Here is a 71,438-nt window from a genome sequence, read left to right on the forward strand (position 1 = left end):
GGGTTTGGTTTATTTGTTCGAACCTTGCTCTTTTTGGGAGTTTTGCTATCTCATTCCTTCTTCTATGCTTTATTTGTTGAATGAGATAAATCTTTGAGCATGTTTGCTTTATTTCATCCTTTATGCTCAATGGTTTCTTCTTAGTTCATTTGTTGAACTTTGTTGAACAAATCTTTTGTGATTTGCGTCTTTGATATAATTTGGACAACAAATTTGTTTGGTCACACCTTTATGCCTTATTCAATTCATTTGGTGTTTTGTCCAAAGTATATCTTTCTTGGATCTTTAAAAGTCTTTGTGCGTGCTTATATGCAATTTATTTATATTTATAGCATGCTTTCTTTCTTTGATCCATTATATAGGGTATACTCCATCAAATCCTAAACGGCTAAGATGTGCATGAAATTCAAATTTCATCTATGAATATGCACATATTGATATGGAGTGTATCCTATGTATTGTGGTTAGTCTAACCATTTTGGACCCAATGAGTTTGGGGACCAAGATGTACTTGAATGTTGTTTTAGGTACATTGGAGATGCAATGGATGCTTGTCTCATCTATAAGGAAGGTGTTGTCACCATATGAAAATTGGAGTCAAGCTAGGATGATCGATGAACTCTTATCTACTACATCAAGCCATTGCTATCTCGGTAACAAGTATCTTATTCATGCATTCTCATATAGCATCCAACCTCTTGTAGGTTGCATCTTGGCATGAAATTCTTTATTTCGAAAATATTGCGATTCTTGAAAATCCTTTTAAAGAAAACTTCTTATTGTACATTTGAGTAATTTGAGAAGATGCATATGATAGGAATATATATATATATCATGTTTATGATTCACCTATCTCAAATATGCCCTCTAGCAATTTATTGCATATCAATTCCTCAAAGAGCTCTTATGTGCAATATTGATGAAATTGCGAAATAAATCCATATTTATGATACTTGTTGCCTTTCTCAAAACATTCCAACTAGCTTTACTTCCCTTATTGTTGGTTGTGATGTTTTTGAGATTTTCTTTGTTGAAGCTCATTCATATACCACTAGTGAAAATTGGAGCCATAGGCTATATATGCTTTTTAAGCAAATATCCTTTGGTATATTTTATGACTTCATCTTGGATATCGTATCTTATTTTTTTTAACCTCTTGTGTGTGCATGTTTCTTTATGGATCACTATGTCCACTTTAGAAACTTATATACATGAGAGCGTTAATCCATCACCTTGATATCCTTGTTCTTTGCCAACCATCTTTTACCCTTTTGTTTTTAATGGTGTTGGTAAAGAAGATTTATGAGTGCTTGGTTTACTTGTTTTTCTTCATGCACTCATATCTCGTAATTGTTGGACCCGAGTTATTCTTGATAAGCATATTATCTCTATCTTGGTTGTGTTCTAAATGATATAGAGGGAGTGAGGATTCCATGTTTATGCATATTGTATTCAAATGCAAACATTATAAATTATGCACGAACCTTGGGGAGCTTCCTTATTTTTTTTATTTAGAGCACTATATCTCTCTTATCATGATATCTTTGTTCGTCCAATTGGATCTTTGATTGCTTGCTTTATTTGTTAAAACTTCCTTCACCATGATATCCTTGTGCAATCTTTGATCCTCAATATAATTTGAATTCCTTCAAGTATTCATCATTGGATATGTGCATTTGATTCCACTCAAATTATGAGAAGTGCACACCTTGGGGAGGAACTCACATTATATTGGCTTTCTAAATTTTTCACCCATTTTGGCACTCGATGCCAATGGGGGAGAAGTTTAGAGGGTTTAAGGGAATGGTTTTATACTTAAGTTTGGTTTGTGCTTAAGTGTTTTGCCTCTCATGCATTCCATATTTATATGTCTTGCATGGTTGTATATATATATATAGTGGAAATTGTCCCAAAGGTTAATCTTGACAATGTATGCAATGAATTCATGTTCATCACACGTGCATACATTGTGGGGGAGTTTGCTCTATATATATTGGTTCTACTCACATCCCTTGCATTAGTTGTAGTTGTGTGAGTAGAGTTGGTTTTGACATGGGATAGTAACTTTGTGTTACCTGACCATATCAAATACAACCTCTTGTATACAACTTATTCTCGGATAAGTTGCGTACTTGTCTCTAATATTCATTATATAAACCCTCTTATTGTGGTTGTCATCAATTACCAAAATGGGGAGATTGTAAGGGTACATTGCCCCTATGTGTGGTTTTGGTAATTAATGACAACCCCTATGGACTAATGTTTTCATTGAGTTTATATGAAGGAATATTCCATAGGTACTACTTGTATTCCATGTGTTGGATTCAAGTATGGATGCCATGAAGATAAAGGTATACCTTGTGTATTGGCATCAATATCATCGGTTTGAAGATACATATGTGATATGATCAAGAAGAAGAAATGAAGATGGAGTTCTTATGTGGAACTCAATATTAGCCATGCTCTATCTTATGAGAGTATGAGAAGGTACAAGGTTAAGTCGGGCAAGTTCAAGATGAGCATCTCAAGTGGATCACATGCTTGAAGCTTGTCGTCCATTTGGTGATAATGGACATGTGAAGATGTGCATCAATGAAGCTTTCCCATCATAGTGTATGGGGGAGCATTTGTGAGTCTTCACAAAGCAACTTTGATCAAGTGAGGCATTCCGGCTTATGTAGAGCTTGAAGGGTTATCATCAAGATCAAACGGGATGCGCAAGGCAAAGGTATGACCTTGATAGGTTTTCCTTTTACCGGTCTCAAGGTGGTTGATGGGAGACCGGATTATAGGATAGATAGCCGCACTATTAAGAGGGGCTTTCGGTTGGGTAACTTGATCACATCGTCTTAGGGAGCTCAACCCTTTGCATACTTTGCATATCCTTATTGCTTCTTGGTGTTTCTTGGTGTGAGGTTCTTGTGCTTGTTGCTAGCTTTACAACAAGCCCAAGTTCATCGAAAACGGAGTTCGCATGCATCTTCTATTGCGTTTTCGAGGTTGGGTGATTTTACCGGTTATTCATGATATAAGGTTCTACCTTTTATATTTATGATAAAATCCCCTCCTACAGTTTCTTGAGTTTACACTTTCTATTGGATGGCATTTGTTGTTATCTTCCAAACAAAATTGGTTTCATTCGAATCGGAGTTCGGGAGCATTTGCTATTAAAGAAAAGGGAAAAAAGGAGAAAAGAATAAAAAGAAAAGAAAAAGAAAAGGGGTGGGGCTGCCGGCCGGCCGACCGGCCTGACCGGCCCACGCGCCGGCCCACCCGGCCGAAACCGGCCCGGGCGCTGACGCCGACCGGGCGGTATACTGTGCCGCCCCCGACCCCTTTCGGCCCAGGCTCCGGTCAGCCTACCGGGTCGCCCGGCGCACCCCCCGGCCCAACCGGGCACACAACCGGACCCCAGCGCCTCTCCCTTACGCGCCGCCCACGCGCGGCTGGCGCGCCCGGCTTGCCCTGCCTGGGCCTGGCTGCTCCGCGCGGCCCACGCGCCCCGCCCGGCTGGCAGGCCGGCCTGACCGGACAGGCCACCGGCCTCCTCAGCGCATGGGCCGGTCGTCCGGCTGGGCCGCCGGCTGGGCCACTTTTTCTGCCCGTTTTTCTTCCCTTTCTCTTGTCTTTTTCCCCCCAACGGTTTTATTTGCTCCTAGCTATAAATAGCCCTTTCTTCCACCTTGAGCTAGTTAGTTCTTCCCATTCTCTCTCCTCCATTGTTGCATTTGAAGAACTTGCTCTTCCCCTTGATTCCTCCAACCATTCTTGCTCATTCTTGAGGGATCTAAGAGAGGAGATCTAGATCTACACTTCCACCAATCCATTTCTTCTCTAAGTGAGGGAATCTCTTGGGATCTAGATCTTGGAGTCTTTTGTTGACTTTCCCCATTGTTCTTCCTCTCCAATCTCATCCTAGCATTTGTTGTTTGGGTGGGATTTGAGAGTGAAGGACTTGAACACCTTTAGTGTTCTTGCTTTGCATCATTGCATAGTGTTGAGCTCTCCACCACGATTAGTTCGAGTGAGAGACCGTGAGCTTGTTACTCTTGGAGGGTGACCTCCTAGTTGGCTTGGTGATTGGTGCTCCGGTGATCTCTTCAAGAAGATTGTGAAGAGGCCCGAGCTTCTCCTTCGTGGAGCTTGTGAAGTGGTTGTGGAGCTTGCCATCTCCGGAGCGGAGGAAAAGCTAACCATAAGGAAAGGGCCATTATCCTTCGTGGGTGTGGTTCGGAGAATAGGGTGAGCCTTCGTGGCGCGGGAAATCCTTCGTGGGACCTCCACTCCTCCAAACGTGACGTACCTTGTTGCAAAGCAAGGGAACACGGGAATACATCCTCGTCTCCGCGTGCCTCGGTTATTTCTATACCCGAGCTCTCTTTCCTTGTGATAGCCATCGTGTTTGAAGTTCATATATCTTGCTATCACTTGTGCTACATATATCTTGTGCCTATCTTGCTTAGCTCTAGTTGCCATTGTTACACTTAGTTGAGCTTAGCATATTTAGGGTTTGTGCTTGACTTGTGCTACATATATCTTGTGCCTATCTTGCTTAGCTCTAGTTGCTATTGTTATACTTAGTTGAGCTTAGCATATTTAGGGTTTGTGCTTGTAAACTAAACGATAGTTTAATTCCGCATTCTTACAAGACAAATCCGCAAGAATTTGTAATTGCCTATTCACCCCCCCCCCTCTAGGCGACATCTCGATCTTTCACCCGGTTTCCGCCTCGAGGAAATCCCTTAGTGGAAGTGAGCTAGGCCTTCGTGGCGGTGCTCACAGGAGACCTGAGTGAAGTCTTCGTGGCGTTGGTCTGGCTTTCGTAGCGACCACACTCCTCCGAACGTAGACGTACCTTCTTGCAAAGGAAGAGAACTACGGGAATCAACTCTGTGTCTCCACGTGCTCCACTCTCGGTTATCTCTATCCTATTATCTCCTCTATATATTGCGTAGTTATATCTTGCTTAGTAGTTGGCCTTGTCATATAGGTAAATTTACATAGTTGCATATCTAGAGAATTTACCTTTGTGTCAAGCCTAAATTAAAAAGAACTAAAATTTGGTTAGCACCTATTCACCCCCCCTGTAGGTGCGGCATACGATCCTTTCAATACTTGTACTATTTGTTCTTATTATTTTCTACTTTTAGCAAAAATTTCACCAGTCTATCGATAATTATTAATAGTACTGCAAAGAACCCCAAAAGTAATAAAAATACAATTAAATCCTTAGACCACCTAGAGATGACTACAGAGATCTGAAGGCTCTCCGCCGTCCTCATCTCTCCATCATCATAGACCATGGGAAAACCATGGGCAAACCCAGGACTTTATCAATGAGTTTTCAAAATAAAAAATACAAATAAAATTAAGAGATTAGTTAGAAAACCATGATTTGAACCAAGGACGTGCTTTTGATGTTAATTACCTCTAGACAACAGTAGAATCACATGATTGAGTCAATGCTTTGATTGGATTTTACACAATGTAAATAAAAATTGAAAGTTGTATCATATAAGGTGAAAAAGTTTGACAAAAAAATTGGGTATTCACCTGATACCCATGAAAATATGTATTCCCGCCCAAGCCACATACGGGGGAAGCTTATAGTTGTAGATTTTGTTGTAGTAAATAAACGAAAAGTCGTCGTGCTAATGCCCCAAAGCCCCAAAGGACTAGTCCACCAGAGAAGCAACCATCAGCAAAGATGATTAGGACTCGTAGATCGGAAGAGCCAACGAACACACCTGACTATAGGACATCCGTAGGATACGCAACTCCACCCACCCTCCGCTGGCACTAGACAAACTGCTCGGGCAAAGATATAGCTAGGAGTACCTTCTGATTGTAGCCGTTGCTACCTCACCATCTCGAAGAAGACACTAAAAAAAGCCTAAGTGGAGGGGCTAGAACCAAGTGGGTTTTGAGGATGACCTGTCCTTGGAGCTCACGTACCGGTTGAGTATGAGCTGCCCATAGTTAGCATTATTATTTTACAATTTAATGGAGCATTATTATTTTACAATTTAATGGCTACTGAAAAGGTACTACTTCGGTCTCACTTTACTAGTATTACTTCCGTCTCAGTTTACTTGTATTTTCCGTATCTCTAGATCACCAATTTAAATTATATAATACAAAAATTATATCATTAGAAAATAGAACATCTGAAATTTCTAATGATATAATTTTTATAACATATAACTAATGCTAACTTGATCAAATTTATGACCTAGGGATACGCACACGCCTAATAAACTGTGAGAGAGTACCTTAAAGTTCCCTAAAAAGTAATACAGAATATATGACCATGCTCATAATAATTTATCAAGGCTTAGGACGGTGAATGAATAGCAAAAAAGCCGTGATTTGCTACGGCGCAAATTAAATGAACAATTGATACCAAATGACTTGTAGTTCGTAATTTTTTTTTGCAAGGAACTTGTAGTTCGTAATTAACCAGTCCTCTGTACCATTCCTAGTAGGCCTTGCTTACTCGACAGATGTGATCGAACAAACTGTAAAGCAGCTACATATGTACATAGGTAACTTTTGCACTGACAATGTCCGGTGGCAAACAACAAGTCTTCTTGTAATTTCGTCTTGCTAAGAAACAAATTTCCCATGGCTGGCGACAACATTAACCGTTCATCACTGTTTCTGACCTCACCTCGCCATGTCTAACGATATCATCCGTAAAAGATGATCGAATGACTGCTAGAATTGCAAGTACAATAATGAACCTTGGCTACTGCGTAAACTCGATCATTTCTATCCTCTAACCAATCGACACTTGCACAAATTTTGATCAAGAAATGCCGAAGTGCTTATAGAATTTAGCACCGAAGAACATCGTTATGCAACTATCAAGCATATAACTAGTGTATGTCCACAAGAACAGAAAGACAAAGGCTTGTTTTAGAGGATTTGAGAGAGCTTTGCCATGCGATTCAGTGGTACGTGTATTTGAGGACTCACACGAAATCGAACTGCAGAGCGCTTTGCCGCTGAGCGTAGACCACCACCATCCGGTCATGGGGAGCAGAGTTCGCCCAATGCCCATCGCCTCGAGGGTCGAGCAGCAGCCAGAGAAGACAGAGTCGACCTCACGGACGCGATGGAACAGAGACGCCCAGACCTCCATGCCTCTCAATCTCTCATGCTCTTGCTCCACACGCGCGCAGGCTAACGTCATCTGCGACTGCGCGGTCGAACGCCGCGTGCCAAAGCAACGAGGCTTGCCCACCCACTTTGCCACGGAGGAAGTATGAGCAGATGGGGTGCTGCGACGTTGGCCCGAGATTACTTCCTGCGAGCAGAGCAGAGAGACGATTTACACAGAAATAACCTTTTCTGAAAGAGTCATATACACCCGAGGTACCACAACTTGCATCTTACGTGCAAATTAGTCCCATAACTTGTAAAGTGAGGATCCATGGTGCACAAACTTGTACCGAGAGAGCAAATTAGTCTAACTTCATTCTAAATCTGACACGTGGCATCGTATATTTTGCGAAAAGACCCCTCTAAATTTTTCTATTGGCACGTGTGACTTATGATGATCCTAACATGCGAGTCCCAACTGTCAGGTAGTGCAGGAAACAAGTAAAAAGACTGCAAACGTGAGGTTTCGAACTCGTGACCTATACCGGCAATAGCCCAGGCAGATAGCCACCGCGGCAAACAACAAGGTGGACGTCACTTTTCTATATACACTGGTGTAGATTACATTAATTATGTGCTTAAGGTCCTGGTCAAAGACGTTTGCAACACTACTGCTGCTCATAACACTAACTAGCCAATACAGCACGAAATTCGTTGTTATACTCTCTCCCTTCATAATTACCATGCCTTTTAGATTTTATTAAAGTTAAATTTTATAAAATTTGACTATAATATAGAAAAATATTAATACCATAAATATAAAATTAGTACCATTAGAATCATCTTGAAATGTATTTTTATATTATGTAAATATGCAATTATCGATGTTGATATTTTTTTCTATATATTTGGTCAAACTTTAGAAATTTTGACTTTGACTAAAGCCAAAACATAGGGTAAATAAAAAAACGGAGGGGGTATCACTATCGCGTCATGATGACGTAAATGGAGGGAAGATAAGGCATCATGATGACGTTGTAAATAATTATGCAAGAGAGGACGATGATCAAAAAATGCCCATATCATTATCGCGTCTAGCCGTCTACACTACATAAATAGCAACCACAATATTCACGAGCACCAGTAGATGCATATAAGCGGTACCGTTCAACCTGGCTATGCCCAACATGGTGGCCATGCACGTACCCGTGGTAACCAGGAGCTTGGATGATTGTATATTGCCGAGCGAACAAGTCGAATGTGATGTGTATATTAAATTTATGTCCCAACATATTACAAGAAGCGTTATGTGCTTTTCTGGCTGTGCGTCCCGACAGCATATTACAAGAAGCGTTATGAGCAGCAGTAGTGTTGCAAACGTTTTTGACTAGGACCTTGAGCACACGAACGGCGGTGTGATGGAAGGTAATTAATGTAATCGATATTAGTGTATATATAATAGGGATTTCTATTTTCGTGCCCTCGGGTCGTTAGTTGTACTCAGTTTTCCCCAGCCCCTTAGTTTTTCCTCAGTTTTTCCCAAGCCTATGTCTGAAACTCGCAGAAGGAGCTCAGACGGAAGGAATCCGTCTATTTGGACGTTCGTGGCTGGCGTGCTGCGCCGCGTCGTCCGTGGGGCCGCGTCGTGTGGGGCCGCGTCGCGTGGGGCCGCGTCGCGTGGGGCTGGTAGAAAGGGACCGCGTGGGACAGGAAGAGAAGCGTTTGGTTGCACGTGAGCGAGGAGCTGGGTTTTGTCTCTCTCGGCCCAAATTGGCATTTTTAAGAGCACCTTTTCCCCTCTTTCTCTCTCTGTCTTTTTCACCAAATTAGTATCAAATCTAGAGAAGCTTCTATTTCTGTCTTTCTTCAATATGGCAGCAAATCTAGTAGCAAATCTAGTAGCAAATCTCCGGGGTTATTTATGCCTTTTGGCCCTCGTTTTTTGCCCAATATGGCAGCAAATCTAGTAGCAAATCTAGAAGCTAGTATATGATAAATTGACAAGCTGCATAATCAGAAAACTAAGTATAATACATAGGGAAACTGCATACAGCAGCCAAAAGCAGCCAATAACGTTGTAATATACAAGACGCACGCAATGTATGGACAACAAGAAGATTAGGATGAATGAATTTGTTCTTCATTCCTCCTCATATATTTCGTCGTCGGTCCAGCCGTGCATTACCCCAAGGAAATATTCATTGAACTCCTTCCGTCTGCAGTGTGAGGCCAATACATCCTCCAAACGGTATGGCCTGTGTTCATTTCTCAGACCGTAGCTTCCTAATCTATGCACATATTGTGGCGACTCATCCCAGGAATTTGTATCATGAAAGTACTCTCTGGTATAACCCAAATCCGTGTAGTAGATGCAGCCAGGTCGAAGAGTCGGGTACACTCTGGTGTCGACGGAGATACACCGGATATAATGCACGAACAAGGCATGAAAGCCAATGTTACTGACCGGATGGAGAGAGCGGCTCGGAGTGTCCACACGGTACACCACAGGCGTGTTGTGCATCAACACAAGCAGCAGATCACCATCCGACTTCACAAGGTAGAACTTGTCACGTCCAAGTTCTGGAAATGAAATTAGTGTCTCCATCTTGACAGTGTTCGCGCGCTGCTGCTTCTGTACATTGGTGCACACTATTCTTCCGGACTCAAAATTGTCCGAAGCTATTGCATACAGTTCACCATTGAACGGGGTAATGCAACGCATACTATGGTTCTTGATCGAAAATCTTCCTTCTCCCCAATCTTCATATATATCCTTAGTTGGAGTGCTCTCATCGACCCAACCAAGTTCCTCCGGGTAATGTCCGCAAGTGAAGACCATAGTCGGGGAGTTGATTGCAGCGACCGAATCCGGAAAAACAGTTGGCATCTGCGCCTCAAACATAGTGTTTGATGTCTTTGTGAGTGGGTTCGAAGCCGTATCTTGTGCGGCGGGTTCTTCCGGGCAAGCACGATGACGCCACGGGAAAAGCCGACGAAGTAGAATCTAAAATATATTGAAAAGATAACATTCAGCACTAAGATTGAAAATAAGATCTATGGTGACGCCACGGGAAAAGCCGAGGAATTTGAACCTTGCACGAACCGCAGATAGATCTATGGTGACGTAGCGGGATGTGCCGAGATGGAGGAAGGTGAACTCAGCGGCGCGTGGAAGGGCATGGTGTAGCATGATCCATTCGTGCGGGTGCACGTCGGGATCGGGTAAACCCGAGCGCCAATTTCTGCGGACTTGCCTCATAGCGCAGTAGCTGTCCACGTACTCCTCTTTCGCCAATAAGCATTCGCCGATCTTGTGAAGTGGTCCGTCAGCCGTGAGACCGGCCCAGTTCACGGAGGCGCCGCGCTGGATGCGCCGCCCTCGGATGCGCCGCCCTCGGAGGCGACGGGCTCGGCGGCGACGGGCTCGAGGCGACGGGCTCGGAGGCGACGGGCTCGGAGGCGACGGGCTCGGAGGCGACGGGCTCGGGGCGATGGCCGCCGGCGCATTCTTCTTCTCCATCGCCGGCAGGGGAGGGCTCGTACGGCGGTTGGGGTTTTTGGAGAAGTTGATGGGACGTGAGAGGGGTGGTTTCGTGCGTGAGCGATAATGAGACGTACTCGTGTGCGAGAGGGAGGGAGAGAGGGGCTTACGCGTCCTAAATGCGACCCGCGTCAACAATGGTACGTCTTCCACGTCCGCACCGCGACACGCGTCAACAATGGCACGTCTTCCACTTCGCACCGCAACACGCGTCCTCGAGTCTAACCCTGGAAATTTAGATATACTCGGGTATACCCTCGAGTCATATACTAGCATTTTTTGTGTGCTCAGTTTTCGCCTTGAGTGCTAATACTCGGCTAGTGCAATATACTCAGCTTTACCCTCAAGTGGCTGGTCAACAGAGAGTCAACAAATGGGATTAACTAGTTAAATGAGTTATTTAATGTGCAAAAATTCCGAAAAAGAGTGGCACTTACTCATGGAGTCTTTACCACAAATTTCCACTTCTCAAATCATAGATAAATCCTAGATAAATCAAGTTTCACCACAAATTGCCACTTCTCAAATCACCTAGTAGCTATGAAGGTGCATGGTTTTCCATAATAAGCCCTACCCAAAACAGATTTCCCCAAAACATACTTTGTCTGAATGAGACCATAATTTTCACACTCATGTAGATTTGTATTGCAAATAGTTTGAGGTAGGCCAAGATGGGTTTCATTGTACAAAACACGCATTTTCCATTTTTTAAATCTCATATTTGAATCCCTTAGTCCGTTTACTACTCACTTGCCCTTGGTTTCTTGATACTACTCAGTTTTGCCCTCTCCCTTCACAAACTCTCACGGACGCCCAACATTGCCCTGATTGGTCTAGCCCATGTCACGCGGATCGTGCCCGACGACCGTTGATCGTATGATCTAACGGGTAGGATAACCCCTATCTCTCTCTGGTCGGGGCCACCACCCTCTCTCTCTCTGTCGTCGGTTAGCTTCACGCAAAGTTTGGTTTTCTCGCATTATTTTTCACGAGCTAAATTATAAACTCTTTTTAGGCATTACTTTTCACGCAAAAAATGATAAACCATCACCGATTTGTTGTAGCCATTACTTTTCACGCAAAAAAATGATACACCATCACCCATTTCTTGTACCCATTACTTTTCACGCAAAAAACGATAAATCATCACCGATTTGTTGTAGCCATTACTTTTCACGCAAAAAATGATACACCATCACCCATTTCTTGTAGCCATTACTTTTCACGCAAAAAACGATAAACCATCACCGATTTGTTGTAGCCATTACTTTTCACGCTCAAAAATGATACACCATCACCCATTTCGTGTACCCATTACTTTTCACGCAAACAACGATAAATCATCACCGATTTTGTTGTAGCCATTACTTTTCACGCAAAAAATGATACACCATCACCCATTTCTTGTACCCATTACTTTCCACGCAAAAAATGATAAACCATCACCGATTTTGTTGTAGCCATTACTTTTCACGCAAAAAATGATACACCATCACCCATTTCTTGTAGCCATTACTTTCCACGCAAAAATGATAAACCATCACCGATTTTGTTGTAGCCATTACTTTTCACGCAAAAAATGATACACCATCACCCATTTCTTGTACCCATTACTTTTCACGCAAAAAACGATAAACCATCACCGATTTCTTGTAGCCATTACTTTCCTTTTAGGCATTACTTTTCACGGTAAAATGATAAACTATACCCCCACAACGGTCGTCTCCTCCTTAATTTATTGTGTATAAACCCCCACAACGGTCATCTCCTCCTTATTTTATTGTGTAAACCCCTACAACGGTCATCTCTCCCTTATAAACACCCACACGGCCATCCCTTGTGTCAATAGGTTCTGCCTCTCTCTTCTTCGTTCACATACACTTTATCCATTGCCATGGCTTCCACGTCTCGGACGCGGACCGGAAGGGGAAGGGGAAGGGGAAGGGGAAGTGGATCATCATCATTGCCACCACCACCGTCAACACCGCCATTGATCATAGAGGAGTTCTTCATCGTCGTCTATGAAGACCCTTTGGTCAAGAAGGTACGTACGCGTTCCCACATATATGATGCATGTGATTAATTATGGGCATGTTCTAAAAAACCTTTAATTTCAAGGGTTCAATAATTTCAAACGATCGGCGCTCGATCTCTTTGCAGGAACTCCCAAAAAAATTTGCGGACTATCTTGACGGCAAGGAGCCAGCTAAGGTGTATCTGCGAGCAGCTGACCGCGGTCCTCGTCTCTGGACCGTGGAGGTCCTATTTGACGGACAAGGCCGGATGTACCTCGACAAGGGCTGGGAGAAATTCGCCATCGCGCACGGTGTGGATTTCGGCTGGTTCGTACACTTCAAATATGAAGGCGATGATGTGCTCACAGTGAAGGTGTTCGACGGAACAATGTGCAGGAGGTACTACTACTCAGACGACGAAGATACTGACGATGAAAGCGACGACGACGTGAAGCCATGCATCCATCCCCTTTAGATAATTATAAGGGGATTATGACCAAGAATATATATGTAGCTTCATATGCATCGATTTAGAGATCTAGCTATTTTCTATATATTATGCATGTAAAAAATAATATCGCATTTCCACTATTATTCGAGCACCACATCCTCCAAACGATGCCGATGCCGATGCCGATATCGGCATGGTCGAACGGCTATGCTCGCCGTCCACTGCTAGGTCAACGTCGGGATGCACAATGTTTAGCATAAGAGTCACTTTAGATTAAGCTGCGAAAATAGTCACGTGCCATGGGCTGAGGCGGCCCCTACAGAGCGGCTCTATATTATATTCTCTAAATAAAATAGACGACCACAGCGGTCATTGGCTGCGGAGGCCCCACGGAGCGGCAATATATAATTTTCTATAAATAAATAGACGACCCATCGGTCATTGGCTGCGGCAGCCCCATAGAGTGCCCCCATTTGTCATTGGCAGCACCGCGTATACAATCGGGAAATAAAACGGCCCACGCGTCGGCCGGTAGATGGATCCACCCGTCGGCACGAGACGGTCAGCGAGGAACCGACCTCACGGTAACGGTAAGGCCTCTCGACCGACGGCAACCCGCGTCTTCGAGGGGTTTCAAACTAGAGGGAGGGGAAAACTGAGGAAAAACTAACGAGCTGGGGAAAACTGAGTACAACTAACGAAGCAGGGGCACGAAAATAGAAATCCCTATATAATATCTACCTCCATCTTAATTCAAGAAGCGTTGTGTGGTGTGGTGGCTATCCGTGCAGGCAGCAACCAGTTTAGGTCGTGAGTTCGAAACCCCTTGCTTTGTACTCTTTTTAATTGTTTCCTTCACTAACTGACAGTTGGGACCCGCACGTTAGGAGCATCATAAGTCACACGTGCCAAAATAAAAATTTACAGGGGTTTCTTCGCAAAATATACGACGCCACGTGTCAACTCTGGAATGGAGTTGGACGAATTTGCTCTCTCGATACAAGTTTGTGCACCAGGAATCCCCACTTTACAAGTTATGGGACTAATTTGCACGTAAGAAGCAAGTTGTGGTACCTCGGGTGTATAATCCTTTTCTGAAACTATAGCACAGACGGACCCTCCGGCGAAACTATTTCACCCATCTAACTCTTTTGTGTGGCGTCCCTCACACCGGCGCCACACCTCACTGTGTGGCGCCCGTGCCGGCGGCGCCACTCTCCCAGCCGATGTGGCGTCCTCGACGCTGAGCTATTCTCCCATCTGACGTGGCAGGAAGTGTGGCGCCGCTTCCATCGGCGCCACACAGTGAAACTGTGGCGCCGCTCGGAAGGACGCCACACATCCACTTATGTGTGGCGCCCGCGCCCGCCCCAGCCCGAGCTCTCCTCTCTTCTCCTCTCTGTTTCGCGTGAAGAAGAAGGGCGGCCGGCGGTTCCTCCTCCTCCCCCCTCTCCCCCCCCACCAAATCCAGCACCAAATCATCAGATCTGTCCGGCCAATCTCTTCCCAATCCCTTCCTCAAGGTATTCTCCCTCGATCCCCTTCGTTTCATCCATGATTTTCTCGGATTTAATTCAATTTAGACATGGAACCCTAGATATGAAAATCTTAGAAATTGAATCAATGTGCTCATGTATGTCTTGATCCATATTCTCATGTATCTATGTGTTGAAACCCTAGATTTGTTGAAACCCTAGACATCAAATTTCAATGAGGATATATGTATGTGAGGTATCCATATTCTTATGTAAGTGGATGTATGATGAGGACATCCCTACCTCACTACTACCTCCGTCATTACAAGCTGAAGATGAACCTGATGTGAAGCTCAAGTCCAATGAAGTCAGGATTGGACCAATGACACGAGCTCGTGCGAAGCTACTTAAACAACAGGTGAACTTGTTCCTAAACGATACCTTGATTGATGAGAACTTTATACTACCTAAGTCCTATTACTTATGTATCATCAGGTATGAAGAGGAGACAAGCATCGCACAAGTAGGAGAGGAGCAGCTGGACGTGAAGATGGACGTGGAGCTGGACAAGGAGCTGGACATGAAGATATCTCATGGACGCGCGAGGGAGGAGCGGGAGGCATGCGCGAGAGGAGAAGATGAAGTCCAGGCCGGCCCAGCACCCGGTCAGACCGGCCGCCACACCGGCGCGCCCGGTCCCTGGCCCGGTCCAACCGGGCGCCTGACCGGATCCACCCCAGCGCCAACCGGACGCCCTGCTGACTGCAACCGGACGGGTTACTGCGCCACAATTCCAGCATCCGGTTTGCGCCCGGTCCCTAGCCCGGTTTGAACCGGCCAGCCCGGTCCCAGGCCCGGTCGACCGGCCCCCAGACCGGCCGTGTCCGAGTCTGTCTCGACCAGATCTATTCTGGGTCGGTTATTTTCGTACTTTTTCGACCTGAGGTCGTCCCAAACGCCTATATAAGTCTCTGGGACGTCCCCAAAGTTGCTTTAGACCACGTTTAAGATAAACCTTAGTTCATAGTTGTTTGCTTTGCAACTCTATTGAATCTCTACATCCAATTGCTTCGATTTGGTGTGGAATCTCTGAAAGTCTTGTGTGATCTGCTGTTCCATTGGGAATTAGACGGTTGCAACTTACCGCTTCGTGGTCGGCGGCTACGTGCGCAAGTGTGTGGAGTTGCGAATATCTTGCAGGGTTGAGAGCTGTTGCATCTGGCGACAGGGACCAATCGAGAGATCTCGTTGCGTCATACAAGTTATCTTCAAGTTATCTCCGCTATGTTCATCGTGAGTTCATCACCATCCACCTTCGCTTACTGAGAAGATCGGGCCACCCCTTATCATCTTGGTATCAGATTCTCGGGTTCCCTCGGTAATCCATCCACAATCCACCCCATAGTTGAGTTGTGAGTGTTTTCCTATACAGAAAAATCCAAAAAAAAAATTAGGGTTAGGGTTTTGCCATAGCCATAGCTTGCACTAATTTCGAGTTTTCGTTGCTTTTTGTAGTTGTTTTTGCGTACCTTTATCTTTCTTCTAGTAGAATTGTTAGGGTTTGTGTTTCTTTTTCATCTAGTTAATCATCTAGAGTCAGTTTTTGTTTACTCCGAGTCCCCATAGCTTACAGTGTGTTTGTCCAAGCCATAGACACAGCCTATCGATATACGTGACTAGGAACTTCCCCAGAAGAGACTAGTTTTACCGCTCGATAGGTTGTTCATTAGGGTTTTGGTGCTTTGCATATCTTGTTGGCCGTGTTATCAAGGAGTTGAGTCATAAAATCAAAAAAAAAGGGAAAATTGAAAAGAAGCAAAAAGAACTACATAGCTGCGTTACAAAAAGAAAAATACAAAAAGAAAAGTGAAGTGCTAGTAGAATCAAGTGAAGGCCTAAGTTTTTCTTTAACTGCACTCGTAGTTGAGCAATCTTGTGCCTGTCCCATTGAGCTTTGTAAAGCATGGGAAAAATATCACATACATGATGGGTTCTTGTTTAGAGCTAACAAACTATGTGTTCCAGAATCGTTTGTGCGTTTGCTCTTATTGCAGGAATCACATGCTGGAGGTTTGATGGGTCACTTTGGGCGTGAGAAGACGCTACTCATGCTAGCTGACCACTTTTATTGGCCAAAGATGAGGCGGGACGTGGATAGGTATGTGAAGAGGTGCATTACTTGCAACAAGTCCAAGTCCAAGCTGAAGCCTCACGGTTTGTATACTCCTTTACCGGCACCTACTGCACCTTGGGAGGATATTAGTATGGATTTTGTGTTGGGTTTGCCGCGTACTAAAAGAGGCCATGATTCTATATTTGTGGTAGTGGATAGATTCTCTAAGATGTCACATTTTATTGTGCTCCTACAAGAGCGACGATGCGTCGCATATTGCTAACCTGTTTTTCGGGGAGATTGTACGTCTACATGGAGTCCCGAAGACTATTGTTTCGATCGTGACGTGAAGTTTATGAGCTACTTTTGGAAGACGCTTTGGAAGAAGTCGGGGACGAAGCTGCTTTTCAGCACTACTTGTCATCCCCAAACTGATGGTTCAAACTGAAGTGGTGAATAGAACCTTGTCACAACTGTTGAGATCCATGATCAAGAAGAACCTGAAGGAGTGGGAAGAATGTTTGCCGCATGTGGAGTTTGCTTACAACAGGGCGGTACATTCTACCACAGAGCTATGTCCTTTTGAGGTGGTGTATGGTTTCAAACCCATTACTCCGCTTGATTTGTTGCCTCTACCCATACATGAGAGAGTTAATATGGCGGCATCCAAGAGGGCAGATTTTGTGAAAAAGATTCATGCGAAGACTAAAGAGTTGATTGAGAAGAAAGGCAAGAGCAATGCTGCAAGGATGAACAAGAAGCGCAAAGCGATGTTGTTCAAGCCTGGTGATATGGCATGGGTACATTTTCGCAAGCATAGGTTCCCGAAGCTGCGGAAGTCTAAGTTGAAGCCTCGTGGTGCTGGTCCTTACAAAGTGCTTGCCAAGATCAATGATAATGCATACTCGATAGATCTTCCAGAAGATGAGTTTGGTGTCAGCAATTCTTTCAATGTAGTTGATTTGACACCATATGACGGAGAAGACCTTGGAGCGTCGAGGTCGACGCCTTTTGAAGGGGGGAGATGATGAGGACATCCCTACCTCACTACTACCTCCGTCATTACAAGTCGAAGATGAACCTCGTCTGTGAAGCTCAAGTCCAATGAAGTCAGGATTGGACCAATGACACAAGCTCGTGCGAAGCTACTTAAACAACAGGTGAACTTGTTCCTAAACGATACCTTGATTGATGAGAACTTTATACTACCTAAGTCCTATTACTTATGTATCATCAGGTATGAAGAGGAGACAAGCATCGCACCAGTAGGAGAGGAGCAGCTGGACGTGAAGATGTACGTGGAGCTGGACAAGGAGCTGGACATGAAGATATCTCATGGACGCGTGAGGGAGGAGCGGGAGGCATGCGCGAGAGGAGAAGATGAAGTCCGAGGCCGGCCCGAGCACCCGGTCGGACCGGCCGCCACGCCGGCGCGCCCGGTCCCTAGCCCGGTCCAGCCGGGCGCCCGACCGGATCCACCCGGCGCCAACCGGACACCTCGCCGACCGCAACCGGACGGGTTCATCGCGCCACAATTCCAGCATCCGGTTTGCACCCGGTCCCTGGCCCGGTTTGAACCGGCCAGCCCGGTCCCAGGTCCGGTCGACCGGCCCCCAGACCGGCAGTGTCCGAGTCTGTCTCGACCAGATCTATTCTGGGTCGGTTATTTTCGTACTTTTTCGACCTGAGGTCGTCCCGAACGCCTATATAAGTCCCTGGGACGTCCCCAAAGTTGCTTTAGACCACGTTTAAGATAAACCCTAGTTCATAGTTGTTTGCTTTGCAACTCTATTGAATCTCTACATCCAATTGCTTCGATTTGGTGTGGAATCTCTGAAAGTCTTGTGTGATCTGATGTTCCATTGGGAATTAGACGGTTGCAACTTACCGCTTCGTGGTCGGCGGCTACGTGCGCAAGTGTGTGGAGTTGCGAATATCTTGCAGGGTTGAGAGCTGTTGCATCTGGCTACAGGGACCAATCGAGAGATCTCGTTGTGTCATACAAGTTATCTTCAAGTTATCTCCGCTGTGTTCATCGTGAGTTCATCACCATCCACCTTCGCTTACTGAGAAGATCGGGCCACCCCTTATCAATGTATGTATGTGAGGTATGTGTGATGGCTTATTTGGATATGAATTCTCATGTATGTGTGATGTATATGTGATACAAAAGCTAGATATATTCTCATGTATGTGTTGCTCATATTTGTTAGTGGAATGGCTCATAATATGGTGTATTTGTGTAAAGATGTAGGATGGTGTGGCTCCTAGATCAAGAGTATGACAGGGATCACCGGGCTTTTCATATGACGGAGAAAAGAACGGTTCTTCAACCCTTGAAGATTCGTTACCACGGCACAGTTAGTGAAATGTCGTATGACGAGAGGTACACGGAGTTCATCCAGCCCACCGATCTTCTCCCGTTCATCACGCTTGTAAGCCGGGGGGCGAACATGAACGCCGCGGCACTCACCGCCCTTGTCGACCGGTGGAGGCCGGAGACGCACACCTTCCACTTGAGGGCCGGCGAGATGACCCCTACTCTTCAGGATGTTTCAATGATACTTGGACTTCCTATTCAGGGCGAGCCACTGTGTATGAACACAGCTTCTGATGGGTGGCGCGGACAGATGGAGGACCTTGTTGGCATGGCTCCTCCGCCGCCAGCAGATCCAAAGGAGAGAACTCCCGCCGGCGCACCTTTTGCTTGGATCAGGGCGAACTTTGGTACTTGCCCGCAAGGGGCCAACGAGGACACTATCAAGACATACACCCGAGTGTACTTGTGGTATATGATTTCGAGGACTCTCTTTGCTGACAGTGGTGGGAAGTTGGCCAATTGGTGTTGGCTCAAGGCGCTTACGGTGTTGGAGCACCAGTGGAGTTGGGGAACAGCTGCACTTGCCTACCTCTACCGGCAGGTGATGATTTGCTATGTGTACTATTCTTCTATAGTAGTCTGCTAGACAAAGTATTAACCCAATGTCTTATGTACGCAGTTGGACGAAGCTTGTCGCAGGACTGGGAGCGGCGGTATTGGTGGATGCTTGCTCCTACTTTCCGTATGGAGCTGGGACCGCCTATCAGTTGGACGGCCCAGGATACTCAACGAGAGGCCATGGCCTCATTACCGGAACAACCCATGGCTGGCCATGTGGACATTGTCCCTCATGACTTGGCCGCTTTCAACGACTATCTCCAATGGTTTCATCAAAGCACGCATATCGAGTTAGTGAACCCCGCGTATGATGACGACATCTTGGACGACCCCATCGAGTTCGATGAGGTTGCGCAAAGCCAGCATGACATGTATGCTCGCAAAGGGAGATCGACTTCTATTGCTTCCGAGCTGAACTTCGTGGTAATGTATTCTCTCATTAGCTAGTACATCATCTATATTGGCATGTGCTCGCTCAAATTGTGTATAATATGTTTGTCACAGCGGTCCGAGATCCAAAAAACGGCTGAGGAGTGCGAGGTTATTTGGGATCAGAGCCATAGAGATGAAAAGCCTATCAGACCATTGCGGCATTTCATTAAGGTATGATCACCAACTTTGAATGTAAGCTATTATGTTCGGGTGGCTTTGTAACCATGACTTCCATGACGCAAAACACTGCACGAAAGATGCGGCGGTTAGCCAACTTGCTAGGTTGCCGCGACGGCGAAATTGCGGCTACATCCTCTTCCGAAGAGGCGGAGGGGGTATGGATTATTTTGTTGCTATCAAACATGTTCTTACTAATTTCAACTATTGTAATCTCATGTGTTATTTTTAGAGGAAGATTCCTGACGACACCATTCTGAGTCAAAGCATTAGTCGAGGCAAGAAGGAAGCCGCACGGTCTGCGTACCAGTTGAAGCCAAGGGGCAAGGCTCCAGCCCGATACACTCCGGACGATTATGTCAACCGAGGAAAGAAGGTTGTGATTGAGGAGGATGAGGAGCCGCCGCGGAGATCATCTTTGAGGAGGATGAGGAACGATGAGCCGTTATCTTCAGATGAGGAGGAGCAGGAGGAGCAGGAGGAGCAGCAGCAACAACAGCCACGGCAGCGGACGAAAAGGTTGGCCGTCCGGAAGCAGCCCGTGAGGAGGGGACGTCGAGGAGGATAGATGGATTTGCTATGTGTTGTTGTGAACTCTATCTTCATAAGTATCGTGTTGTGAACTCTATGTCATTTCGAACCATGTCTCTATTGCTACGTGTTGTTTGAAATTGCTATTGAAATTGCTATTGATGTGTGCTATGTGCTATGATGTGTGCTATGTGCATGATGTATGTAAGAAATTGCTATTGAAATTGCTATTGTTGTGTTGAAAACTGTTTTAATAAGGCAAGAATTTTCCAGGTTTTAACACAAGTCAACGTGTGGCGCCCTTGCCACTGGTGCCACACTGCACAGTATGGCGCCCACGGCGTCGGCGCCACAAATGTCAATTTATATGTCGAAAACATCCAGGGCTCCGGACGCTTGGTCCTTAGCCGTTTTGGCGAGGCTGTTTGCGTGGTGCCGGTGGCATCGGCGCCACACCGTGGCATCGGCGCCACACAAAAGCCTCGCCAAAACGGCTAAGTCCCAGGAGAATTGTCTTACAGTATGTTTTGGCCAATTATAAGTGCATGTGTGGCGCCGATGGGAGCGGCGCCACACTTCCTGCCACGTCAGATGGGAGAACAGCTCAGCGTCGAGGAGGCCACATCGGCTAGGAGAGTGGCGCCGCCGGCACGGGCGCCACACAGTGAGGTGTGGCGCCGGCGTGACGGGTGCCACACAAAAGGGTTAGATGGGTGAAATAGTTTCGCCAGAGGGTCAGTCTGTGCTATAGTTTTAGAAAAGGATTATTTCTGTGTAAATCGCCGAGCAGAGACGGAGTTCCGGCGAGGCAACGCGTTTAATTGGGCAGATCGTCAGGGAATAGAGTCCTTTTTGTGATGTGTTTGCGTCCTCGTGTTTGAGACTAGTTCTAGGGGATCCCTGTCGGAGTAGGATACATGTGACTCTCTACTTTGCCTTTGGGCGCGTCTGTTTCTTTGGGCTGATTTTTTCTTTGCTTTTGGGCTGATGTGCCGGGCTCGAGACAATCGATCGATCCACGCGTGAGACGTACCATGTACGGTTTTATTCGCATTTAATAGTAAAGAAGATGTACATCATACAACTGGGCAAAGAAAATTCTAGCCGGGAAGCCTAACAAGTAGCAGCAGAAATCAAATCCAAGTTCAGGATGGATTTGAAAAATGAGCATAAAACTAACCTCGGAATAAACAAGTCATGATGGATTGGAACAATGAGCATAAAACTAACCTCGAAACAAACAATATCCCAGTCTACAGATCTTTCCACAAAAATAAAACTAACAATGTAAATTCCTTCAAAACCTTCAAGAGCGGTAGCTAAGTGAGTTAACATGAACATCTAATATGGATAATCTCATCCATACATCAATCATCTTGATTAGAGGAAAAAACATAGGGATAATATGCTACTCTATGTGTAGCCTATAAGGTAGGAGGAACATCGGCACTAGGATTAATAAGCAGACCGAAACCCTTGCACAAATCACACACATAATCATAACCATCACAAATTTTATGTTTAAAAATTAGAATCAGTCCATAGCTGACTAGTCACACTGCAACAAACATTACCACATACACAATCATTTATGCTTAAAATTACAATAAGTCCACAGCTAAAAAACCATACCATAACAAACGACATCATACACACAGAGAAGGAGCACGTTATCGATGTCAGCATCAAGGGGTTCATGCTGCATCAGTCGAATACCCACTCTGATTTATTTCTCATTTTGCTCAAGAGATTGTACCATCACCTATGCAACCAGATGACCGGTACTCCAATCGACAGAGAAAAGATGATCAAACCAAATCAAATCAAATCAGACCAAAACTGCCAGTTCATTGCCACACCATGGCAATGCAGTATGCGGACGTAGAGAAGAGAACCCACAAACCAATCAAGCAGGAAGCACAGCACGAAAACTTGAGTTATGTCGGTTGAAGGAACCTAAAGATTACCTGCAGCACAGTAAACCAACAATGGAAGTGATGATTAACTAGACATACTCGCACTACACGTCTACACAGAGTAGTAAGTTGGTTTGTTTTGGAAGAATGAAGTAATAACTTTGTTCGCGAAGTAGGGAGATGGAGATATATGTATACCTCCTCACCTGAGTAGGCTCTCTCTGGGCAGCTGGGCCTTGTAGTACAGCGAGTGGCTCGGCTCGTAGAGGGAAGGGTGGTGGTGCTCCTGCAGCCCGTCCCACTCCAGGTTGTCCCACCATTCCTTCTCGCAGTCGACCTTGGGCGGCTTGGTGTAGCGCCCGAATGGCCCGAATGTCGGCAGACGCCTGAGGCTCCAGCAGCCCCTGATCTTGATGGTCTTTAGGTTAGGCGTGCACATCCTGCGGCCACAGATACGCTGCAGCGTGGGGAGCTCGTGCAGGTGGATGAACCTCAGGCTCTGGAATACTATAGCTGTATCATCCTGCGCGTGAAGCTCCAGGTCCCAAGGGAATACCTCCTTGAGGTCACTGCAGTACACTATCTCTAGAATCTCTAGGCGATCCATTACACTATCTCTAGAATATCTAGGATACCGCATGATGTTCCGTCTGCAGAGAGGGAGCACATGGACGAGCCTGGGGCAGTGGTCCAGGTGCATGAAACTCAGGAATGGAGTAGTAGTATTAAGTGGCCTGTCCCAGATGTAGCATGGAGAGAGGAGCTGGGACGCCCAGAATGTCCTCATACAAGAAAAGCTGTCCACATCACTGCCCATGGGAATAGTGAAGACTGTGTGTAACTTGGGGCACCTCTCGATCCGGCACCATCTTAGACTATGCCATCCTGATCCTTTGGGTGGTGCCGGGATACTGGTGATGGACGAGTTATCGTACACGTGCAGCGATGTAGCCCATTTATATGTAAAATCAGGGAATAATAAAGCACTAGTACTAGCACTTGGAGCATCCTCCACCAAGAGCTTGTTGCCCTTCCCATGCATAATCACCCTTAGGATACAAGAAACTTTGTATGCAAGATATATCGTAGGACACTCCGACATCATCATCATTTCAACTGGGCCATCCTTCGCGACGTCTCTGTACTCGCAGTCCATTATGGTACTTGTATGCGGTTGGACTTGCACTAGTTTGTCACTGCTTGTTCCTTGTACGTTGCTACCACCAAGAATAGCTGGAGAATAGATATCAATATGTAGGTTTTTATTTACAAAATACCTCATTACAGGTGAAAGCGACCTAAGGAGCCTTGCATCCGTGGAAGAAATCTGCCATCCATCCTTAAACATTTTTTCTTTCTGCTGCTGGAGGGATTGATAACTCTGTGGATGTGCATGTGTTGATTCCCCTCCGTCAGTTGATGTTGATGTTGAGGTAGTGTCAATCCGCAGCACATACCGCTCTTTTTTCTCTTTTATTACACTCTCTGGCCATAATATTGCACGGAGCTTCTCGCAGCCCAGCAGGATGATCCGCTTGGGGAGTGTGGATTCTACTCCTCCAAGGTCGAGAGTTTTTACCTTTGTGCCTGAAAGATCCAGCTCCTCGAGAGTGTCCAACGATCCTTTCAAGAACAGGTTCTCCAATTCTTTGCAGTCCCTGAAAGAGATAATTTTTAAACCCTCACATCCGTCAATAATGACATTGTTAAGGCTGCTGTTGCTTGTTGGCCCTGATAGGCTTGCCATGTTTTGTCTGACAGTATTTCCAGAAAAATCAAGAAGCTCTATGCATTCCATCTCTGAGAACACATCATTGTTGAAGAAGCAGGTGGACTTTGTTACACGGAGCTTGCGAATGTTACGCAGCCTTCCCCGTAGATGGCTCATGTCCCAGTTCTTGGCTCCAATCACGTTTAACTCCCTGAGCTGGGTCATGAGATCTATCACCTCTGTGGACAAGATCTGATCCCAATCTGTGTAGCGAACATCAAGCACCCACAAGCTTGTGAAGCATTCCCATGACTCTATGGGGCTCTTGTCCAGCTCCTTCTCTTGTTTGTCTGCATCTGGCTGGCAACTCCTTGTTCGGAGGTCTTGACAGTACTCAAGACACAGGAATCTCAGGCTGTGGCAACAGAGGAAAGGAGGTGATGAGAAACTGAAGGCACACCTTGAGATTTTGAGCACGCCGAGCATGTGCGAGTGTTGAAACATGTTATCAAAAATAGCACCGGAGGGGCTCAGTACAAATCCACAAGTTGTTGTTGACATCCAGTATGGCACGACCTCGGCAGAGCTTGCCAGCTGAGCGCTGAAAGTCATTAGTCTTGATTCATCATTGTTAAGCCGACCGTCCATGTCCAACAACAACTGCACCTCCTGCTGCAGAGCATTGCCAACTTTCCATGCTTGATCAATGCCTTCAAGTGTAATGATGCCATCACATATCCAGTAGTTACTGGCGTGGATATCCCAGTTGTAGTCAATGATGTGAGAGCCAATCCAGGATTGTTTCAGCATATATGAAACACACTTAGCAGCAATTGCTGAATTGATGATGGCATGTCCATGCTTATTCCATGAAATTTGTGCAGCTTCATGGCGCACTAGATAAGACCAAAGCTCCTGCGGATCTCGCCTATCTCTTGAAGCTGAAAGAAGAACATTTGTTGTTGTGCTCTTCTTCACATTGTCTATCACCTTGGGGTCAAGCCGAAACCTTCCTCTGAAAGTCCACAACATCTTGCTATTGGCATATTCATATAGAGAAAGACCAGAATTGAATATATCGATCTCCTGATTGCCTCCATTGTGTAGGATCACCAGGAATCTGAGATTCTGCATGGTTTGATAGATCTCAGTGGAAATTTGTGCTATCTCAGCCCGGGAACCCTGGTCTAACCCATTGAAATCATCCTCCTCGTCTTGTTTGTCAAATATCTCCATCACTGAATCGGTAAGCTTCAGCTGCTCTGCAATTTTCCTCTGCATAGCTCTTCTGCTCTCCCACTTTGAGCAATCGATGTGGATGATTTTATGAAACTCGAGCCCTGCAGGCCTCATCGAGAGGTCACCTGATACTGCAAGGCGTTTGGCTACGGCTTGCAGGACCGTAGATGCCCCAAGCCCGTTCCAGCCATCAAAATATATGGTGTTCTCTCTGTTGCTGCTTCTTCTAGTGTCCGCCCCAAGCTCACTGAGAATCCTTTCAATGGCAGCATCAATGGTGTCCGCCTTGATAACCTGCATGTGTGTGCAGCGGTGAGGAGAAACTTGGTTCATAGTTCAAACAATGTAATTAATAATAATTAATAAACACATAATAAGTGAGACAAATTGTATTGGACTATTCGCAATACTCAGATGCATGCCTAATCGGCTTTTTAGGACCTGCTGAATGGGCATGCCTAATAATGTAGACATGATCCAAACTAATTAGTGAACGTGTTGAATGCTGACAATAAACTCTATCCCAAAATCTACCACAATTAAATACTTTGCAAAGTAAGCTAAGATGGAAGTAAATATATATAACATGATGAATGGAATAAATGGTGAATTTTATGTGTAAAAATACCTCTGTACGCATAATGAATTGGTTGGATCCGTCGATCTACAGTATCTATATTAATTCCATTTGGGGCTTAAGATCCGATCAGCTCTTCAACAATTTTCTGACTTCCTGTAGATACTGATACACAATCAGCAAGAGGCAAGAGCGACAAATAAAGCTACCTTACATAAATTTGAAGCAGACAGACATATTGAACGCATGTAAGGTGAGCTAGTTTCATACATTGGTTAAGTTGAACAACTGGGCTATGTAGAGAGTATCTCGCTCGAGGGACACCAAATAGATTGTTCAGGTGCCACTACCAGATGGACGGATTGGAGAGCAAAAAGGGTCAAGTAACATGCTGCGCCGAAATATTTGGGTCCTTCCTGTGTGTGTGCACAAATGCCTTAAAGAATAAAAGAAACTGGTAATATTCTTTCCTTTTGCTTTGATTTCCCTCTTTCATCTTTTTGATTTCACTAAATACAGAAATCAATTCTTTGCTTGTGGCTGGCTAGCTGCAGGGTATAAAGATAAAGATAAAAGGTTGCAAGGCTGTCTGTTGTTCACTGACCAATCTTCTTGCTAATTGAAAGAGTTGTGTGCATTTCAAGCCACCCGAATTGGTTTGCTTTGCCAAACTCTGAAGTAAGGCATCCAGATTTGATTTTCTGACAGTAAGGTGGACACTATTGGGCAAAATGTACTCCTACTAGTTATGTTGCAGAATGTGGCTGATTTCTCTAATCCTATTTATAGTTTGGAGAAATGTGCTACATGGAATCTTCTATAAGACCTACTATAGGGTTTCTTGCTCTCTAATGCAATCTGAGGTTGACTTGCTCGGCGTACCTATATAAACCAGAAAATACTTACACAATGCTAAAAACATTACGCAGACTACTTGCAACAACAAAAAAGAACCCCATGTGCTCGCTGAGCCTGTTATGAATCGTGATCCGCACAATTTATCCTTGTTCCAAAGCGTCCAAGCAAATTTAGTAATTTAGTACGCACAGAAATACTCATTTTAGCCTCACCAAAAGAGAACTTGCTAGTATCAGCCACACCCGAAAATGTTCTAAGGTTACCAGGTATAGTCAAACAGACGGCTTACGATGTGTGAATACTAGCTTTCTTAGAGGCTGCCAAGGTGGGGCACGATAAGACCAATAGGCCTGATGCAGAAACCGAGTGTGAGAACTATCATTATGTAGAAATGAGGCGCACTTTTGCTAAATGTTTTACGTTGCCAGTTGTTAAAACAAGCAAAACAAATCGTACATGCATAACATTGAATCTTTAAAAATATTATAATTTCCAAGGCACGGTCTGAACATTTCTAAACACGACACACTTTTGCTTGCGCCTTCAATTATATTTGTCAGATATGGTTTGTCAGAAATACTACATGATCAATGTTGAACATATGCATTTTTTCCGTACATGGATGGTTCTGCAGCGCCGAGGACACTCTGCAGTTAGGTCTAGCAAGCAAGGGACACAGACGTATGCTTCTGCTAAGTTGTGAGCTCAAATGTGATGGGTTGTACTGCTGTGAACCTTTAGTGACCAGCACCGGTGATAAATCTGAGCATCAGAAAAAGACAAGACAAGACAACCAATCCACACCACAGGCGAGCTTGAAGAATGAGGGCAAATTGAATTTCTGGTTCCTAGTAGTACTATCTATCACATCACCAAAAACTAAATGATGAACTGGGGCGCATGCAAATAACTTAAATGCTGGAAACATAGAAGTTTTAGCAGTGAGCAAGCATAAGCAGGTGCACCGATACAGGGAGAGGCTTCTACGGCATCGAGACGCTGCGACGCCGGAGGAGATGCTGAGGGGCATCAGATACATGTATATTTTAACAAAGTTCAAACATCATTTTATGGATAGAGGTAGTATTATTTGAGAAACTTCCAGAAAAAAATTGAGCATTGGAGGTCTCTACTGCACACTTCATTTTGTCCTTTTGGGTCGCCATGGGTGTCACGGGTAAAGCCACCTGGAGAGACGAGACACTCGACTGATTATTACTTTTAAGAATATGAGCGAGCTCTGTCTTCAAATTCATTAAGACGAGTTTGACAATCATTAGAAGAAACGTGAAATAGATCATAGGCGATCTGGTACTGCTCCGCCAACTGATCCATTGATGTTTTACAACATGGTATCTCTGTCCAAAATGGTACGCGGCAAACATGGCAAAACTTTTAAAATCCCAACATAACTGCATTTGGAATAAGACGGTTCTAGCTAATTATGGAAGAAGAAAAAAACATGGAGATTTCAATTTCTTGCATTGTTTGGAATCTCAAAACCGAAGGAAAAGAATCACCACATCCAACAACGCCAGAAAATACAGTTCAGCTACGTCACTAAACACAACAAAAAGGTGATGTTTCGTCCAGGATGGCTTATTTATTCCAACCATTTGTTGAGCATCTTGGTTAAGTTTGCGTATATATATAGAAAATTGGCAACTCCTATACTAAGATTTTCTCAGTGGCACAAAACCCACAAAAATGAGCTCAAGACAGTGTTTGTAAACCGAACCTACTTTGCATCGCAAATCCGGGGAGAAACAGAAGGGAAAACGAACAAATGAGATTTCAGTCCAAAAATCAGGTCATCCTGTGTTGGGTCTGTGCTCTTGGTTCAGGCCTCTTCTGGATCCCACAAGACCATGCTGAGGTTATGTAAAAACGAGACAGCACCATTCTGTGCATTATTCGTGAACTTGACAAGAATAGTTTTCATCCTCCTAACTTTACAGCAACATTGTCGTTGGGTTCTCGATGTAGCCCTTGAACGCTTTCAGGAATTCCGCACCAATTGCACCTACAAGACAGAATATTTTGTCAACAAATGTTAATTTGTCACCCTGCTCATTAAGCGAGTCAACATTCATTCATTCAGCCATACCATCAATAACCCTGTGATCACAGCTCATTGTTACTGACATGTAGGAACCAAACTCATACTGACCATCCGCACTGCCAGGTATCACCCTCTTCTCAGCTGCTCACAAGAAAAATATATCAGGTAAACAATTAACCTCTACAGGGGTAGCACGGGCTGAATATATCTAATAGCAGAAGGAGGATCTAATTATACTACAAAGTAGGATACAGAAACAAAAGGATATATCTAATAGCATAAGGAGGACCTAATTATACTACAAAGTAGGATACAGAAACAAAAGGCACAAGACCTTAAAACTATATGCAAAAGTCATGCCGACAAAACTAAGGGTTACTCAAAAGTAAACATTGGACACAATGCAGAATGCCGAAGTAAAGATCATGCAATAAGGGTTGAAGCACTGGATTTCCCATAGAAGATTTCAATACCAGATCGGGCCATCGTGGTGACTCAAAAATAAGTTTGGCAAACCAATTTCGTGATAAATGCAGAACTACTGTTATACTTTTACACAGTGTGAACTAACAACTTATTAGCGATACATGGTGAAAACGTAACAAGAGTTCTTACCAGAACCAATGGCCAAGATTGCTGACTGGGGAGGATTTATGATAGCACAGAATTGTTTAATTCCAAAAGGACCTCCCAAGTTTGATACTGTGAACGTGCCACCCTGAAACATTAAATAAAAATCGTCAAGGACTGGACAACTGATGTTGATTTCATGCTTATCATCCACCATGCAATCCATACCTCATAATCTTGTGGTTTTAAGCTGTTATTCCTTGCTCTTTGAGCCAACTGCTTCACCTCCTCACCGATTGTACCAAGTCCCTTCTTGTCTGCATCCTGCAATTCAATATGAACAAGTTAGATTATGGGAAAAGTTCCACGAACTGAATTTGTTTAAACTATAACTTACCCTAACTACTGGAACAAACAATCCATGCTCAGTTTGTACAGCGACATTTATGTTCACATTGTTGTATCTGCATGAGAAATACATTTGTCATATCACATTTCTTGCCAATATAATTGAAGTGTTAGGTATAAGTGCTCCTGGAAACTTACTGGCGGATAAAATCATTCATCCAAGAACTGTTACACTGGGGGACCTTTCGAAGAGCCAAAGCTGCAGCCTGCACAAAACATGAAGGTAAATTTTAAAACTGCAGATCACATACTCAAGAACCAAATGTGATCTGAGAAACAATGCGCCTGTGATAACCACCATAAAGGCACAAAAAGGGATGAACAACAATTACCTTTATAACAAGGTCATTAATAGATATCTTCTTTCCACCAGAAGCTTCTTGCTGAGGGTTCAATTCTCCTCGCAGCCTGTATCAGAACAAAATGAGGAATTCTTTTTTGGAAAAAAAAAAGTTACGTAGGTGCAGCAGTACTAAATTAATGGTGATCCATACTTTATAAGATTATCGACGCGTGTGTCAACTGTCAAGTAGTAATGCGGGATGGTCTGTTTCGAGGCTAAGAGGCGGTTCGCAGTAACCTGAAAAGAACAGGCCTTAAGAAACACTGCAAGGCAGATAACATCAACCAAACAGAGTCTTGAAAGCATCCTGCGATGTAGAAACATACCTTTCTTATCTGCGCATTTGGAATATCAGTGTAATCTAATCCTGAAGCGGCAAAAGTCTCGCTCTTGCCACCCTTGGTCGCAGAAGCTTTGTTAAGCAAAAATAATCATTAGACACTGGTTGGATTACACTAAATTCACACAATAGAAGATTAGCAGAAGCCAAATCATGCATAACATAATAAGCTACATGGCATGATTTTGTTTTACTTGGTTCTTCTAATGCAAGGTTTAACTAAAATTTCATCTAAACCTTTTTCTCCTTTAAAAGATTTCCCACTCAACTACTTACATTTGTAAAATTCAGATTCAGATGGTTAGCAGATCGTGGAAAACGTGTAACCATGCACCATAGCCACTCTTTATGCGTAGTCTTTTGGAGAACAACCCAGCTCTAAGGATTTCTATTTTCTAAGCAAGCATGAAATGAAATGCACTGGGCATGTTGCAACTACATTATCAAAGACTGGAATGCATGTGATGTGATTGCAAATATCATCATAGTCTGGGAGTGTCAGAAAGGAGAAGATTGTCTTCTGCATAACTAGAATAATCTAATGTTGCATGTAAATAGAAACATAAGAGCTCAGAACATATGCATGTCAGTTAAATGTGTCAAGTGAGTAGTGACTCTCACAAGCGCTCTACAAACTCACAACTACCAAGAAAACACCACTAAAGAGCAAGTAAACAACCAATGGCACAGATAAGCAATCAGAAAACATCCAAATCAACATTGACATAAAGATTTGCACGTGCATAGCCAACATACCCAAGTAATCTTCAATGTCTGCCTTCAGAATACGACCATCAGGACCAGTGCCTTTTACACTTGATAGTGGGACCTGTTTGAGAACATGTTCATGCATTCATTTGACTGCACTGTGTGACTGCCTACAGCAAGTATCTAGACTAACTCAAGTAAAGACTTACATTGTTATCTTCTGCTAATTTTCTTGCAAGGGGGCTGGAGAATATTCTATCGCCAGATCGAGAAGCTTCTTCGGTCTTTGGGGCCTTCGGCTCAGGAGCCTTGGCAGGCACTTTCTCCTCTGCCTTTGGCTCCGCAGGTTCAGATTTAGCCTTTGATTCAGAAGGAGCTACAGGTGCATCAGAAGACGATGGTTTATAATCTTTAAACTTCTCGATGTCACCCTCTTCTTCGACGGTCACACAGATGATCTACAGGAGCAGCATAGGCCATAAAACCAAGATTTATGTCAGTAAAACATACAAGCATCAGGATAACAATATGAATTAATATGTAAAAAAATTATAGATTCTTTGGACAGTAAAATACTTACCTCGCCAACTTTAATCTCCTTGGCACCATCACCCTGAACAATCTTAGCAAGATAGCCCTCTTCCATGCACTCCATCTCTACCGTGGCTTTATCCTAATCAGAAGAAATGCATCCAGATGTTATTTACCTTCTGCTGCAGTTGTGAGAAAATACTTAGTAAAAATATCAAAGCTAACATTACAGATGAAACCTTACCGTTTCAACCTCGCACAGAACTTCACCAGGTGAGACTTGGTCCCCTTCCTTCTTCACCCACTTGGCAATGTTTCCCTGCAGACAATATAAGTATCAGGTTGTATATGTGAGATTTTAAAGAATAGAGACAGACTGCAGTTCTCCAATTATTCTATTCATACTAATAACTTTGGGTAACAAGTACCTCAGTCATCGTAGGAGAAAGTGATGGCATCCCAATTTCCTGATGTGGTGGTAGGTCTGTAATAAGTGCAGTGCGTCAAGACATCTAACATGGTACCTTGTTTGTGCTATACTCACGGGAGTGCTCAGAGAATTTTAAAACAGGAACCAAAACGATGGTTGAGATATAGGGGCCAGATTTCAAGATACTAAAACTTCTGTAGCAAAAGAATGCCTGAATATGGAACAAAAAAAAATACCCTGGCAGTTTACATATATGTGGACAAAAATCCTAGTATGTTGCAATGCTTAAATATGAATGGAGGGAACCATCCTTGCACAATAGTTACCCAAAAAGAACCAAGCTGTTTTACAAGATTTGCAAGTTCTGGTTGTCAAATGAAGTCCTTCTATTCAAGGGTATATACAAACATTCAACCGCGGGAGTACCTGCACTACTTGAGAAAGACCTTGCTGAGGCTACCCGCACACTGAAAAAAAAAAAAGACAAAGAAGAGATTAACCACCTTCAGATCATTATTCTCGTAACTGCCATCGAACATTTCGCTAGGAACGACTGAAAAGTGGCAAGGAATAGTTCAAGGGACCTTCGCGGGATGCAATGGGTCTTTCATGGTTTATATTAGTCATTGGCGAGGGATTTAATTAGCAAATATTCCTAGTTCCTTTCATGCATTACCACACAGAAACATAAGGTAGCACCGTCATAAGTCATAACAGAAAAAATCACAATATACCATGACAGTGGACCATTGAGGCCAGTAACACCACTTGAGATACGGTTGGTGAGTGTTCCTCTGAAAGCGGAGCTTCCATTTACTCCTCCTACTGACACCTGAAAAGGCAAAACAAGAAATTAGAAAATCCTGACAAGACATCAATGAAGGAGCACATTTTACAAGGACGCAACCTTGCAGGTCTCAAGGTTTTTCCCAGATTGCTTGTACTGAGAAAATCCGGCGCCTCCAATTCTTCTCTCAACACCTGAAGAAGAAGCACTGAATTATATACTTCTCTCTATGTACGTAAAGTCCAAAAGAAATAAAAGTGGCTCCTTCCTGCACTCGATCAGTAGGGGCACGTCTAAACTAGATAGGTGATAAATCACATCTTGACATAGAAATAACAGGGTCAACTCAGTAAGCTGAAACATGTTTGGTAGGAGTAGAAGAAGAGTGAGGAGGGTGAGATGACTAGAAACAAATAGCACACTTAATTAATCTACTTTGGCATCTTCTGTTTGTAAGCGTATCAATAAACTATTGAACTATGTGTCTATGTCTAGACACATGTACATTGTCAATTACCGTCTGTTATACCCCCAAGATGACTTGAGAAAAAAGAAGCACAGATGGTCTTCTACACAACATAATTACACAGCAACTGTAAGCCCTCAGACAGGGCATCTCCAACTTAATTCTAAAAAAATGGATAACAGACGCACTTTAATCACCTCGAGAAATATTCATGAAAATAAAACGGCAAAGGAGACAAGCGTACCATTTTCCTTCACGGCGAAGGATCCGGAACCAGTAGAGAAGTAGCGCGCCAGGCCGGAGCGCTCACAGTCTATAGCGTTCCGCAAGCTCCGCAGCTGCAGAAGCAAGAGCAGATGGCAGAGGCATGGTGAGCCGGCCGATGAGGTAACACCGTAACTCAATGTAGCAAGTGGCAAGATATAATCAGATGCAAAGGGATTGTATCCCCGTAATTAGAAGTAGGTACTGGCTAACATGCGACAGGTGCATTGACCAATTCAGGCGTGCGCGGTGAGTCAGACAATGAGGTAACACCATAACTCAATGTAGCAAGTATAGCGACAGATAATCAGATGCAAAGGGATGTATCCCCGTAATTAGAAGCAGGCACTAGTTAAAACGTGACAGGGGCGTCTGACCCTACGGCTGGAAATGAGCTGCCCGATCTACGCTTGCGTAATCGCGCGAACCAGCCAACCCACGGAGCAGAAACGAAACTCTCGCCTCTCGCCCCAATTCGCCAGGCCCTCCCTCCCATGGCGCGGGGTGCCCGAGCCGAAGTCGCGGCGTCGATCTCCCTTCCGATCGGAGCTGCGCCTACGTATAGCTACTACTGCCGCCCGCTGGCGTGGAGAGCCAGCGAAATCGCGCCACATTGCGGCACCGCAATTACGTAACGGGGATCGAGGGCGTGGATCGGATCGGAGAGGGGAGCGGAGCGGAGGAGGGCACGGACCTTGCGGGAGTGGCGGAGGAGGTGCGCGGCGGACATGGCGGGCGGACGGGATCGGCGGCGGGTGGTGGCGCGGCCTAGGGTTTGGCCGTTGGCGGAGGGTGGAGGAGGATGGAGATGGAGATGGGTGTGGGTCGCTGTTCTGTTATGTACGGCGATGCGGTCCACGTCAGCTAGGGTCGCCCAAGGTAGGAGGGTTGGCTTTGGCTTCGGCTTTGCCCCTTGGAAATTGGAAATGCTACCGACGACTTCTCCAAAACATATTCAAAATTTTCTTTGGGATCAAAAAATATTATTCAAACTCAAGAATGCTACCTAACCAGACCATGTGGACAACAAAACTCTCTCTCTTTCTTCCAGGAATATAAACTCGCTTACAAAAACAAAGCAGAAAATGAGTTTAGTTTAATGGTTTGAGTATGTTTCTACATTATATCTCAGATACTTCAAACCAAGTTTGGCGAGAGAAAAATGCAAGCGAACTACCAGTGGCGGGGCGCAGTTTTTCGCAGCGTATGTAGCTGAAATTGTTGAAAGAGACAGTTTTGTTTTGGCATGTGGCTTGGGTCACGTGTGGCTTGATATTATAGTGGGTCGCCTAGGATTATCACATGAAAATTGGCCGTATTTTTGTGGGGCACACGTTGGCTGACAGCCTAATGTATTTCGGTGTAGGCTCGTCGTGGGGCCGGCGAAAAAATCCTTGGGCACACATAAATACTTCGGTCTTTGGTAGTGATGGCATCTACAACGAAAAATCACGGTCGTTGCAATATGTTCTGCATACTACCATGGATACATAATTTGTCACAATATGCAATAGTTATTGCAACACAATGGGATTGAGGCAAAAAGTGTGGTATTACGACAAATACGTATTTTGTCGCAATAGAAGACTATTTTTGCAATGATATAAATAACTAACGCAACATGGGAAAAAATGTTGCATTATCTTCCCGAATATTTCCATAAATTTTGGGTTTTGTTGCATTACCTAGTCTCTATTGCAACAAGATGACTAGTTCATACAGCAAAGCAATAATGTCGCAATATCAACACTATATTACAATGCTAATGCGTTTTGTTGCAATACATGTCCTCTATTCCAACAAAAAGGCGCAACAAATATAAATTGTGGCAATATGTGGAGCCTATTACCACAAACGGGAAATTGGTGGTAATATTGCATTTTATCGCAACAAAACATGATCGTTGCAATATTTTTTGTTGCAATACACTAGAATCCTTATAGTGACCGTGGTGGCGGACTCATTCTATGGGTACCTCCGTTTGTCTCTCACAACGGTGAAGTTAGGTTCCCGGGCGGCGGTCCCAGTCGGCCGTGACGGGTGAGGCTCGGGAAATTTCATCAACACGACGCAGTGGTCTAAGGCCAAGGTGGAGCTGCTCGGGCGTGTGGTGGCTTCGGCTTCGTTGGCTACTCGGTGCAGCGGTGGAGATGAGCAGGCGCGGGCTTTCCTGGTCGTTCGGCTTGGCGTGGTAGGGTGGCAACCCTCCCTCTAGTGGTGGTCGCCCGATCTGGTGGCTAGATCTGAATTTTGAGGGTGGTTTTGGTGGCGGCCCTCCCGCGCGGCGTTGGTGTCGTCGTTGCGGAAGGGGTGTGCGGGCCAGTGGAGGTGCGAGCTAGCTATTTTTGGTTACGCGGGGAGGCTGGGGGCCTAAAAGCTTCAAGCGAAAAGCTTTCTCGGCTCTTTACAACCGACCTCGATGGCGTGTATGGGCATCACTCTCTCGGTTGAGCCGCCGCTCCGGAGTCTTCCTAGACTTCTTCCACCTTGGAGCAAGCTTTTTGGGTGAAAGCCTAGACCCTTCGCGACGTGAGACATGTGTCTTTGTCATGTCGCTTTCCTCCTTCGGGGCATCGTATTCTTGTTTGTGACTCTTCGCAGGTTGGGTGTACACGTCATCGTGGTTAGGTGATGGCTAACCGGCGGTGTAGGTGTTTCGCATGGAAGTCGTGTGGTGATGACGATGTTGAGCGATGGTTCGCCACGACAAGACCTTGTTAGTCGACTTCTTCCAGGTGTGTCTAAGCTTCCTCGGCGTGGGCCTTGCTATTTTCCCTTTGAAGATTGTCGACAGAATCGGAGCTGACTGTTTCGCGATGGGTCGACTGCTTGACATAGGCCAATGTGGGCTTCATGTTACTACGTTTGCAAGGTCTTCGAGGATGTCGGAGTTGCCATTGAATGATGACGGAGATCCTGGGAGGTAACCTCCACGAAGATCATCGCCTCGGTTATGTGTGTAGCTTGTGTGGGTTGCGAGGGTGACTGTTTACCCTCGCGATGGTCATATTCCATGGTTGTCGGTGAATGGATATTATGGTCTTAGACTGTTTTTTTTTGCTAATTAACCAGCCAAATTGTCATCTTCTTCATTAATGAAAATGGAACATATTTGGCCTTATTTATACATAAATAGAGGGCAATTTTAAATTTATTGTGGTAAAAAATTGTTTGTGGTATCCTTTTTTTCTTTTGATGCTACGAAAACCTCTTAATTAGCATCTGGAGACCGGCCCTAGGTATATGATGATTAATTTTTTTTCCAAACGACCACAATGGAGCCGGATTTCATTACCCAAGGATAACGAAACAGAGTATCATGTCCATGCATGAGAAACAAATATGATGATTAATCCTTAAAAAAAATATGATGATTAATCCTTAAAGACATTCTATAGAACTACAATCGTCATTTTTAGGAAGGTCATGCGGCTAATATTATTGGTCATCACAGGGCCGGGAGACTTAAATCATTCACTAGGACATTTAGAATGAAACTAATCACGGAGCGAAATGCTTGATAAGCAATCCAAACCAACAAACAAAAAAAGAATGAAACTAATCATTAAGGGGGCAGGGCACCATCCCAGATACGATAATTGTTAGATAAAGATACTTTTCCTAGTTAGCTCATGTGCCACACACACACTTGGCTTCCCTATTGCAGAACTCGATAAAAAAAATACTATCTCCCCTAAATTACCGATTTATTATCTCATTAGAATATAGTAATATTTTCCGTCACTTCACTCGTACATATGTGCTCGTCGCGGCACGGCGGGTCGTCCAGCCAAACTGGAGCTCATCGCCATGGAAAAATACGTACGTAGCTCTACCTCCACACTGTCTTTCTTTGCTCAGCTCTTATCCAGGGCAATACACATTTTACTGGGTATGGATAAGATGCCGAGTAGTGGGTATGGATAAACTTTGGATACGGGTAGCGTAAACCCAAAAACCCTCCCAAACGGCAACTTGAACTTCACCGTTGGAAACTACTCCGTACTACTAAGAATGATTCAAGCAAGCGCTTCTAACACATTAATTGACATGCAGTCTATCGACAGTTCTGCTGAGAGTGACATAACTATAGTCCGGAGGAATGACATTGATCAAGAAACCATTCAGACTGAAAAGAACAAAGTGGCAGTTCTCATCCGATTACCACAACAATCATCTCAGCCTCCACCAAATCTGAGCACGAGATGGAGGGTGGAATACATCTTGACCTTGTAGTGATCCAAGGTACGGTTGACATCTAGCTGCTTGCCGCCAAAGATGAGGCGCTGAACATGTGGGAAAACGGACATCTTACCTTGGAGCATCACCATGACATCATAGACAGTATCGTTGTTCTCAACGTCAAGAATGTAGATTTTGTTCCACAGCGTCTTGACATAGATAGTCATCTTACCTCTCTGAGATGGGTGGTTAACGACAAGGAGAAGGGTGGACTCCTTCTGGATGTTGTGATCCGCCAAGGTGACATCGTCTTCTAGTTGTTTATTGGCAAAGATGATGCACTGTTGGTTTTTGGGAAAATGCTGTTCATCTTGAATCTTCTCCTTAACATCGCCGATGGTATCCACGGTTGCAACCTCAAGAGTGATGATGCTTCCCGTAAGCGTCTCAATAAGAAATATTTTTATCTTTTCTTTGGCACGGCGATCAAGTAGCAGAGTAGATCCTTCCTGGATGCCATAATCAGCCAATGAAATGCTGTTGTGTAGCTGCTTCCCGTTGAACATATAAGCATTGAGCTTCTCTTGCTGACCCAGAAACATATCTCTCTTGACATGCTCGATGGTATAGTACGAATAGATCTTGAGAGGGGTAGTTTTACCAGGAAGGGTCTCCACAAAAATCTGCAGTTCCAATATGAGAAGAATGGTAGAACCCTCTTGGATGTTGTATTCACCTAAGGTGTGTCCATCCTCCAGTACGCCGTGAGCCGCGAACCTGAGGCGCTGCAGGTTTATAGGGATACCCTCCTTGTCATGAATCTTTGCTTTCACACTGTCAACTGTGTCTAAAATCCCAACCTCCAGAGTGATGGTCTTGCCTTTAAGGACCTCGACAAAGATCTTCATCTACAAATGAACCATCAATGAAAAGATTTATCAGCAGAGGTGCCGACCAATAACATTATAAGTTTATAACCAAGAACAGGAGTAATCAGGATAACAACTGCAACAAATCGACAGGTTCTGGAATCAAATACACGAGTGCAATGGCCTCTACAAAGCTGGTTACTCTGTTGTTTTAGCAGGAGGAAAATCAGAATCAACAACATATAGCCTATCTCTGTGCTGACTTCTTGTGCATGTCAACATTAATTGGTCAACAAATCCAGCCACAGAGTTGGCTGAATATATAGTTAATCTGTTGATGTTAGAGGTGAAAAGAAACCAGACCTTGCGATGCCAGCCGTCGTCGCGAGGATATTCCGTCATGTAGAGATCGATGACTTGCATGCGGTCGAATTTGTCGGTGCACTGCGGGCACTGAGCAGCTCAAAGAATCAACACGCAATTAAATAGATCGTTAGTGTCATCCAATCATCAGTTCATTTGATCCGCGGGTTGCTATGAATTACTGCCGAATTAGAGTAGTAAACTAGAAACAAGTTCTCCGAATCACACATGTACCTTGGCTCGTCTGTCTTCGCAGCGGCGCAGTATCGTCTCCAAGCACGATCTGCCGTACACATGCCCGCAATAAGCGATGCAGCTGCATAGACGGATCATCAAGAGCTAGCATACCATGCATAAATCTAACTGTTGTTGTCTGTATGAGGATAGTAGGCACCTACCACATACGGTGTGCGCCTTCGGATGACCACGGCTCCATGCAGACGCAGCAAGCGGTCACCAGAGCGGGCGGCGCCTTCGGGTTTTCCATGTCGGCATCGCCGGCGTCAGCAACCTTCTTCTCGGCACTGCCCTCAGCCCTGGCTCCGGCGAGTTCCTCCTCCTGGTCAGCGCTATGCTCCATATGCGGCGGCGGCGGCGGCGGCTAGGCACGGGATACACTGGATCGACAGTCTTAGGCAAGTCAATGGCGAACGTTCAAGACGTAGGCAACAAAGGCCCACCAAAATTACTTGGACTAAGAGCAACTCTAGCAGTGTATCGGCCCGCAAAGCAACAATTGGGCCGATATGCCGTTTGCAGTTTACCGCAGCGCGTAAAAAATTTAGAGGGCCTTGTTCACAATCGGAACGACCGATGCGGATCGAAACCCTTGTTCTCTTCCGCCGCACTGCCTTCCCCTTTGTCGCACCGTCCACCACAATTCTGCCGCCGACAACCATGTCAGCGTGCGCCCCAACAAATCCGGCAACACCACATCACCATGGCATCAGGACGGCCGTCAATCAGACACGGGGGTGGCCAGATTGGCCGTGGGGCGAGCTTGCGCGGCCACGGAACCTCCGCCGCCCGTGATGGCAACGAGGCGTGGAAGATCCGTTCTAACAAGGCGTGCATCCGCGCCTCATACTGGTACACCAAGTACGGCCTGAGGGCGCTGCTCGAGTTCAGCCACAGGAGGCGAGTGTCGTGGATATGATCACGACAGATGCTATTGGGGGTAGCACTCGAGAGGTGCGGGTGAGTGAGAGGAAGCCATCTACAGATCAGGTTCATCGTCTTTGAAGAGTAAAATACATACTTCCTGCTTCTATGCATCGATTGGTGATTACAATGGGGTGCCCGAAGTCGACGATGGCGACTCCGAGATTGCTAGAGCTCTCGCGCAGGGGCGTTGAGCGTAGGCATGTATGTAAAAGTGTGTCTTCTAGGGTTCCACACTGAGGGTTTATATATAAGCACCCCCCGCTAGGGTTTACAGGGATAAGGTGAGTCGGTTAGCAACTCGCGTGCCTGCTGGGCCACATAGCTAATATTTCAGGCCTCCTGGTCCAATCGCCATATCAACTTGGCCCAGGCGACTCCATCTGGTGATAAACCATATGGGCAATATCCCCGTCAGCAAGCGCGCCTCGAGCTCAAGCCACTCCGCCTCCTGCTCGATCCGCATCCGCCTCGAGCTCACGCGTGTCGCCACCGGTGCAAATGGAGGTCAACGACTATGTCGAGGGCGCGGTGTTGGGGTTCGAGACTGCAATTGAGATTTGTGATGCACTTCAAGCATAATTCTACAGTTTGGAATGTCTGCTAAAGATGATCTAATAAGCCGCTCTTGGCCGTGCACACATACAGTTTCTACACAGAAAATAATTAACACATTCTATTTGGCGCCGACAGGCATATGCAGTGGGGTTGCGCCATAGGGGAGAGGGATCCTCCTCTCCCTTCCTCGGCAGCCAGAGAGGGGCGTCCAAACCAACGTGTACTAGGCATTTTCTCCCTTTTAGGTTCTTTTTTTATTTATGTGGAGGAATAGAGTATAAATTCTAGCGGGGAAGAAAATAAATAGTTTGTGGATATTTGCATAATAAAAATGGGCTGGAGCCCTAGGAAATGGGTCGAACTAAGTGCCACATTAGCAAATACGAAGCTCAGGCTCCGGTGACCTCCGACGAAGAACACGAAGCGTATTTGATGACCGTTTTTTTTATAAGGGGGTAACCCCAACCTTTGCATCAATTGATGAATACATCTTTTTATTAACTTTATTATAGTTCAAACGTATTTGATGACCGTAAATTGTGTATCGCTATGTGCAGTGACCTAAGACGAGTAATTACCTCAAGTTCTGTGACCTCAGATGGATTTTACTCGCTAACAAATGCACAACCAACTTCCTGAACAAGATCATTATTCGTTGGTTGTCCTTGGTTGGTGTAAGTTGTACTGTTCAAACAAATTTGGCCACCGCTGTTTCATCGTAGGGTACCCACGACAACCTGGCAAATGCATCCCACTTCTGAACCTTCAGGCTTCAACCATGACCATGCCCATGCTCATGGTGACATAATCGAAATAAGAGGATAAGGCATCTGGCAAATAGGTGATTGCACATGCATGGAAAAGCACCTAGCGCAACAGTAACCACTACGTCAGGTACCCAGATTGCAGGCACAAAAAAGTGCCGGTAAAGGCATCAAAAGTGCCGGCAAAGATTTTTCAAGGCACAAAAAAAAGTGCTGCGTTTACTCCAGTCGAGGTAGGTCTTTGCCGGCATTTTTAGAAAAGCACCGTTAATTTATTTTAAGGCACTTCCAAAAATGCCGCTAGTTAGTATCGCCGGCACTTTTGAAAGATGCAACGGAATCTTTTTGCTGGCACTTTCCGAAAATGCCATAGAATCTTTTTGCCGGCACTTTTCGAAAAATGTCACGAAATCTTCTTACTGGCACTTTTCTAGAGTACCATCTAAACTTTTTGCCGGCACTTTTAAAGGATGCCTACAATTACTTTTTCAGGCTTTTAATTCTGGTGCCGCTGATTATTTTCTTACGCACTTTTAAGGTTGCTATACTGCCTGCAAACCTTCAAGCAATCTACAATCAAGAATACATCACACTCAAGAAGTCAAGCAATGTTTAAAACCAATATTTCCAAGCAATCTAGGTTTGAAACCAACATTTTGAAACATTCAAGGATTCACAATCCATGCATCTAACTTCCATGACCAACAGTGTTCAAACATGGTTTGAAACCATTAGATAAAATACACAACAGGGTTCATCTGCCACCGAGGAAGAAAGTTGCGCGGCCAGATGCCTCCTCGTGCGGCCAGAGGAAGCTGCGCCAGCTGCGCCATGCATCCGACGCCGCAGTCAGGTTCCCGTCCCCGACGCCAAGCCCTCTTCCTCATTGAGCAGGAAAATGTTCCAAGTCCTTCATCCTTTTGATAGTAAATACTTCATCCTTTTGATAGTAAATATGAAGATAAAACACCCACAGGATAACTGTGCTTGGATCTGCCTCAATGGAGCGTGCAAGAAGTAAAAGAGCCTACAGAATGTATGTTCAGAATTAGAGGTAAGCTGAGTAGCTGAGAACTCAATAAATCCAATTCATGTTTGATTGTGTAACTGTAACATGTCCCTAAGCAGTAAGCAATATAATGATCACCTTTAGCCTGTCAGGTTTGTTTACTTTTCCATAATATAAACCAAGTGCAGCCTCTAAGAATAGTGACTGAAATATTTTTTCAATGGTGTATATGGCAAGAACGGCATGTGCATGTTTGAGAAGCAGTAACGAGGCTAGTCTGTACCTCGTACCTCCAGTGTAGAAGCTCGTGTAGGGTATGGCTTTCACGAAGAATCTCTGTCCTACATTCTTGCTTCAGCCTCAACCGAGCTCAACCGTGTACAACCCAGCCTACTGTACCCGGGAAGATGAAAGCAACACCTTCTGTGAAGCCAACCACCAAAATGCGCAAAATGGCACACGGAGGGAGCAACGGGTCGAGTTCAAAGATCCTACGAGGCTACGACATGCCCATGCCGCAACACCGTTAGGGCCAGCAGCCTCCATTGACCAGGTCAGAGCTGACCTTCAAGTGATCTAGCAAAATAAAGGATCACTTCATTGCCAAACCAGAAAACATGGAGAGGATATCGAGTACTCAACTAATCCAAAGAAACATATGCAATTTGTTAATTATACTCATGCATGCTCTCAGTGTTCAAATACTACACCCAAATGTTGTTCAATAGTTATAAGTGAAAACACATGCATTCTCGCAGAGTTCATGCTCCTTCAAGTGCAGTACTAACAAAGACAGATTGTTTTTTGAATGTAGTCCAATGCCAAATTGAATAATGAAAATGCCTCTGCCAGATTTTGGATACTCGTTAGAAATCATCACGGTGGCTTAGGGCACATACTGATCTGTTGGAATAAATCGTTAATTAAGCAGGCCTACAACATAAGCAGATGTCCCAAAATATGTACGTACAACTACAAAAACTCACAAAATAAGTGGTTTGCCCATATATGTGAAAAAACCAAGCAACTAAATAAGTGGTTTGCCCATATATGTAAGAAACTAACTTATAAGATATCTTCATTTTCCAAGTATCATAATACAAATGTGAAGAGGTAAATAGAAGAAAGCATAAAACATGGCATACATTGCAAAAGCTGCTAAATTAAACCTTTAAAAGTAACTTTTCTATTGGGCTTACAACTTTAATATTCTACTTAATTATTATGAATAGCCTTCACAAAATAAGGTCTACCACTTGTCATTATATTGCAAAAATGACCATGAGGGAAATATGGGTACTCTTACATATGTGCAGATGGCAAAAGAGATTAGTCATAAGTTATTATTAATAGTAGCTAAATGGAATTTTATCAAAGGTTGCATGTGCTTTCTGTCAGATTTTGATGCCTAGCTTTACTTCCTACGGAAAATAGGAGGTTATCCCATATATAAATAATATGATGCAGCCATATACCAATTGGCAGCTTGGAAAAATAACTAGGGTGATGTGGAATTGTTATCATCAGCCCGGTATGACTTGGCAGCATGTTCAATAACCTGACGAAGTGCACTTCACAAACTGGAGTATAGCAAGCACATAAATAGTGTATAAACATAGTGCAGCAACTACTGCGTATTTCACACAAAATTCACCTAGCAATGTAATCATTGACACACCTCACCAATTGGAAGACAGGGGTACTGAAACATAATTGTCGGAGATAGATCTTTAAAGATAAAAGCATTGCCTGACCATACTGAATTAGACTATTTCTAGGTAACCAAAAAAACATGAAACGAATACATATGGTAGAGCATAGATGGAAGATTGTTACACGTGGACACAATAACAATTCTATTATAGATCCACTACCACTATATTGAAAGTAAGAAAAGGGAAACACAAATTATCTTTAGAATATGCAAGGCATACAAAATATAGAAGTGCAATGAAAGAAGGCAAGGGAAGCTAAAGGATCATCCGTGCTTACCACTCGCACTGCATGTACAGCAGAAAATGTAACACTCAATCTGCTGAGCCTCTTGGTGCACAGACAACTTCGCTTTCTCCATTAACTGTAGTAAAGGAAGCATAGGCTAAAAATTATATTGAGAAAATAAATGTAAGGGGTGATGAATTTCTATTAAATTTAAAATCCAGCGCATGCCTACAGAGCTAAAACACACAAGCACAATCATGCGCATAAATATTCACTTGACCCAGCAAGAGGAATCAATTATATACTCCAGCCTAGTACGATCATTTTGTGGTATCTGTAACAGATGCCTTACTGCAAAATAAATATGTCTTGCTGGGTATAGCTATCTAGATGAAACCTGACTGTGTATAGGCCAGGATGTGAGAAGGTACTTTCTAAAGCATTCAGCTAGCCATCACAGCAAGGTAAGATTACCGTATAAAGTACCGCATGTAGAAATTTGGAGCACTACCACCAATAATCAAGGAATTGTATACTCCTCGAATGGCTCACCTTGGTGCAGTCACTACGGGAAAACTAAGCTTTGCCGTGTCCCAAAAATACACGGCAAAAGCACTTCGGAACACGGCAAAGCATTCGCCGTGTCTCGGCGCACGGCAAAGGCCACACGGCAAAAATCGGCACGGCAAAGGACCTTTGCCGTGTGCATTGCTGCCTGGAACACGGCGAAGGGTTTGCCGTGTGCCTCTCTGCCTAGAACACGGCAAAAATTAAGTTAACGGTTGCACAGCTGACTAACGGAGAAACAATTTGCTGAGTGTTTTACAATACACACGGCAAAGCCTAATTTGGAATTTTTTTAAAAAAGTAAGTTCGCCGGAGACGACGCCGCGTCGCCGAGCTGTCGCACGTCGTTGAGGACGCCGGGGCTCCCGCCTGAGGCCCACCAGTCTACCGTGTGTCCGTCGCCTCCGCGTGTGCGCCGCCGCGCCAGGTCGCCGCGCGTCCGCTGCTGCGCCAGATCGCCGCGCGTCCGCTGCTGCGCCAGATCGCCGCGCTTGTCCCCGGCGTGTCCGCCGCCGCGTCAGGTCGCCGCGCGCGTCCCCCGCATGTCCGCCGCTGCGCGCGCTCGTCCACCGGCGCGACAGGCCGGCGCGCTAGCGCGTACGCAGCCGCACGCGTCCGTCGCACGTCCGCCGCCGCGAGCGTCCGCCCGCCGCGCCAGTCCACCGCGCCCGCGCGTCCGCCGCCGCGAGTGTCCGCCCGCCGTGCTAGGCCTCCGCGCCCGCGCGTCCTCCGCCGTCGTGTGGCTGCGCTGGTTGAGCACGAGATTGGTTTTCTGGCCACGGAGCAGGAGCAGCAGGAACTTCACGTCCGGGAAGAAAAGAGAGAGAAAGAAGATATTTTTGCCCACATGGCCTGAGCGTGACGGAGGATAAGGAATTAAGGAGAGAGAGGAAAAAGGGAGCGGGAGAGAGAGAAAGGTGAAATGTGGACTGTTCGATTTTGGAGGATCCAACGGTGGGAGAGGTAGATCCGTGGGACTATGGTTTCAACCAATCAAAATGCAGATCTTTGCCGTGTGTGTTTGTAATACACACGGCAAAGCCACCTTTTTGCCGTGTGTATTTTTCTGGTACACAGCAAATAAAACGGGGCTGTGACGGCTCTGTCAAATGCGATCAGCGGGACCACATGTCTCACTGCTTTGCCGTGTGCAACTCTTTGTCGTGTGTTTTTTTTTGTCTCTTTGCCGTGTGTAATTCTTCGCCGTGTGTTTTTTTGTTTCTTTGCCGTGTGCCAAACCTTTGCCGTGTGTATTTCTTGTTATTACCGTGTTGTTTTCTTTGCCGTGTACCTTCTCGTAGACATACACGACAAAGTCATTTTTACCGTGTTCCACGGTATTTAACACACGGCAAAGGTTGACAAACACGGCAAAAAACATTTTTCCCGTAGTGAGTGTCCTCTCAGCACAGATATACCATTGTTCAAGGTCCCCTGCCCTGAAGTGGTTGAACACCATGGTGCGCCGCAGAAGCGTCGGTGTGACTCATTCACGTACGCCTTGGCCTTGCTAGTGAGGTACTTGACTATGTGTCTGGTCGTGGTTGTCATGCCGGGCTGAGTAAGCTCACCAGCATAGGCAATATCACAAACACATACTTGGACACCAATTATCCAGATACCACAATTGATGTCAGTTCCAAACACTTGGCTGTAGAAGGTAGATTAAACATAGCTGGTCCATGGGGAGAAGGCCAACGCACCTCAAACACCATGGCTCGTCGAAGATGTGGCCGCGCGGGCGCCTACCCCGGTGATCAGCGTCCATCGAGAGGGCCCCATCGAGCAGTTTCTCCCGAGGGGCCAAGGTATTGCCGCCACCATGGCCGAAGCTGTGAAGGGGCCGATCCGCGAGGTGGCGGAGGACCGCGACGAGGGGGCTCCCTTCTCCCGGTTTCCACCCGTGGCCGCCCCAACCACACGCGGCCGGAAGACGACGGAGAGGTGGCGCAGAGGATGGGGGCGGGATCATGATGCGGTCAGCTGAGGACCCGCGGTGGTGGTGGGCGGGCGGTCACGCCACCTTCCTTCCCAGACCTGTGGCGCGCGCGGATCACTCGGCGAGGGCGTCGGCGGATGCGGCGAGCTCTCGCCGCCGGAGGCGCTTGAGCGCCCTCCGGTGCGCCCGTGTCTCGATGGTGAGATCGGGCTTGGCGTTGAGGAGGATGACGACGGCGAGGAAGGAGGTGAGGTAGCGGGGCGGCTCCCGGTCCTCCCACTTGCGCGACTCCCCGGGCCGGCGGCGGCGTGCGGTTCATCGGGTACCCCTTGGGCCGCACCTCGTGCCCCGGCGTCGTCCACCGCCCCGCGCCGTCGCCATGCCCGCCGCGGACGTGCAGACGCGCCCGCATCATGCCTCCCGCCGCCGATGAGATCGCCCGCATCGTGCTAGGTTGGTGCGTGTGCGCGAGGTGGAGGATGGACGAGGCGTCCCGGTCTAGGCCACCGCCGCCAGGAGAGCTAGGGTTCCCCGTCGAATGGAATGGGTGGTTGTGCTTTCCGGAGATCTGGACTGCGGATTTTTTTTACAGGGACTGCGGATTAATTAATATAATCTGAATGGGCTTATGTGCAAAACAGTGGGTGCGCATCAGCCTTCACCGGCACTTTCGCATCAAACTTTAGCGGCACTTCTCCAGATCGCCAGCGCCCCATTATCGGCATCAATTATAAACTGCCGCTGACCATCAAAATTTAATGGCACTGTGCCAAATCGCCGGTAATTACTGGACCATTAGCGGCACTAGTTATAAACTGCCGTGCAAAACAATTATTAGCGGCAGTTGGCTAAAACGCCGGAACCAAAATGCCGCGAATCGTGGGACGTGGGGTAGTGAACAGTGGCTTCAGAGACCCATCTAAGTATAACTCCACTCCATGTTCTTAATTAGTACAATAGATTTTGTGCATGTAAAGATCATCGATTCATCGAACATCATGCCAAGCTGAAGCCTCGCCATTTGACTGAGTTGGTCGCGGTATCTGGGGGAAAGCAGACGGGCGCCGGCGCGCGGCAACCTCGATCGGGGTACGTGCGTCTCCCTCGTTTCTCTTCTAGAGTACTCCTTTCCACGCGTGCTCGGGACTCTTCAGAGTCAGAGCTCTGCTCTCCTCCTCCTCCTCCTCCGAGTCCGGATCATGCTCCGGAATCCGATTGAGTCTCGACTCTCGGGTCCAATTCCCGTGCTATCTGCATATACTGATATACAGAATCGGTGCGTTGTCGTCGCTCATAAATAGATTTACGAGTCCTGCTGTCGATCATATGAATCTGGGATCATCGACGATGGAGTACTGTGGGAAAAGTATGGGTCTGGAGAAGAAGAAGAGAACCAAGAAGAAGACCTTCTTGCTGCCGGAAGACCAGCTGAACTACTACCTCACTTACCAGGTGAGGCCAATCGCGCGGACGCTGGTCGAGCGGGACCCCGCCGAAGGCGCCCGGATGGAGACGATCAGGGAACGGGTCATGGTGGAGCTGGACAGGATGAGGCGTGACTGCGTGAGTACCAGGCCACAGGCCGCGTCACGCACGAGAAGGAAGTCACCGACGACGAGCAAGAGGAGGTGGAGAAGGTGGAGGAGATGCAGGTGGAGAAGAAGGAGGTGGATGATGATGCAGAGGTAGCTGCCGCGGCAGCGCGCCCTCCGATTATTGCAGTAGGAAGATCAGGCCGTCGAAGGTTTCGCCAGGGCATTGTCAGGCGAGCAGGAGGTGACTATGAGAAAATCGTCTAGAGAACAATTAAGCTACTCTATGCTCCTCCTCAACTGTATTGTTGCTATGATGTGCTTCTCTCATTATTATTTTATATAATTCGTTGTGTAAGAACTTTTAAGACTGAATTTCAATCTAGTATTTGTTTCTCTTATGGAAAGTAATAATGTTTAGATTTTGTGAAAGATGTTGCCTGGTTAGGTAGTTGCTATGTGAGTTGGATACTCTAGAACCCCTCCTCCCATTGTTGGAGCCTGGAGGCCATGGCCCTCCTGGCCGACTCCTCCAAGTCTCCCCCGTGCTCGCCGCTCGTCAGGCTGGGTTGGAGCCGAGGGCCGCTCATCGTTCAACCCCAGCATTCCTAGGAGTCCTCTGTGGTTTTGGTTGGAGTTACACACCCGGAGACCCTTGAAACTATGGCCTGCAGGAAAGGTTTAGCAGTGGCAGCTGACCTGCTTGTTCAGCGTTTCTGTTAGATTGCACATTGCACATATTGTATTTATAGTACGACTGTATTGTAATTGTAACCAAGCCTAGGCCTCTGGCCTGTTATATAAACACCGGAACCCCACGTCATTATACGTGTGAGGCTTCCCCCAAAACCCTTCTACATGGTATCAGACTAATCTCCGTCCTACCCTAGCTGCCGCCGCCCCTTCCGAACCCTAGCCGCCGCCGCCTCTTCGGCCGCTGCCGCCCTAGGTCAGGCCGCCGCCACCCCTAGCCCCACCCCACCTTCCGCTGCCATGGAGCTCCCTGCCCTCAGCGACGGGACCTCCGCCGCCCTCGTACCCGCCGGCGCCCCGCGTCACGCCGGCCCCGTCCTCATCTCCTTCGCCGCCAGGAACTACTCCAAGTGGTGCATCTACATGCGAGCTTCCCTCGGCCGCTCCGGCTACCTCGGCCAAGTCGACGGCACCGTCGCTACCGTCCCCACCAACGACGAGTGGGCCACTGCCGACTACACCGTCCTCAACCACCTCCACGCCGGTATCGACGAAGACGTCGCGGACATGATCCTTGCGGGGAATCAGACCGCGCGTCAGCTATGGCTCGCGGCACGCGACCTCTTCACCGCGAACAACGCGAACAAAGCCATCTACCTTGACAATGACTTTCGCCAGCTTGTGTAGGGATCCCTCTCCATCCACAAGTACTGTCGCCGCCAGAAGCACCTCGCCGATGCGCTCTCCGACAGCGACTCTCCCGTGAGCGACCGCGCCCTCGTCCTCAACACCCTGCGCGGCCTCGGCCCTCGCTTCGCCTCCGCCGCCACAGTCATCTCCATGACCGACCCGATGCCCACCTTCCTCCGCACTAGGGCGTTGCTCCTGATGGAGGAGATGCAGCAGGCCAACGTGGAGGCCACCTCCGCCACCACCGCCCTCGTCGCCCGCGGCCCAGCCTCTCCATGCCCTGGCCCCGACTGCCGCGGCGACGGTCCCACCCCTGGCGCGGGCGCCGGGAAGGGCAAGCATCCGACAAAGCAGAGGCTGCACCGGCGGACACCAGGGTGGAGGCGCCACCCAGGCCACCTGGACCGCCCGCACGCCTGCCCGACCGACCCATGGGTCTGCTTCTCCCCGGGAGCTGGCCAGTGGTGCGCCCCCTCCTCTGGACAGGGCATCCTGGGCCCTCGCCCCCAGGCCTACACCGCCACCGCGCCGTCGACCTCGACGCCCACGTGGGACAGCTCGGCTCTCATCGCCGCCCTCAACAACCTCGCGCTTCAGCAAGGTGGTTGGGTCATGGACTCAGGCGCGTCCTCGCACATGACCAACGACGATGGTAACCTCACTCGTTCATCCCTCCTTCGCACTCCTCACTTCGTCACCGTCGGGGACGGCACCACCATCCCTATTGCCTCTTCTGGTTTCACCTCCTTTCGCACACCTTCTGGCCACGTCAACCATGTACTCCTAGTACCGCACATTATTCGCAATTTGCTTTCGGTTCGCAAGTTTACCCGCGATAATATGTGTTCCATTGAGTTTGACGCCTTTGGTTTCTCTGCGAAGGACCTGAAGACCCGTCGCGTGATTCTTCGTTGCAATAGTGACGGAGATCTCTACACTTTTCCCGGGAGGAGCAGCTTTCGCTGTTCTTCCTCCACCGCTTTGGTCATCACCGCCGAGCTATGGCACCAGCGTCTTGGCCATCCCAGGCATGATGCCATGTCGGCTCTTCAGGGTCTAGATTTTATCAAGTGTAATAAATTTAGTCGTACTCGGGTGTGTCATGCATGTCAGCTTGGCAAGCACGTCCGTTTACCGTTTAGTCAGTCTACTACAACATCTAGTGCCATCTTCGATTTGATACATTGTGATTTGTGGACATCTCCAATTATAAGCACCTGTGGTTTTTGATATTATCTTGTCATTGTCGACGACTATTCTCACTTTTATTGGTCTTTTCCACTTTGCAACAAGTCTTGTGCTGACCGCACTCTCGAAACTTTTTTCGCTTATGCGCGCACGCAGTTTGGTGTCATTATTCGCTCCCTCCAGACAGATAACGGTACCGAGTTCCTCAACAAGACTGTTGATACTCTCCTCACCACCCACGGCACCGCCCTGCGGCTTTCATGCCCATACACCTCGCAGCAGAACGGTAAAGCTGAGCGTGCCATTCGTACCATTAATGATATTATGTGCACCCTTATGTTCCAGGCTCACATCCCAGCTCCTTTCTGGGCCGAGACTCTGGCCACTGCCACATATTTGCTCAATCGTCATCCTAGTACAGCCATAAAATCCCAGGTTCCCTACACACGCCTCCACGGTCGTCCTCCCTCATACACTGATCTTCGAGTCTTCGGTTGCCTTTGTTATCCTAACATCGCGTCCACCGCCCCACACAAGCTCAGTGCATGTTCCATGGCATGTGTCTTTCTTGGGTATTCCTCTAACCATCGTGGTTACTGCTGCTTTAACCCTGTCAATGGGAGAATTCTCTTCTCGCGACATGTTGTCTTCGACGAGACGATTTTTCCTTTTCAGCATGCAGCTTCGTCATCCGCGCATGCGCCTCCTCGCCGCGCGGACTCGAAGACCTCTTCGGCATGCCGTCCGTGCCCCCACCGCGAGCTCCTGCACCGGTCCCGCGCACCCCAGCTGACATAGGCATCCCCAATGGGCCTGCCGAAGATGGTACCCGGGGTTTACTGAAGGCCCAGGACTCGAAGAATAAGAAGACTCGGAAGCCCATTTAGTGTTAAGGAAAGATAGATTGTATTAGGAAAGATAGAGATTTGTAATCTTACGGGCTGAATACGAAACCCTCCCGAACTCTGTAACTTGTGTATTACGAAACCCTTGGCTCCACCCTCTATATAAGGGGGAGTCGAGGACAAAGAAAGGATCGAATCTACTGTCAACAGAACCCTAGTTTTCATAATCAGCGAGTACTTTTCGGCTGAAACCTTCGAGATCTACTTGCCCTCTACTTCTAGCAAAACCCTAGTCTACAATCTGTAGGCATTGACAAATTAATCCTTTGTCAATTGGCGCCGTCTGTGGGAATTAGAGGCTGCAAGGAACTGATCTCGATGGCACGTTCAGGATCGTCGACTTCGTCGGTGGCTAGCAATGCGATGGATAAAGGTAAACGGGAAAAAACTGATCTAGTCGATTTTATTCCTCACCCGCCCTCCCGTATGGATGCATGTGCCTATCTGGAGGAGCCCATCGTCATGACGTTCGGAGAATTCCGATTTGGCGTCAACAAGGAAGGATCCTATCGTCTCGAAGTTCCGATCTCGTCGGAATTTTCGGCGATCGATTCTGGCTTTTCGTCGAGTGACAGAGAGTTCTCGTCGCCACGCTTCGTCGACACCAAGGCAAGCGGAAAGCTAGCCAAAATCTTCAGCGACACATCTTTCGAGTCGTCTGCGGACTCCTTTATAAGCAGCGATTCCGACAGCGTCGACAGCTTCGACTTCATCGACAAATCTGCGGCCATCGGAAAGGTCTTCACCAATCTATATGATGGTGTCACCAATCCCGATAAAAATCAATATTCAAAATACCATCAAATATATGCAATCGAAGAGGCAGGCCGAGCAGAACCCGGAGACGTCGGAGGCTTTCGATGATTTGGGAAATCCATACGTCGATCCCGCTGATCTCAGGAGAGGCCTAGGCACTAAATATGTCGGGACCTCACCTCGCGAAAGAGTTCAACTCCCGCAAGCAGCGTGGGATAGGGCTGCAAGAGCCATGGACGGGACAGAACCAATGAATACAACCGCTACAGTCCAAGAATTACAAGCCTATCAATATAGACTTGCTCGTGTGAGTAGGGAGCTGGAAAAGGAGACAGCATCCCTGAATAGAAGAAAAGAGGCAGCCTCCGCATCAAGCAGGCGTCGAGCAGAGCTCAGTCGACAATCAGGAACTTCGGCAGACAGTCACAGAGACGCTCGGAGGAGAGCAAGATCTCGGCTGCAAAACACACCCGAAGAAGAGAGAGGAAACATAATTCAAAACCTCGACATGTCCTTCATGTCGATTGATACAAGGGGAAATATCATCCCGAAAACGCCAGAAGCAGGATACATGGCAACGCAAGCTTACATCCTCGCGTCCAGACCACCCCCTGGGGATCCGAGAGAAGCATTGTTCAACATGGCAATGGCTGGAGTTGGAGTTATGGGAACAACGTTCGCAGCCACGCCTCCCGAAGAAAATCCTAGGCAAAATAGTCCACGACCCACCGCAGCGGTTCAAGACCCACCAAGAACAAGTGGAGCAAGAGACACAGCAGCTCAAGTTAGGGTGGATAGAGCGCGACAAGAAAGAAGAGAACGGCAGCATTCACCAGAAGTTGCCGACGAAGATATGTGTGGACTCCCGTGCTTTACGAGAAGAGTTCGAAAGACTCGAGTCCCAAAAGGGTTTAAGTTACCCGAGAATTTCAAGAAATTCGACGGCCTGCAGGATCCCGAGGATTGGCTCGTTGATTATCTCGAGATGGTGAAGCTAGTAGGAGGAACCAGAGCAACAGCCATGCAAAGTATCCAAGTTCACTTGAGTGGTGCCGCGAGATCTTGGATAAAGAAACTTCCCCCAGGCTCCATCGACAGCTGGGATAATTTCGAGGATATTTTCATGAGAAATTTCCGATCCACCTGCAAGAAACCTGCATCATTGGAAGAGTTGAGGGCGTGCCGACAGAAACACGACGAGTCGATGAGAAAATATATACAGAGGTGGAACATCATTAAAAACTCGGCAGAGGATATATCTGATGAGAGAGCAATAGACGCGTTCGTGGCAGGAATTCGGCGGGGAGATTTCGTCGAGGACTTAGGGAGAACTAACCCTAAGACAATATCAGCATCGATGGAGATAGCCAACAAGTGGGCAGATGGAGAAGACGCAATATATAACAAGCGACACAGGTCGCGAGAAGAGGATCGCGGTCGAAATTTTCAAAATAGAAGGCGATTTTCTCGCCAGTTCTACAACAACGACGCTCCTGGCCATATATCGGCTGGTTTCCGAGGAAATCCTGGAGGGAATAGTCGAGATGATTACCAAAGGAGTAATGAGCAACAAGGCGACAATAGAGGTGACTCTCGCGGTAACAGGCAAAATAGCGGACCAAGGTTTCAAAGACCTTATGTGTCCCCCGAGGAGATGATGAACGGTCCGTGTCAGATGCACTTTTATCTCGACAACAACAGAAAGAGGCAGTCAGGGCATCTCCAAAAAGACTGCCGCAATTTTCAGGCAATGTTGCGAGCCGCACGAATTGCAAATGCCCAAGCAATGAACAGAAACCCCTAGGGGCCAAGGAGTGAAATCCACCTTCCACCTCCTCCCGCAATTACAGACGAAAATCGGCATCAGCTTAGAATAGCGGCAGCACCACATCCACCACCATATGTTGATCCTAACTCCAATGGTGCGGTCTCGATGATTCAGAAAGCTAGGCCATCGAACAGGGCGCAGAAGGTAATTTCACGGCAAGTGTTCATGGCAGAGAAGATGCCCCCACCAACAGTTGAGTACCTAAATTGGTCAGGGCAAGACATTGGCTTCACAATTGCGGATCATCCACAGGAAGTTCCTCGACCAGGACAATCGGCACTCATCCTACCCGCAGTAATTGCTGGCTTCGATGTGTCGAGAGTTTTTATAGATGGCGGCAGCAGCTTAAACCTTATGTATGCAGATACATTGAGGAAGATGAACATATCCCTGGCAAACCTGAAACCAACTGATACACGTTTCCATGGGATCACACCAGAGAAGCCAAGTTATCCGTTGGGCAAGATCAATCTCGATGTTCAGTTTGGAACCCGAGAAAACTACAGGATAGAGAATTTGGAGTTTGAAGTTGTGGATTTCCCGTCGCAATATCACGCTTTGTTGGGACGACCAGCATATGCCAGGTTTATGGCGGTACCACACTATACGTACCTATTGTGGAGGTTGCCTGGACCCAAGGGACCTATCACAATTAAGGGGAGTTTCGCGCTGTCCGATAAGTGCGACAAGGATTTTCATCGACTATCAGAAACTTTCGGGATGCAAGCAGAATACATGGCACCAAGGCTCACTGATTATAATGTGTTGCCAGATGCAGGGAGGTCTCTCAGGGAGCCAACCTTCAACACTACCAAGGATTCAAAAGAGGTGCAGATCCACCCGACGGACCCAAAGAAAACGACATCCATTGCAACAAACATGGATATCGCATAGGAAAGCGCGCTCGTCGAGTTCCTCCGTGAGCACTGGAAAATCTTCGCATGGTGTCCAGCCGACATGCCAGGAGTACCCAGGGAACTTGCCGAGCACCACCTCAACTTAGATCCTCTCGCGAGACCAATCAAACAACCCTTGCGGCGTTTTTCGGAACCAAACCGCAAAGCTATGCTATCAGAAATAGATCGACTCAAGGATGCTGGTTTTATCAAAGAGATATCTACAGAAGCCACATGGGTAGCTAACCCAGTGATGGTGCCGAAGAAACACACGAAAGTCCTTCGCATGTGTGTCGACTTTACGTGTCTCAATAAACACTGTCCTAAGGATCACTTTCCCCTCCCAAGGATCGATCAAATCATCGACTCCACGGCAGGATGTGAACGTCTTTCCTTCTTGGACGCATACTCTGGTTATAACCAGATCAGATTAAAAGAAGATGATGAAGCCAAGACAGCGTTCATAACACCTTACGGCGTGTTTTGTTACAAAACAATGCCCTTTGGTTTGAAAAACGCGGGAGCAACATATCAGCGGATGATGCAGAAGTGCCTTGCAACACAGATTGGAAAAAATGTACAAGTCTACATTGACGATGTCGTGATAACATCAAAGAAGGGGTCAACATTGATCGAAGATTTGAAGGAAACCTTCGACAACCTCGACAAGTTCTGCCTGAAGCTGAACCCGACAAAGTGCTCTTTTGGAGTTCCTGCGGGAGAACTTCTCGGGTTCTTAGTATCAGCAAGAGGGATTGAAGCTAATCCCGAAAAAATACAGGCCATTGTGACTATGAGGAAGCCAACAAAATTGAAAGAAATACAACAGCTGACGGGGCGAGTCGCAGCTTTAAGAAGATTCGTTGCCAGGTTGGGAGAAAAAGCGCTGCCGTTCTACGCATTAAGGCTTATAACAATATTTCAATAAACATACATTTACTTACTATTTAGCACCTCTAAGTGGTCTTAAGGCAGGTAGTGTGCCCGCTCGCTTGCTGATGGAGAGAAAGATCTAAATCCTGATTGTTCCTTCACAACATAAAAGCAGCCGGCATGCTTGGAGCGGTCGCAGCTTTCGGTGTCTCTCAGCTCTCTTATCGCCGCCATGGTGTCAGTGTCTCCGAGATCTGCTATTGCCGCTGTTAGGATACCTGAACTGTCCTCGCCATGAACTGCCTTCCCGCCGAGGTCGATGTGCCAGCCGACCTGTTGTCGGCATGGATTACCTTCCAGTGGAGAAGAAAAATGGCAATCCCCGCGCGAGCTCCACCTCAATCAATCTAATCAGTTGTATTTAACTGCATCATCTCTTAAGAAATTCCTTATCATGCCCTCGAGTTCTTCATCATCGATGTCAAACGACGCAATGCTGACACAACCGCCGCTAGTGGGATGGCAGGGACGCATAGCCCCTGTGCGCCTCCTGGTTCACCGTCAATTTCGATCGAGTAGAGCCTAGCGAGTTCCTCATCATGACCGAGGATCGCCGCCAACTGCGAACTTGCCGTCCTCTGAGTCCAACCGAGTTGAGCCTGGCGAGTTCCTCATCATGTCCCAGGATCGCCGCGAAATGCGAACTTGCCATCCTCTACGTCCGCGTCCCTGCAGAACCCATCCGGGACAACCCTGTGAACGATCAACGATTTTCATCTACCGCTACAGCGGTAGCACCTACGAGAACTCGAGGTATTTTGTGTGTGGGGCGGGGTAGTCCGTCCGCGCCAGTCAGAGGAGGTCGAGCCGGGAGTTCTGGCGGCGGTAGGCCCTGGAGGAATTAAGGACAGACTGGATTGCAGGACGCGGGCGGCAGCATGTCCATGAATAAGCGATCGCGGCTGTTCTCCATCGTTTGAACTTGCAGTCTAGCAAGTCTAGCAGGAGATTGACTCGGCCACGACCAGAAATAAGCTCGCGGACCAAAAAAACGTTATCACAATTTTTTTGTACCACCTTGCTACGTGAAACAAGAGATTACTCACACGAGGTAACGAATTTGGGAGGACTTGTCCACGCGTTTTTAGCACTCGTGCGGGAGGAAGTTTCTAGCGATCACGTTGTTGGTTTACCGGTTTTTCTTCTCGATCCAAGGAAGACGTACGTACCAACGGATCAGAATCTATATATCTATATATCTATATCTATACCTAATAATAAAGGGAGAAGCGTTTCCGTGGTTCGTCCGTTTGGTCCGTCCCACTTTTGCCTTTCGTCCGTCGCTCCATCGTACATGGTACAAATTCTGAAAACTTCCCCGTCTATGCCTCTACCTCGTACACGTTCTTAACTCTCTAGACCTCTAACATAGCGGACTCTGGCTGACCAGCCTGTTAAAAGCGTACTTCTCTCCCCAAACGACAGAAAAACACGGTGACGGACACAACAAAATCCAGGATCTCAGGCATCTACTCGGCGGAATCGGTGAGGAATTCGAGAGCTATGATCGAGGTCACACGGGCCAGGAGCTTTCCGTCGGGACGAGGGGTTCGCCGGTGACCTATCCTAATAGAAACATGACACTGGACGACGGCCAGATGTGGCTCCCCGCGCTTCGCAGGCCTGGCCTTGGGCCGACCAGATACCGCCGCTCCAGATCTCGCTTGGCCACTTGGGCGGCGGTGAACGTCCAGTCCGCAAGATATACGACGCGCGTCTTCGCCACGGGAACTGCAGCAGCAGCTTTGCCTGCTTGCAGGCGAGATGAGGTCCGCGTCCGTCGCGAGTGAGAGCCTCGAGCAGGAGCCAGATGCGGTGCTAACGAACCGGTCCCTGACGACATGCCGTGTTGTGCGATGCCGTTGGACTCCTGCGTGTGTTCCCCTCCGTCAGGCCAAGAGAGAAAGGTGACCAATCACCCGACGCCTCGATCAATGGAGACCTTCGAGCGCGCGCGTGCCGCGCCGCTGGAGTCAAGGCCGTTCGGTTCACGTATAGGGCCGTGCTCACCACATGCTCCGCTCGTGTGTGGGAGCTTGAGTGCAACGCAGTGCAGGTGCAAGCCTTCCTCGAGGGACTTGCCTGTGTGCGTCATCAGCTGTTGCTCTGATATGCCGCTCTTGGCAGCGTCATCAGCTGTTGCTATTTTTGTGAAAAACGTAGTGGCCGGCGGTTTATGGATGCATGCTCAAGGCAGGGCTGCAATCCAACGTGCTATGCGAGTGCTATGTTTGACGTGTAGGAGTATGCACAGAAAGCCGCACTGGAGTCAAGGGATGTTAATGCTGCAGGTTGGAGGTTCATGGGATCACATGACGTTGTGTGTTTGGTCAATATTGAGCTATACACAAGCACAAGCAATATGGCGCACAAGGAATACTTCCTCTCTTGATTCGTGAACATGGACAAGTTTTTTTTTTTTTTTTTGCTTCACCTCTTTCTTTTATATTATATATATATTTGTTGGTGTAATTGCTTATTACGAGTAATAAAGCGCCCATTATCAAAAAAAAAATTTGTTGCATCTATTGTGAAATTCATTGTTGTGATAAGTACTCCCTCCGTCTAAAAACGATGTCTTAAATTTATCTAAATTCAGATATGTTCACCACTAAATAGTGCATATATAGTGCATAGATATATTTAAACTTCGATAAATCTGAGACAACCTTCATATGACGGAGGGAGTAGTAACAGTTAGGAACATACGAGTCTTGCTACCTTATAAATTGCTAATGTACTGCTTTTTTTATGAGAATAAAAAACCCAAGAGGCTAGCCCAAACGAGATATGTTCATGGAAAAGCCTAGCCTTCCAAGGTCGAGGTATACTCGAACAAATCGTCACAATAAAAGTGACACTTAAGATAAAAACAACTTGCGAGATTGAGAAGATAAATGATAATTTGACTGATGCAACCATGCATGAGGTAGCCTAAGAATAATAATTAGCTACATCGTAGATTGATGAAATATGGAGAGTTATAATTTCAAACCCCATTGGTAAAATAATGCAAATTGTAGAGGTACGTTTGCAGAAAAAATTTCAAATTTACATACATGGAAGTCCTTATATGTACTCTTCCTGAAGGTAGTGTTACACTGGTTGATAGAGTTTCGAGCATAATTTGGATCCAGCAGTTGTTTTTCATCCAATAGTTGATTTTTTCTTTCCGTTGCAACGCACGGGCTTTTTTACTAGTCTATACCTAATAATAAAGGAGCTAATGTTTCCGCAGTTTGGTCCGTGGGTTTCCGTGGTCCTTTGTTGGTTTCGTCCGTCGCCCTGTCTCCCGCTGCGTGCCTAATTGTACCGCTGAGCCGTATGGAGGCAGGACTGAGCAGAGTCCAGACGTATCAGAACTTCAGAAGTCTACAAGTACAAAAAGTAAAAAAAGAAAACCAGCAGACGCAGCCATCCAGACTCCTTCCCGATCGCGATAAGAAAACCAGCACGCCCACGATTTCATCCCATAAAGACTGGGCGATGGCCCCTCAAAGAACTAGGGAACTCTTTCGTCCACGCCAGCCGACTCGCTTCAATCGCATCCAAGCTGTGCCCTGAGGTCGGCGACGATCTGTAGTTGGAGCTGCAGTGCGCCAAGGTCGAAGACAATGGCCATGGCATTGAGCACGAAGGTGGCGCCCCTTGATCAGGTCGCAGATGCCCACGAGGTGGACGCAGGCGTCGTACGTGCATCACAATGATGTTCTTCTGGAAGCTCAACGGAGATGAGCGCAACCAGCATGTCGAGGATCGTGTGGCAGAGCCCTCGGAGGACGCTGGGGCCAGCCGTGGATAGCACTACGATGCTTGCGGTGGGGAGGCGGTCGAGGAGGAACATAGCCCGCAGATCTCGACGAAGCGCATAGGTCTGGGTCGGGCGGTTTAGGCGCGTAGCCTGGGCCTCACCGGGAAAACGTGGAAAACTCCAACTCAGCCTGGAAATCGATACGGTAGCTTGAAGCCTATGGGTCGATACGGCAACAGTTGCAACGGCCAGTCCGTGCCGGACTACGCTGCATTTTGTCAAACTCCAACTCGAGATGGAAGACAACACTGTGCTACTGCAGTATGCGATCATCTTGCCGATCTTGACGAAACGCCGCCGTCGTGCTTTAAGTCTGCCTGCCATCATGTCGACCTTGCCGGAACCCGCCGTCTCACAGCCTGGAAACATGAGTACCCAGGTCTTCTGTTGTTTCCTCAGGAGGAGAACATGAGTACCCAGGCCTTTGGTGAAGGCCGAGTTCAGTACTTGCACTGCCTTTGTTCTTCTAAATTCATAAAACAGGTTCAGTACTAGCACTCCGTTGGACCCAACTCAGTGCTAGCTAGCTGATGTTTTTTGGCTGATGTGAATATCTAGAGTCGGTGATATCCAGTGAACGACTTTGGTTATTCTTAATGGTCTGCTAGGTGCCCAAAGTAAGGAGTACATTTTGAATGTATACTTAAGTACTCCTACTTAACTGAAGATGGTCTTCTATTCTGATTCAGCAGATCGGAACAAAGATGTAGGTCGGCCAAGAGCATCGATGCCGCAATCGCCACGGTATGCGTCGGAAGGACAGCTTGCGACAAGAGGGCAGGTCAGCCAAGGTCGTCCATGCACGCGGAGTTTCCAACTACACTCCGTGTGGCTCGGCTTAATATGCTCACCCGAGGCGCTTTGGCCGTCTGATGTAGTATATGTCAAAGAATATCAATTATTCTGCTAGGTTTACCTATCAATTAGGGAGCGTATGTCCTTATTTGCTTATATTCTTAGCTAAGCTTATGGATGGATTTCTCAAAGCTGTGTCCTATTAACAACATAAAAAGGTAGCTGCATTGTGTGTGCCCTATGGTAGGTGTTATACTAGCAATGGAGCTGATGCATCATGAACTGGGATGTTGGAGTGAGATTTCTGGTCGAAGTCAATGTCACAAAAAAGCAAAGGTATGCTTCATAATTTTCATTATTTTTTTTGGCCATTTAGTTTTTTAATGGACAATATATATTATTTCTGGATTGAATTCCAAATATTACAAACTAAATACCAATTATTAGTTTCATTTAGCCTCTAGAAATAAACCTAGCCGCATGAGTTTTGACTCCAATCCCATGTTTCCCGCTCGATTAGATAGAGCATACGAAATGGTATAATAGCGATCTTGTCCTTCACAGTAGATCAGTTTTGTGGTGAGGTGAAGGTGAGTTGGTGGTTGAGGCGTGGGTGGAGGTAAATCAAATAAATAAATATGAAGATGAAAAGGAAAATTGAAGACTATGGCGCGTTGACATTTTTCGTACAAAGTTGATATTTTCCTATCCCGTTGCAACGCACGGGCAAGTTTCCTAGTCTATACCTAATAATAAAGAAAATAAGGTTTCCGTGGTTCGGTCCGTTCGATTTTTGTTTCGTCCATAGTTTCCCTCGTACGACAAAACGAATCGAGACGTCGTGCGTGTGGTAAGCTATACTCGAATTAGCCGAATCCCGATCGAATTCATACGGCAACATAGATCGTGTCCTAATCTACACGTACCTAGGTACACCATATATAACAGTTTTCCTGGCCCGATAAACATAGCAGCCACCACCAAGCGATCGATCGAGATCTCGACTAGGGTTTCATGGAGGATTATGCGCCGACGGTGATGCAGGACATCAGTACGATGATGGTGCAGATGAACTAGCGAAGCTTGCATCCGGTACCTGCTGAAGATGGAGAGAGCCCGCGCTCTGCTGGCCATCTCCCACATAGACTCCGGCGAGAAGCCAGCATGTACGGACGAGCGCACCCGCTACAAGCACTTCCTCTCCTATGCCGCCCGGCTGCCGGTCGTGGACCTAGCGCTCAAGACCGAGACGAGAACGGCGTCCGGGGGATGCGTCTCCCAGATTTGGGTCCACGCCGCGCCAGAGGCGGAGGTGCTCGGCTGCATCAGGTTACAGGCCGACTCCGATGCGCAGTGCACAAAGGCATGGGGATGGTGGCGCGCTCACCATGGACATGCCATGATGCCGGTGGAATTCATCGAGATGCTCAGGATTAGGAAGAGCCTCTCGTCGTCCAGGAGCAGGCGCTGATCAACTTGACGGACAGGCAAAGGCGACTGGCAGCCACAAAATTCTCGATGAGCATGCTGAAAGCCTGAAACATCTGCCGTGGACAACAGCCTCAGCTTGCCGGTTTTGGCACAGAAGTGAGGAAGAGGAATAAGCTGCTGTGGTGAAAAGAAATGTCAGGCTTTTATTGTTCAGGTGGCAGTGGTTGACCTCAAGTGTTCTGCATGTACCTAATCGTAAAAAAGGTGCGCACTGATTCTTTCTTTTCAGTGTTAGTTGAGTGACCTAGCATAGTTGCTTATAGCTGTATGTGCTTACATCACATTGTGAGATATTTGAGAACGCACATGATCAAGAATTTTCTTTATCCTTTTAGTTTTCGTTTAGCTGAATTAGCATTTATCTTTGGTGTGCTTGATGATATTTTGATTTATGTGAAAACAGACAAAGTCAGGCAAGGGTCGGAAGCAAGGGAATTTGTTTCTAAATATACAAGAAATTCGTATACCAATAGCCCACCATAGGGATGACCGCTCGTCGGCCCGCCCTAGGACCGCGAAGAAGCTGCTCTCCTGCGTCGTTACCATGTTCTTTTTCTGGCTATGTATTTGAGTTGGTCGACATATTCACCATGGGCGCGGTGAGGTTCGATGACCGCTCATCGGCTAATGCCAAGGCGTCGTGCATCGATGAGATTGAGGCCATAGTGCTGGCCTGCCGGGACGTGTGCAAACCATCAACCAACTGATTAGGGAGATGGACGGCTTCTGCGGAAACAACGGTGCCATGGCGCTCGCCGCGACTAACAGGCTAGATGTGCTAGAAAATGATGGTGCTTGCCTTCTTAGCACTACAGGTCGGATGGAGCTGGCACTGCAGGTCATGGTGCTCGCGGCTTCTAATGCCAGGGAGGTTCGATCATCAGGTTAGGGTTTATCGTCCACATGCTGGTCGTGTCAGCATCCTTAAGGTGAGCAATCACGGAACACTAAAAGACAAATCGACTTGAGCATCAGGTTTTAGTCGACACAGCCGATCACAGGTACTCTCGCTGTGTCCTCTTTCAGGGGAAAGGCACAACCATCGCCTCCTAATGATAGAACATAAGACCTATGATGCCCTTGCCTTTTATTTTATCGAGCAGACGGATGACTCTTGACCTCCAGTTTTGAAAGACAGCAAAAGATGGTCGTGTCAACATAGATTGTGCATCCATGTTAATATATTGGTTGAGATTTACTATATATAGCCCGTTGATATACCAGTCTAAAAAGAGGAAAGCAAGGACAACAATAGGCATCTAAAACATAAAGTGATGTCTCGTAAATATTTTGGTGCTTCTCCAATCACCATGATTTTTTTGTTTGTAGAGTCTTGCCAACTATGGTTTGCTAGGGTATTTCTTTGCAGTTGAATTATACATATAAAATCACTCCAGATATGATATACTCCCTCTCTCTTTCTTTAAAAAAGCTGCTCAACTTTATCTAAATACTAGACTATTTCTCACTCTTATTTCTATGTACGCCGCAAAAATGTGATTCTAAGTTGAGCAAGTTATTTTAGGAGGAACGGAATATAATACATGGTCTTGGGGTTTAGCTTTGGCAGTTGGGGTTTTCCTTTTATATTATCTCCATCCCACTGTAATTGAAGCTTCATCAATGAGTTAGTGTTGGTGTAGTCAAATTCTCCATAATATAACAGATATTTAACACAAAAATTTGCTAAAAACATATCTACATATTTTGCTCTTCCGCAGCAACGCGCGGGCATTGTCCTAGTACCTACTAATAAAGGAAGGAAGGTTTCTCCCCTAATTTTTCGTCCGTTTTTTAACTACCCATATTTGTAAGTTGAAATTACCACAGCTGCCACCACGTAAAGAGAAAAACGATTCGTCAAGTCAATGTTGAGCGTGCGTATGCGGCTGGTTGGCTCTATCGTGCACATAAGGCTGATTGGATGGGCCGCAGCAGCTGCTAGCTGGGCCTGTTAAGCACGTAGCTCTTATTTATGTTTCTTTATATTATAACCAGTATCATTTAGTCCCACCTTGCTTCTTTATAACCAGCCTCACATGTTTATATACGCTTGCAAATGCCTGTCATCAAGCGACTTGGCAATCGCAGCAGAACATGAAGGAATCATGGGCTTAAAAATCTCAGCAGTACGGAAAGGAATCCTTGGCTTTGAAAGGAAAGGAATCGTTGGCTTTGAAAATCTCGACATAACGGAAAGGTATCCTGGTCTATCAGAAAGGAGAAGAGTGACAGTATCACCAGAAAACCAACCCGACAATTAAACGGGAGAAAGACCGTGGCCAGAGTAAGAGGAGGGAGGTGCGTGTGTGAGCTTGCCTTATGAGTGGAATAGCGCCCAGCCCAGAAAGCAGAAGTCACCGAAAAAGATGTGCATCTAAGATCCAGTTCCACGCAAATCGGGTTGTGTATATTCTCTTACTTCATGCTAAGATTTTTTTCTCATTAATCTCATAAAGAGTTCTGCTTAGTTCCTGAAAAACAGTCAGTGTACCAGTAGCCTGCACAGACTCTTGCATCATTCTAATTAGGCTGTTTAAATATCGGTTAAAATTAATTCTATATAGGGTGCATGAGGAAAAAGAGAACGGCAAACTGTATCGAGCGCGCCAAGGGCTGACCAAGGACCGCAACTCGTGTGCATACATGATATAGTTTTCGCACACTAGATAGACAAATCTCCTAATCCTTAAAGCAACCCAAGTTCCGCTATGCTTGAATAAGATGTTGAGTTGTGTGATGTATATATTCAGACTTCGGTGTGATTAGGATACATATTATTGAGTTATATTTTTCAGCATTTTTAGTGGATAAAGTATACCGAGTTCAATGGCCAACGATGTTTAAACATATTTACTGAAGTTCCAAAGGCGTTGATTGCTCTTGCTCCATCGTCGCAGTTATCCTTTCCAAACATGTGTGTCATTATAATTTTTTTCCTAAAAATGATTAGATTCCCCCGGAGGTTGGGGTGCGACCAACCTCTGGGTCGTCCATCATTGGATGCGCCTCATCCTCCTGGGCCAGCGCGTGAGACACGTCCTAGCATGGGCCCCTCCCAAGTTCTTATCTCGTGAGTCAAACACCACATCGTTTTCCACCATGGGATCGAGAGAGATCATCCCGCGCGCTTTCGTTACCCATCCAGCACCACCACCCTCCCATGCAGCGCCACCGCCATCGCCTCTCAAAGCCACGAGCCACCTACCTACACCACACCGCCCTATGTCCCAAGAGGTTGTCGCCGACGTCCACCGCGCGGGCCACCACAAATCCAGTGGTCCACCGTGTCGATGCCCTGCAGCACCTCCGCCAAAGAGGATTGTGGCCGCCAGTAGTGCCGACAAGTGAGATCAGGAGATGCTCCAAGGGGGAGGAGGCGATGCTCAGAGGGGTGTGTGGCAATGCTACAAATGAATCTCGGCGTTGCTACATGGGGCATGAGGCGGTGCTGCGATGAAACACAATCGGTACTACGAAGGAATTTGGTGGTGCTACTGGAGTGTGCGACGATGCTGCAAATGAACTATGTCGGTGCTGCGAAGGAACTCCGGTCGTGCTATGAGGGGGTGTATGAAGGTATTGCCATTGTTGGGGCAGTGCTTCCATCTGGAGGTGCTGATGCTGCCATAGGTGGGCGACGCTGGTATAAATGAATAGCTAGAGTGCTACCTATGAAGAGCGCGGGTACTACTATATATTGATTAATGCTGGTGCTGCAAGGAGCAATCGGTTGTGCACCAAGGACCTTGCCGAAGGCCTCTAAAAGAAATGTTGCGATGTTGTAATATACAAATCTTTTGCTACAGTTGCTATGCAATTTTGCTTCATTAGAAGACTTTTGTTTGCTACAGGGTCTCTGACAAGTCTCCGGTGAGCTCTGTCTGACGTGTCTTATTATTAATATTTTTAGGTGAACGATTTTGTTTTAACAAAGCAAAAGTGGGGTTTTGGAGGCAAAACCGGATATAGAAGTCAATATGACAGTTGTGAGTGATTAGATCTGACAGCGCGACCCGGAGGCTAGGATATTTTTATCCTTCGAGATTATTACCACTGTCCTTTTTTCTCCCGATGCAACGCATGGGCATTTGTGCTAGTTTAATAGTAAAGATAAGATTAGTTCACCTTCTGTGTTTTGGAATGACTCTTTCTTAATCAAGGAAGGGACTATATACTTTTTAATCATCGTGTACATTGGATTGTCTGTAAGATAGAACACAGTACACGTACTGGAGATCAAGTTTCTAACGTAATGTATATGCAAGTGCAATCGTCATATTTTCTAAAAATAAGATGCATTTCTATGTTTATGAGCTAGCTTGTTCGGGAACTTCCAATCACTGGTGTAATTTGCAGGTGTCCTTTCAAGGTTGAGCACAACTTTGTGCTTTTTTTTGTACTATTATTCACGGAATTATTATTGACCAATACAAAATGTAGTTCGTGCTCCATTCTTTCTGCTCACTTTCGATCATTTTTTGGTCTATGGTCACCTACCACCATTTCAGAATCTGGTTAAAGTGCAGCTCTTTTGTAACTAATCAACATATGTACAAATTTACACATTTAATTTTCTTTTTCATGTCTATATATCTATAGAATTCCTTTTTATTATCTATCTTAAAAATAGCGGGCGCAGCAAGGCGCGCTATTATGGTCTAGTTTATCCATTAAAGCAGGAAGAGTTTCTGGCATCTTATTGCGAGGAAACATGGTGCCATAGACCAGAGACAAAGTCCTCGTACAGAAGTCGAGATAATCGCGAACCTGAAGCGCGCGATCCTGAAATCTGACGATCTGGCGAGTCCGTTCAGGCGTGCCCCAAAAATTTGAACCATGATCATGCGCAAGCCGAAGAAGTGCATTGGATCGAGCTTCGACACGTTCATCTTCAGTAGCAGCATCCAAAAAAGAACCTATTTTTTAAAGAATCAGTGAGCAACGAGGAGATAAGCAAAAAGGAAAAGAAAAAGCACGACAATGATAATGAAGCACACCTGCCATGTCCAAGCTAGCATCTGTCAGCAGTTGAAGCATAAAATTTTCGCGGGATGTAGCTGCAACAGCTTCAGCAACGGCGGAGTCCTTCTCAGATATGGCATCTTGAGCTTGTTGGAGCGCAATCTTTTCCCTTTCAGAAGATTTTCGAGATTGTTCCATGAGCATAAGTGATTGCTTCTTCGTGGACTGGAGCTGTTGTCGAAGTTTTTCCAAATCTTCCGCCGAATTTTTACTCGAAGAATTTTCAACAAATTCAACAGAGACAGGGGTTTTCTTCGAATGAGACGAAGGAAAAACCTCGAAAGGACCAGGAGTTGCCGTATAGTTGTCAAAAATTAACTGAAAACAGAAATTTCGACATCAATCATTGAGCAAAGATAGATTTCCATTCATTCTCATAATATATACATGTCTATTACAAAAGAAGGACCTCTAGAGAACTACTGAAACAGTTATCGCCAAGAACACTACGGCGACAATGCCAAAAGGGGGAGATAAAACTAAAAAGAAAAAAAGCAAAGTGGTCTACTTGACCTCCGGTTTTGAAGAACTCGGAGCAGGTGCTGGCTTATATCCCAGAGTGGCGAGGATCTTCTTCGAATTGGGCTTTGCCGCTTTAATTAGCGACTGCCACTTCTTCGTTTTGATCTTCCCCGTGTCGCCAACTTTCGACCAGTCGACTTGTTGTTGACTCTCTGCAATCAAGGCCACTGTACCTTCGACGCCAACCTTTAGTCCTTCTTGACGAAGTTGGAGTCCAAGGTCTTCATTACCAGTGAAGCACTTGGCGAGATCAATGAAAACTGCGGGTTCCTCCTTTTTATGGAAGAAATAGGGGAAGAGCCGCGACAGGCCAGCTTCAGCTTCAGCTAATCCGTTACGAGCTTCCGTCCCATGAATTTCGAGGAGAGAAAGCGCATCGAGAAGCTTGTCATCCTCAGGATTTTCCAGCTCGTATTCTTGATGTGTTCTCCATGCTTAAAGCATAAAAAAGAGAAGGTTATCGAAAGGAAAAAAAGGGGAGAGACCAAAACATGACGTGACAAAACAGCAAGGGTGTGAGGACTTACTAACAAAACGTCGACTCTGAGTTTCCAGTCGACTGAGGATCTCTTCTTCTCGAGCAGAATGCTGAGCTACATTTTCTTCTAAGGCCCTTTTTGCGTCGTCGAGTCTTTTTTGAAGATCCTCGACGGTTTTCGTGTGAGCACTCTCGCTTTGTTCTAATTCAATAGCGAGGGCATCAGCACGTTTGTTGGCCTTTGCCAGTTTATCTGCCAACATAAAGACAGATAAGCATTGCAATACAAGATAGTGACAGAAGAAAATCGACAAGGAAAGTTGGACAGAACAAGTAAGTACCTTCAAGTTCGCCGGCATAATCGCGGTATGATACGTCCATTTTGCATCACTATTTTATACCATAATTTGCTGTTATTCATTGATATATTTCATGTTTAGAGATGATACTTATGTTATTTCATCTATTTTGCATGTTTCATGATCATTGGAGAATTATTCACCGGAGCCAGGATTCTGTCGGAAAAAGCACCGTCGAGACGCCATATTTCCGAAGATCAACAATTGACGGAAATTACACGTAAATTCCTATTTTTCCGTGAAGACGAAGGGAGCCAAAAGGAGGAGCCGGGAGGAGCCACCATGGCCCCCCCATAGGCCGGCGCGGCCCGTGCCTGGCCGCGCCGCCTTGTGGGGAGGGGGCCCACAGCCCCCTCTGGCCGCCTCTCCTTCGCGTACTTCTTCGTCCCGAAAACCTAAGCCACAGAAGGTACCTGACGAAGAGTTACAGCCGCCTCTGCGGGGCGGAGAACACCAGAGAGAAAAGAGCTCTCCGGCGGGCAGGAATCCGCCGGGGAAATTCCCTCCCGGAGGGGGAAATCGACGCCATCGCCATCGTCATCGAGCTGGACATCATCTCCATCATCATCATTATCATCTCCATCATCTTCACCGCCATCACCACCGCTGCACCTCGTCACCGCTGTAACGATTTGGGTTGGATCTTGATTGTTTGATAGGGGAAACTCTCCCGGTGTTGATTTCTACTTGTTATTGATGCTATTGAGTGAAACCATTGAACCAAGGTTTATGTTCAGATTGTTATTCATCATCATATCACCTCTGATTGTATTCGTTTAGTTCTTGAGGACATGGGTGAAGTCTAAATGTTAGTAGTGAACTATGGTTGAGTAATATTCAATGTTATGATATTTAAGTTGTGGTGTCATTCTTCTAGTGGTGTCGTGTGAACGTCGACTACACGATACTTCACCATTTATGGGCCTAGGGGAGTGCATCTTGTATTCGGTTGCTAATTGCGGGGTTGCCGGAGTGACATAAACCTGAGCCCCCGTTGGTATATCGATGCAAGAGGGATCGCAGGATCTCGCAGTTTAAGGTCAGTGGTTAGATTTATCTTAATTACTTTCTTGTAGTTGCGGATGCTTGCAAGGGGTATAATCACAAGTATGTATTAGTCCTAGGAAGGGCGGTGCATTAGCATAGGTTCACCCACACAACACTTATCAAAACAATGAAGATTAATTAGATGTATGAAGCGAAAGCACTAGACTAAATTCCCGTGTGTCCTCAAGAACGTTTGGTCATTATAAGTAAACAAACCGGCTTGTCCTTTGTGCTAAAAAGGATTGGGCCACTCTCTGCAATTATTTCTCTCGCACTTTACTTACTCGTACTTTATTCATCTGTTACATCAAAACCCCTTGAATACTTGTCTGTGAGCATTTACAGTGAATCCTTCATCGAAACTGCTTGTCAACACCTTCTGCTCCTCGTTGGGATCGACATTCTTACTTATCGAAGATACTACGATACACCCCCTATACTTGTGGGTCATCACGGTACCCGATAAATTGGGTACCAAAGCGGACGAGCTCTTTCATAAAAGGCTGAAGAGATTACCATGCAAAAAAGGTCAATATATGAAGAAGAAAAAGTCGACATCAACGAGAAAAAAGAGGAAAACTCCAAACAAAAAGTCAATACAGAACAAAAAAGAATGATTTACCTCTTCCATCAAAGAAGTCGAGGAACAACCAGCTAATATGGTTGGTTCCTTGGCTAACTCTACCCTGGCTCTCTTCGGGGAAGGAGCTTGAGGGCTTACAGCTGGTGTTGGACGTTCAGGGTTTTGTGGAGGAGGTGAAGTCTCGTCGCCATCAGGACGAGCTTCTGAGATAACTAAAGTACGAGACGTGCTCGTTCGAGCAGTTTCGTCAATAGGTGCATTTTCCTCTTCATCGTCACTGCCATAAATATAGCGACAAGATAAAATAGCAATTTCAAAAAACATCGACAAAGGGAAAAATACAGTACATGGCAATTTCAAAGAACTTACGAGCTGACGAGAGCAGCACCGTAAAGATCCAAAGTTTCTTCCTCGGCATTGGGTGCAGTCTTTTCAGCACGGGAAGTATTAGCTTTGGAGGCGCCAGAGTCGATAGCTTCATCCCTTTTCCTTTTGCCCTTTGGAGAAGCAGCAGGGAGAGATGAGCGTGTCGATGAAGAAACTTCCGTTTCATTCTCTTTTTCAAG

The 71,438-nt window shown here is 46.3% G+C and overlaps 4 protein-coding genes, 1 long non-coding RNA gene and 1 pseudogene across 5 annotated transcripts; 1 reads left to right on the forward strand and 5 right to left on the reverse strand.

The window, feature by feature from the left end:
• Positions 1-18,954: 18,954 nt before the first annotated feature.
• LOC124689441 (protein MAIN-LIKE 1-like) lies at positions 18,955-19,665 on the forward strand (the record flags this gene model as incomplete). The annotated part of the gene is made up of 1 exon (XM_047222972.1): positions 18,955-19,665. A coding segment is annotated over one exon (711 nt), but the record flags the coding sequence as incomplete, so codon positions are not given.
• A 2,730-nt stretch (positions 19,666-22,395) lies between these two features.
• LOC124689442 lies at positions 22,396-26,606 on the reverse strand. The gene is made up of 4 exons (XM_047222973.1): positions 26,491-26,606; positions 26,272-26,376; positions 22,892-25,937; positions 22,396-22,744 (listed from the first exon to the last, which is right to left on the reverse strand). The coding sequence occupies exons 2-3, from the start codon at positions 26,281-26,283 to the stop codon at positions 22,896-22,898; spliced, it is 3,054 nt and encodes a 1,017-aa protein (XP_047078929.1). The 5' UTR covers positions 26,284-26,376; positions 26,491-26,606; the 3' UTR covers positions 22,396-22,744; positions 22,892-22,895.
• A 2,053-nt stretch (positions 26,607-28,659) lies between these two features.
• Positions 28,660-34,730, reverse strand: LOC124691507 (dihydrolipoyllysine-residue acetyltransferase component 3 of pyruvate dehydrogenase complex, mitochondrial-like). The gene is made up of 19 exons (XM_047224789.1): positions 34,682-34,730; positions 33,968-34,061; positions 33,378-33,451; positions 33,205-33,302; positions 32,897-32,937; positions 32,469-32,524; positions 32,285-32,359; positions 32,090-32,182; positions 31,719-31,967; positions 31,558-31,630; positions 30,788-30,873; positions 30,613-30,698; positions 30,451-30,526; positions 30,257-30,324; positions 30,108-30,174; positions 29,939-30,034; positions 29,756-29,858; positions 29,186-29,281; positions 28,660-29,101 (listed from the first exon to the last, which is right to left on the reverse strand). The coding sequence occupies exons 1-19, from the start codon at positions 34,715-34,717 to the stop codon at positions 29,031-29,033; spliced, it is 1,638 nt and encodes a 545-aa protein (XP_047080745.1). The 5' UTR covers positions 34,718-34,730; the 3' UTR covers positions 28,660-29,030.
• A 3,429-nt stretch (positions 34,731-38,159) lies between these two features.
• Positions 38,160-39,930, reverse strand: LOC124686179 (polyubiquitin 11-like). The gene is made up of 4 exons (XM_047220171.1): positions 39,800-39,930; positions 39,636-39,717; positions 39,402-39,491; positions 38,160-39,077 (listed from the first exon to the last, which is right to left on the reverse strand). The coding sequence occupies exons 1-4, from the start codon at positions 39,886-39,888 to the stop codon at positions 38,166-38,168; spliced, it is 1,173 nt and encodes a 390-aa protein (XP_047076127.1). The 5' UTR covers positions 39,889-39,930; the 3' UTR covers positions 38,160-38,165.
• Positions 39,931-42,493: 2,563 nt separating this feature from the next.
• On the reverse strand, positions 42,494-43,253 carry LOC124686180. Its single transcript, XR_006997743.1, has 2 exons — positions 43,177-43,253; positions 42,494-42,911 (listed from the first exon to the last, which is right to left on the reverse strand). It is a non-coding gene; the product is annotated as an uncharacterized LOC124686180 (long non-coding RNA).
• Positions 43,254-47,454: 4,201 nt separating this feature from the next.
• Positions 47,455-47,785, reverse strand: LOC124686181 (annotated as a pseudogene).
• Positions 47,786-71,438: the final 23,653 nt, after the last annotated feature.

The sequence above is a fragment of the Lolium rigidum genome, chromosome 2 (assembly GCF_022539505.1).
Source record: "Lolium rigidum isolate FL_2022 chromosome 2, APGP_CSIRO_Lrig_0.1, whole genome shotgun sequence".
In the NCBI taxonomy this organism is placed as follows: domain Eukaryota; kingdom Viridiplantae; phylum Streptophyta; class Magnoliopsida; order Poales; family Poaceae; genus Lolium; species Lolium rigidum.

What these genes read in the sequence shown, in the direction of transcription:
- LOC124691507 (XM_047224789.1), bottom strand. Translation starts at nt 34,717, where the DNA reads ATGTCCGCCGCGCACCTCCTCCGCCACTCCCGCAAG. An exon ending in TTCTGTGCGAGGTTGAAACG is followed by an intron (nt 32,183 to 32,284) that starts GTAAGGTTTCAT and finishes TCTTCTGATTAG; the next exon opens with GATAAAGCCACGGTAGAGAT. An exon ending in TTAATGACCTTGTTATAAAG is followed by an intron (nt 30,325 to 30,450) that starts GTAATTGTTGTT and finishes TGTTTTGTGCAG; the next exon opens with GCTGCAGCTTTGGCTCTTCG.
- LOC124686179 (XM_047220171.1), bottom strand. Translation starts at nt 39,888, where the DNA reads ATGGAAAACCCGAAGGCGCCGCCCGCTCTGGTGACCGCTTGCTGCGTC. An exon ending in GAAGGCGCACACCGTATGTG is followed by an intron (nt 39,718 to 39,799) that starts GTAGGTGCCTAC and finishes CCGTCTATGCAG; the next exon opens with CTGCATCGCTTATTGCGGGC. An exon ending in ACGACGGCTGGCATCGCAAG is followed by an intron (nt 39,078 to 39,401) that starts GTCTGGTTTCTT and finishes GTTCATTTGTAG; the next exon opens with ATGAAGATCTTTGTCGAGGT.